Genomic DNA, 72089 nt, shown 5'->3' on the forward strand with positions numbered 1-72089 from the left:
ATGTGATAGAACAAATCAATAAGAGAAGAGAGAAGAACTACATGGTCCTCTCAATTGATGCAGAAAAAGCATTTGACGAGACACAGCATCTGTTCCTGATTAAAACGATTCAAAGTATAGGGATAGAGGGAACATTCCTCAACTTCATAAAATCTATCAATGAAAAACCCACAGCGAATATCATTCTCAATGGGAAAAAGCTGACAGCCTTCCCTTGAGATCAGGAGCATGACAAGGATGCCCACTCTCGCCATTCTTGTTCAACATAGTACTAGAAGTTTTAGCAACAGCAATCAGACAATGAAAAGAAATAAAAGGTATCCAAATTGGCAGTGAAGAAGTCAAACTTTCTCTCTTCACAGATGACACAATACTTTTTTTGGGAAAACCTAAAAGACTCCACCCCCCAACTACTAGGAGTCATACAACAATTCAGTAATGTGACAGGATACAAAATCAATGTACAGAAATCAGTTGCTTTCTTATACACTAAGAATGAAAATATAGAAAGGGAAATTAGAGAACCAATTCCATTTACTATAGCACTAAGAACCATAAGACACCTGGCAATAAACCTAACCAAAGAGGTAAAGGATCTGTACTCGAGGAACTATGGAACACTCATGAAAGAAATTGAAGAAGACACAAAAAGATGGAAAAGCATTCCATGCTTATAGATCAGAAGAATAAACACTGTTAAAATGTCTATTTTGACCAGAGCAATCCATACTTTCAATGCCATCCCAATCAAAATTCCACCAGCACTTTTCAAAATGCTGGAACAAACAATCCTAAAATTTGTATGGAACCAGAAAGACCCCAAATTGCCAAGGAAATGTTGAAAAAGAAAAACAAAGCTGGGGGCATCACATTGCCTGATCTCAAGCTTTACTACAAAGCTGTGATCACCAAAACAGCATAGTACTGGCACAAAAACAGACACATAAACCAGTGGAACAGAGTAGAGAGACCAGATATAGACCTGCAACTCTATGATCAAATAACCTTCAATAAAGCAGGAAAAAAATATCCAATGGAAAAAACACAGTCTCTTCAATAAATGGTGCTGGGAAAACTGGACAGCTATTTATAGAAGAATGAAACTCAATCATTCTCTTACGCCATACACAAAGATAAATGCAAAATGGATAAAAGACCTCAACGTGAGCCAGGAATCTATCAAAATCCTAGAGGAGAACATAGGCAGTAACCTCTTTAACATGGGCAACACCAATTTCTTTCAAGACACATCTCCCAAGGCAAAGGAAACAAAAGCAAAAATGAACTTTTGGGACTTCATCAAGATGAAAAGCTTCTGAACAGCAAAGGAAACAGTCAACAAAACAAAGCAGTAACTCACGGAATGGGAGAAGATATTTGCAAATGACACTGCAGATAAAGGGCTGATATCCAAGATCTATAAAGAACTTTTCAAACTCAATACATACAAAACAGATAATCACATCAAAAAATGAGCAGAAGACCCGAACAGACACTTCTTCAAAGAAGACATACAAATGGCTAACAGACACATGAAAAAATGTTCATCATCACTAGCCATCAGGGAGATTCAAATCAAAACCACATTGAGATACCACCTTACACTAGTTAGAATGGCCAAAATTAATAAGACAAGAAACAACAAGTGTTGGAGGGGATGTGGAGAAGGAGGAACCCTTTTACACTGGTGAGAATGCAAGTTGGTGCAGCCACTTTGGAAAACAGTGTGGAGACTCCTTAAGAAATTAAAAATAGAGCTACCCATGACCCTGCAATTGCACTACTGGGTATTTACCCCAAAGATACAGATGCAGTAAAAAGAAGGGCCATTTGTACCCCAATGTGCATAGCAGCAATGGCCACAATTGCCAAACTGTGGAAAGAGCCAAGATGTCCTTCAACGAATGGATAAAGAAGATATCGTTCATACATACCATGGAATATTACGCCTCCATCAGAAAGGATGAATACCCAACTTTCGTATCAACATGGATGGGACTGGAAGAGATTATGCTGAGTGAAATAAATCAAGCAAAGAGAGTCAGTTATCATATGGTTTCACTAATTTTGGAGCATAAGAAATAACATGGAGGACATTAGCAGAAGGAAAAGAAAAGTGAGTTGGGGGAAATCGGAGCTGGAGATGAATCATGACAGACTGTGGACTCTGAGAAACAAACTGAGGGTTTTGGAAGGGATGGGGGGGAGGGATGGGTAGTGGGTATTAAGGAGGGCGTCTATTTCATGGAACACTGGGTGTGGTGGTGCATAAGCAATGAATCTTGGAACACTGAAAAAATAAAATTAAATTAAAAAAATAAAAACCTCTTTAGATATATCATAATTTTAGATTTCCAAAAAGGTTGCGAAAGTAGTACTGAATTCCCTCATACCTTTCACCCATCTTCCTCTAGTGGTAAAATCCATGTAACTATAGTATCAAAATGAAGAAAATAACATGGGTACCATACTATTAATTAAACTATAGACTTTATTCTGATTTCATCAGTATTTCTACTACTTGTTCTTTCTGTTACAGTATCCAATCTGGAATTCATATTACGTTTAGTTGTGATTTTTCCTAAGTCGGCTTCATTCTATGGCAGTTCCCTGATCTTTCTCGATCATTCATGAACATACGCTTTTGAAGAAGAGTTATTTTGTCAAATTTCCCTCAACTTAAGTTTGTCTAATGTTTTCCAATGCTTCCATTGAGATTACCATTTTTGTTATGAACACCACAGAAATACTGTGCCCTGTTCAGTGCAACATGTCAGGGCAAACGTGATGCTGAAGTATCTTATTACACACACTTATCATTTATTTCTGTTATCGATGTCTCTGTATATATAAGTTTATACCAACATCTCTGATTCCAGTCCAGCCCCATAAGGTCATCTGAACCTTCCCCTTTTACTTATTTGAAACTTGTTCTCCAACAGTGAGAAATACAGCTTTCATGATCTGTATTTACCTATTTTTTCAATTACAGCGTATACATAAAGTATTTTAGAAATTGCTAACGCGTATTCACAAGAAACAAATTTACCAGTGAGAGTACTGTTTTCATGTATAGTTCTTTGGTGTTTAGTCTTACAGTATCCAATCAAAATGCTATTTTTCATATAACACCCAGTCCTCCATGCAATCCATGCCTTCCTTAATAGCCATCACCAGGCTCACCCTCCCCCACCTCCCTCCCCTCTAAAACCCTCAGTTTGTTTCCTGGAGTCCATAGTCTCTCATGGTTCATCTTCCACGTCGAATTCTCCCCCTTCATTTTTCCCTACATCAAAAACTAATGATGTACTGTATGGTGACTAATATAACGTAATTTTAAAAAAATACTATTTTTCAAAGTTAAATTAGTTTACTACTTTTTTCCCGAAACCCTTTACTGTGGTTATACTATTTATTTGTAATTCAGTTAAGTTCATTTAGTACAATTTATATTCTATTTTGTGTTCCCTTTATTCCTGGTTCTTTTTTAAATTTACATAAAGAACTTCCTCTTTGTACATTTTCATAGGTTTGGACATATTTGGAGAACTGCATGTCTACCACCATAATCACAATATGGAATATTTCTATTACCTCAAAAATTCTCTCCTTCTGTTTTTTCACGGTCACCTTTCACCCTCTACCCCCAATTCTTGGCAATTACTGATCTGTTGCCTATTCCTATCATTTTGACTTTTCCAGAAAGTCATTCAAATGGGGTCACAACTGTTTGTTTCTCACTTCATGCACTTAGCAACATTTATTTAAGATTCATTCATGCTGTTACTTGAACCAGTAATCTGACTTTTTAAATTTCTTAGCAGTATTCCAATGTATATAAGAACCCCATTTTGTTTCTTTATTTACTGCTGGAAAACATCTGGGTTGCCTACAGTTTCTGACAAGTATGAACACAACTGATATACATATTCCTTTAAAGGTTTCTGTATGAACACAAGTTGCCATTTCTCTTGGGTAAATGCCTAGGATTGGGATTGCTGGCTCATATGGTAAGTATATGCTGGACTTTATAGGAAACTACCAAACTGATTCTTCAAAGTGTTTACACATTTCACATTCCCACCAGTAGTGTATAGGAGTTCCAGTTGTTCCATATGCTCTCAGAACTTGATGTAGTCAAAGTTTTTGTTTGTTCAGCATTCTAAGAAAATGTCTATTCATTTAATATTGTGGTTTAATTTCTATATTACTAATGATTAGAGATGCTGAGCATCTTTTAACATGGTTATTTTTCAACTGGACATTTTCTTTGGCTAGTTTTCTGTTCACACTTTTATTCCTTTAAAACAAACTAGGTTGTTTGTTTTGTTATTGTTGAGTTTTGAGAGTTCTTTATATATAGTGTATGCGAGTCCTCTGTCAGAAATGTGATTTGTAAATATTTTCCCCCAGTCTGTGGCTTGCCTTTTCATTTTCTTAACAGCATTTTCTATGAAGTAGAAGTTCATAATTTTGATAAATCCCGATTTATCTTTTGCCTTCCATGGGTTGAACATTTGGAGTCATATTTTTAAATCTTAGCCTACTTCAAAGTCTAAATGATTTTCTCCTATTTTCTGCTAGAATTCTGAGAGTTTCACTTTTTACATTTAGGTCTATGTCAATTTTTTAAAAATTAAATTTTTAATTTATTTTTATCTGAGTATAGTTGACACACAATGTTAAATTAGCTTCAGGTGTACAACATAGTGATTGGACAAGTTTATACTTTAGGCTATGTTCACCACAAATGTAACTACCATCTACAATATTTTTTAAAAAGATTTTATTTATTTATTTATTTATTTAAGAAAGAGAGAGAGAAAGACCTCGAGCAGGGGGAGGGACAGAGGGAGAAAATCTCAAGCAGAGTCCATGCTCAGGGAAGAACCTGATGCAGGGCTCTATTTCATGACTCTTCCAAGTTGAAAGCATAACTAACAGCAGCTCCATAAAGAGTGCAATGATAGACTCTTATGTGAGAGTCTGTGTATTTTAAATATCTCTTTAAAAGCAAAATTAAAGTGGTTTTTTTTGGCCACCCTTTGAACATCCTGATTTTTTAGGCATTTTCTCACTTTTTAATTGTAAATCCATGTAATTTGGGCATTTGCGCTCCTCCCTTTTTTTATTTTCCAAGCTTCTTTACCTTCTTCAGGTTCTGGTTTAAACGCCCATCCTTCCTGAAATGATTTCTCATTTCTTAAAATCTGGCAATTGTTGAGTCTCTTCTAGAACTGTGTTTGGAATCTTCCATTTGCACTTTCATTTTTTAGCATGGATAAGTTTATGTACGTGTCCTATCTTAGCTATGTTCAAACACCCTTCAGACACAGGTCTGGTGTCTTGCACTTTTTCTGTTTCTCCAGAGGTGAGTCCATCAATTTGCATTATGTTAACTTGAAACTCTAAACCCTAACAGCAGGACAATACTTTTTTCTCACTATTCCATCACAGTGACTTTCACACTGCCTGAAACATAGTTAGAACTCAAGAAATATTTTTTGAATAATGAGACAAATAGACTTATTATGAATTTAGTAGAGTGGAGTGACCTTCTGAGCACCTTCTGTGCTTCATTTTTCCTTGCAGAATCATCAGGACAGAAGGAAGTGCATTTTTTTTTTTTTTCCTCTCCCAGAAATCTGTAGCTTGCTAATGCCTGAGTTTTTCTTACTCAGGGAGGGTCTTCCACTTTGGTGAGGTTTGTAGATCGTGCGGAACCTTCTGAAAGAAAGCCATTGAGAGGATTTGTGTGGTGTGTTTGTGTATGTTTGTGTTTAAGACAATTCAGGCAATCAGGTCTAATTTTCCTAAAAAGGGAGAAGAACAAACCAATCGAGGCTTACAGTGTTGAAAGGAGAAAAAAAGGTCTACCTAGGTTTGTAACAGAACTTCAACTGGTCTCAAGGGTTAACTTGCTTCAAGCTTATGCACTCCTTGCTTGCTGACCTAAGGCCCTTAGTCTATAGCAGAATTAACCCACTTTCTTTGAGCCACTGGCCTTGAAGAGTGAAGGACTCAGTGAAATTTCCCAGAAGATGAGGCCTGACCACATTCTAAAACAGCTGCTGCTGATGCCAGCAAGTCTGTTCATGGTTGTGTCAACATAGACTAAACACCTGGGTCCCAACTTCTCCTGCAGGTAATATCCTCTGCCCCCACATATCTTGTCCTTCCCCCTTTAAAACCCTCTGGCTTCACTGAGACAGATAAGATGGTCTTTGGGATGATAGTCCACCATCTTCCCAGGTTGCTGGCTTCCTGAATAAAGCAACTTTCCTTTCCCACCATCATTTGACTCTTGAGTAATGATTCTGAGCAGTTGAATCTGAGTTGAGAACCAGTTTTCTATCCAATAACAGGTTTCTCTCGCAGGAGTGAGAGGAAGAAAAGGTTGTAGGCTTCTCTGGAGGTAGAAAGTCCAGAACTCACTTAGTTGCTGTCACTCTGAGGGTCAGGATTCTGAGGAGATGCCTGTGAGGATGGAGTTGTGGCCTCAAGGGCAGGCAAAGCCTCCCCGTGGCCAGGCTTGGCCTGAAAGTGAGTTTAGCTGTCAGGTCGTTGCCCGTCAACAAATAGAGCCTGTTGGCTTGGGCCACAGATGGCTCAACAGCTTGGACAGATGGTGAGAGACTACTGCTTCACAGTGGCATCTCGTGGCCCCGAGACCAAATGGCGAGTGGGGCAGCCACAGACTGAGGCTCTTCTCTGCCCAGAAACTGAAAGGCTGGAAGGTCAGTTTTATTTATCTATTGATCTAGCAATCTATAGATGCATATTGGCAGTCCAAGGGAGGGTACAGAGAGCTCAAAATTTTTCATATGTCTTTCTGCCAATTTGAAGGGACAGGGATTTGAACTTATAATCAATCTGAAAAAGTTAAAAGATTGTGATATAACATGTAGCTTGCATGTCCCAGAGCAATTCATCTATTGTGTGTGTGTGTGTGTGTGTGTGTGTGTGTATGTATATATATATATATATTTTAATCCTGGTCACATCCTGCTAAGGATAGGAGGTTTTTTACAGATACGTAGAGCATTCTTACCTCATAACCTTCCTGCTGGCAAGAGAAGCAGTCTGGCTTCTAGTTCAACTTCCAGTCTAGGAATGTGTAGGTTTCTGGAATCACTCTGAAGTTTTAATGTCTTTACATTGTTGTTGACCTTCGTTTTCCTTTTCTCCATAAGGAGCACTATTGGGTGAATATATGCTGGACTGTTTAACGGGACCCACGGCAACATATAATTTTCACTAACAGTGTATGTCCTGGGGGTGTTTTAGGAAGTGTTCTTCCAAACTTAACATTTAACATGAAGAAAAGAAAATCCCACCTTGAAAGCTAGCTTTTGTTTCAGACCAACTGTTTAGCTTAAGTTTAAATTACTTCTTGAAATATATTTCCTTATTGAACGTGTGCAATTATATTTCCGATGTGAAAATTGTGGTATTAGGTGCATAGTCTTTTGCTTCCATCAAGCTTCTCTTTTTGTCTTTAATCCTTCCTCCCATTTTAATAAATGAGGTTCTCCGGGCATCGTCCATTATAAAGGAGTTGAAACCAGAGTCTACACCTCCAGCCATTCTGACATGATTCTGGTTACGTCGCTTTTCTCCACTAGCCTCTTTGGGTCCATTTCCCACCCCTGCAGCTTCTCCTATGTGTTCTCTTAACACTTGCCTTGTCTCTGTAAAGAAATAGTCCCTTTATTAATTTGCCTTCAAAATCCCAGCTAGGCCTGTCTCTGACTCCTTGCAAGACATGGAGTGCTAAAGCATTAAGCTTTTTCTACAAACACTGGGCTGATGAATTGGGAATATTGACTTTTGGAACAACACTTGAGTACAGCTCTTTTCAGATTGCTTCCTGGACAGTGAGTAGTAATTTTATAATGACTTTTTAGTATCGACTGGGGTCCTATTTCCAAGAGTAAGTATTACATTGTTTAGCCTGGTTGTCTTCAGCTTAAAGACAGGAAAACTTCAGTGAAAAGGATGCGGATTATAAAAACTGAATCAACCAAGTTGGCATTCTACCTCCGGCTCATTTTGAAAGTACGACTGGCCCGGTGACTTAGCCCTAATTCTTTGTTCTACATCACATTGGGATCTAGACTTGGGCCTGAGGGGATAGCCAACAAGTAATAACCGGTTCATTTTAAGGAGCTGTTGATGAGTAGGGTTTGTGCACAGGCAGAACAAACACTGGGCAGCCTGCTGAATAGCAAGCTGATTCCAGTTGCTTTCTAGTGCTTTGCAAAGCAACCTGTGCCCTTACCATCTGGTGCCTGAGCTTTGTGAACTGTTAACCATGATGACTGGTTTGGCACCAAGTAGTCCCGAGACATAAGAACAGTGGCGTTTGGTGCTCTAGTCTATAGTACTACTTTTCTCCTAATAGAATGCCAAATTGAAAAAATGAGGACGAATAGGGTGATAGAGATTTGTTTATGAATCTCTCCAATAGTCTTGTCTTTCATCTTCCTATGAAAGATCGGGAAAGGAAGGGGTTGAGAATCAGGGACCGTGTCATGTCACACAGCTGGAGAGAGCAGGCTGTGGAGCAGGGGCTCGTGTGAGGCCCGAGTTCTGGTAACCTTTGGGAAGAGTATCCACTCTCTCTCCAGAAGCTTTAGATGAAGACCGACTTTCCATGAGATCCAGATAAAGATCCACTGAGAAACTCAATGATTGATTTATATTTTTACTTGGTAGAAAATAATATCTTGAATTCACTACTGCTCACGATGTATCAAAAGTTTATGGAGTGTTGCTTGAAGGAATTTCTTCTAGATCGTTTAGAAGGTATTCATGAGTGGTCAGACCAGCTTGTTTGTCCTGCATCCCTGCAGCACCCCTGCCACAGTTCTTTCCCTCAGCTGGGTTTTGTCTTTTGCCTTGTGTGTCTGTTGACCTGTATTGAGGGACATTGTGGGAAACAGTCCTTATTTTTGTATTTACTGCAGGGGTGTTGTTGAGAGTCCTCTGATCTACATTTCACACAATCTCCTACGTGAGGACTCAGGGGAAGACTGTCACTCATGACTTAGGTTTAGGAATACTCTGTTTTCTTTTTCTGAGGAACCCATTTGTTGTTATATTTGATGTACAGCAGTGTGTTTAAGGTGTACAAATTACTGATATGAAACCCTTATATTACAGTTTGATTGACATGGAGGCCTTAACTAACGCCTCTTTCACTTAAGTGACACACCAGTTTGCTTTTGTCTTCTCGACACGGTGAGTCACATAACTTATCTCTCTGTTGTTTTGGCTGCTAGAGAGCTCAGAGAATAGGTCTTGGTTATCTCTAACAATGGAGTTTCTACTGTAACTTAATTTCTTGGTTTTATCTCTTTTCTTGATTTTGTTTTTCTTTTCCCTGGATTATTAGGCTCAGGATTTCTTTCTTTTTTATTTTATTTTATGTTTCTTTAAGGTTACCTCAAATTATTTATGCATGTAGTAAGTTATAAAAAAATTAAACAAGACAGCAAGGAGTATATTTTTGTTTTTTTATTATTTTTTTCTGTGAGAGTTTTTTATGTACAGAAAGTCTCAAAAAAAAAAAGGCATATCATTAGCCAAAATGTAATTATTAAAACCATTGATCATTTTACAAAGCAAAAAATGATGTTTAGGTGACACAGTAAAATTGCTCCTCCTCTGCTTAAGCCATTCAAATTGGTTTATGTGATTTGGTCCACACCATATAAGGCAGAATCTTCTAAATGTCTGGCATTCTATCATTCTATTCTATATAGAGAAGTATCATTAATGAGTATTGGGTTAGCTACAAGAAGAGTGACTTTAGATTTCATTTCTCCAGAAAGGGATTCTGTGTTTTCCTTGAGCACAGCTAGCACCTTGATAATCATCATTCCGAACTCTAGTTCTGACATATTACCAATGTCCGTATTGATTAGGTCCCTAGTCGTCAGTATTGTCTCTTGTTCTTCTTTTTGAGGAGTTTTTCTGCCTTGTCATTTTATCCAGATAAGAGTAGATGAATGAGAAAACAAAATACTAAAGGGGTAGAAACAACACCAGAAAATATATGCTAGGGGCACCTGGGTGGCTCAGTGGGTTAAAGCCTCTGCCTTTGGCTCAGGTCATGATCCCAGGGTCCTGGGATTGAACCCTGTATCAGGCTCTCTGCTTGGTGGGGAGCCTGCTTCTCCCTCTCTCTCTTCCTGCCTCTTTGCCTACTTGTGATCTCTGTCTGTCAAATAAATAAATAAATAAAATCTTAAAAGAAAGAAAGGAAGGAAGAAAGAAAGAATACACTAACTAAATTGGAAGAAACCTGAAACGGGGTTGAAGAAAGGAGAAAAGAAATGCATATATATATATATGAATCCATATATATATATATTTAGACTGGTGACTAGAACAGAGCCACCCTCTTGATTTTGGGTGCATATTGGTCTGTTAGAAGAAACTACCTCCCAAAATTTTAAAGAAAGAAAAACTTATGTGTATATAAAAAATAAGTTTAAATACAATGAAGGGATAAGATATAACTATGACCATGAAAATGAAAAAAAGATTTTTTAAAAAGGTATTGATAAGATAAAATAGTTTAAAAAAGGTTAAAATAGGAAAAAGAAAAAATTAAAAAAAATAGAATAAGGAAAAAATTTTAAAAATTTAAAAAATTTTAACTTTGAAAGGATTAAGGGGGAAAAGCCATGAATGAATTCTATGAATTCTATGTGTGACATTCTCCTTGCTCTGAAGTTCCACAGTTCTCATTTATCGGTAAACTTGGTCTTTGCTGGATGTTCTTGCTGATCTTCTGGGCATGGGGCCTGTTGCAGTGATTCTCAAATGTCTGCCTGAGGCAGAATTGTGCTGCCCTTGCCAGGGGCGGGGCTATGTAATGTGCTCGGGTTTGCTCTTGGAGCTTTTGTTTCCTGAGCGCTTTCCGTAGAGCTCTAGAGGACAGGAATGAAGATGGCGGCCTCCTAATCTCTGGCCCGGAGGAGCCGAGAGCTCAGTCCCCACTCCTCAGTGCACCCTCAGAGAAAAGCAGGCAATCCCTCCCATCTCCCTGGTCTCCGGCCGTGCTCTGAGCTCACCCGGCCTGTGACCAAGTGTTTCTGTCTCTGGCGCACGGCTCCGTTTGGAGTCTCCAAACCCAGCCGATTTCTGCAGCACGCTCCTGCATGAGTGTCCCGGATCTGCTGCTTGTTGTGTCCCTGCACGAAGAGCAGTGGCCCGACTCTGCGTTGGATCACTGGTTAAGGTAATCCAAGCTGAGAGCCCTCTCTTTGGCTCTGTCTCTGTAGTCAGCTTCCCATCTCTGATACCTGACAGCTCTGCCACAATCAGGCACTCCTGGTCTTTCTGTGACCCCGAGGGTCCTGAGACCACGAGGGCTCTACCCCCACTTAGCCTCTGGAGCGACGTCCCTCAGTGGGACAGACTTCTGGAAGTTCCGATTTTGTGCTCTGATGCTCCACTGCTGGCCAGGAACCAGCCCCTACCCCTCGCAGTCTCTCTTCTCAGATTCACTTCTCTGCACATCCTATCTTCCAGAAAGTGGTCATTTTTATGTTCCTAGAATTGCTGCTCTTCTCTTCAATCTCCTTTTGAGTTTGTAGGTGTTCAGAATGGTTTGATAACTATCTGGCTGAACTCCTGGGATGGACGATATTAGGTCTCCTACTTCTCTGCCATCTTGCTCCCCCCTCTCTGGTTGATTCATTTAATTTGTGATTCATTTGTTTCACACCTTCATGTGAAATATGCAAGTTTTCAGATTTTAAATTCCAATGGAGTACCAAGGCTAAAGAGAAACAGTTACCCCTTCAAGGAAGAAAAAACTGGGCTTCCATTCCCTGAGTTTACTACAGCAGCACTTCCATACCTATGGTGTCTATGTTTCACATGCATGAGAGAAAGGTTAGCAACAGTTCTTTCATTTCCTTTTCCCTCTGTGGACCCGTCTCATTATTTGTTCTCACAAACATCTGCTCTACTCAGGGCTATAAAATATGACTTGAATACCAAACCTAATGATGCTTTCATCCTGTCTAGATCCAAAATGGTTGGGTAGACCAAAAAAATAATTAGAGAAGAATATCAAACCTAAGAGGCATGAAATTTATATGACATGGTCATATGAAGAATATGTTGTAGCCTGCACCATAATAAATTGTTGTGCACTGTTATTTATTTGTTTATTAGGATTGTAAAGCACTTTTATCATGACTCCCTGCCTATGTTGCAGTTCTAAACAACAGAGAACATTTTGAGTTCCAGCAAATACATCTTGTGAAAAGTTAATACAAGTGGAGTCTAGCATTAGGAAATAGGAGTCTTTAAAGGAATCTGCTACTTGAATTGTTGCTATAGCCTTAGCTACTTTCTATTTTGCCCCAGTGAGGGGGAGGGGGCAGATTTCAGGGTCTGCAGTATGAGGTCATGCACAGAGAGATGCTGCACCTGGTTCTTGGTCTCCCCAACACCAAACACTCTGGATCTGAAAACGTTGGAAGATAATACTAATGAAGTGGGCGGGAGGTAGAGAGGTATACGAATACTCAGGAATTGTGGCCACATCAGTGGATCTTCATCATGGCTGAGCTTGAGAGTTATATGTGGAGCTGTCTTAACCTTATCAGTATTATTATTTTTTAAATGGCTTAGTGGCATTATCCTGAATATTCAAGTTTAGTAGGTTTGGAAAGGGTCTGGGTGTTTGTGTGTTTATGAAGTTCCTTAAAAAATCATGTTTATTTGAGGCTGGAAACCACTGGGCTTACTAGTAACTGACATGACAATTGAGTATGTCATTTGACTTTTTCCCTTTCTGACTTAATTCTTACATACATGTTCTGAATGTTAGCTCGGGACTTGAACACATCCACTCTTACTTCATAACTTGGAACTGTAATATTACCGCCAGAACTAGAATAAGAAGGCACAGATTCCTGGCTCCTCAGTCTCAGTAATTTGAATATTATTTGAACAGAACATGTAACTTGCTATGTCTATGATAGTGTAGGTGGTGGTTGTGGGTACTTCTGATTGAACCAGAGGTGAGAGGTTACAGAGGCCAGTATTCAGTGTTTTAAAATTAATATGCCCCATACATGTTGGTCTCAAGCCCTGTGAGTTTCCTCTGTGCTGCCCTGTCCCAGTCACTCCCCTGGTAACCTGTCAGCCCTTCTCAGTCCAACCAGGAGAGGTTAAATTTGACATCACCAGGAGCTTCTAGAACATCTGATTATTCCTGTGGTGGATGTCTATGTTTGATTGTTTAAAGTTACTTCTGATTATGCCTCTCGGTGCGGGACACTCTTGGATGAGTAGAAGTTCAGCAGAGCAAAGTTGGGAACTAAATCAAGATTTGGGGCTTTCTTGACTAGAAGCTTTCTTTGGCTTACAATTCAATGACATATATTTTTGCAGAAGTGAACCTGGGAGAACAGGTCTTATGACAGCTGAATATGTTCTTGAGCAAAAGACATGGAAAGAAATAAACAGAAGGGCTTAGGAATGTGTGCTATCTGAAACATGTCTATCATTGTCATACTAAAATTTTAACTATTCTTTTCCAGAGACCATTAGTAACAAACATATCCATTTTTCAGTGAATTGTCTCAGGGTCTTTCAAGTGTTCATATTCCATTTGGGCATTTACAATTACGTTCTGGATGGTGTTCTGTACATCATTTTGAGATGGATTGGATTCCCCAATTCTAACGTCTTCGGAGTCACTGAGTCCCTGAGGAAGGCAAAAACCTTAGAGAATGCAAGGATGAAGATGTTTGGTCTTTGCTGCGAGCTTCTGGTCCCAAGTTCTGGGAAACTTGGCTAGAATCTTTGGAAAACCTAGGAATCTCCTTGTCCTCTTTTCCTGAGATGTGTGGTAGAGCACAGTCTGAGTAGGCAACTCCTTAACTCTTTTCCCTGAGTATTACCTAGGTAGCTCTTAGTGCCCTAGGTGATGATTAAGGAGAGGGAGAAGGAGGAAATCTGAGTTTGTCTCACTGAATCAGTGACATGGCAAGAGAAAGATTTCAAAGCAGATGAATTAAAAATGTGGGAACTTTAAGCTACAGAAATAAAAAGAGGAACCCTGTTTTCCAGAATCTCAGGAAAAAAAAATGATTCTTTCTACTAAACCCTCAGAGCATTTCTGAGCCAGTAAATTTCCTGACCTTGGTTCTGGCCCATTCTGGGAGGGAAGTAGAGGGAAGCAGGCTTGAACTGGCTCCTAGGGCCAATATGAAGTCTCAGGCTGTTTGTACCTAAAGAGGAATACACCATTGCCACCTTCTTTACTAGGCTGCCTTCCTACCTCACTCCCCTAAAAAATGGTAACATAATCCTATTTTTGGAATCTTTCTGTCTATGATGCCCATGTACAAATCAGCCTTGGGAAATCAATATTAGAGGGTTCATTCTGGGAAATATGAATGGCCTAAATGTTAAGTACCAACTGCTTTACGTATACTTTTAAAATTTATTACACAACCTCCATGAAAGAGGTAATACTAACGTCACTGAGATGCAGCATGGCACAGTGCTTAGAAATACGGATTTTGGAGCTGACCTTCCTGAGTTTGAATTCTGGCTGTGTTGTTTATTACACTAGCTATGTGAGGTCAGGTGTATTTGCTAAGCTTTTTGTGCCTGCCTTTCTCATCTGTAAAGTGGGAATAAAAAGAAGAGTGTCTGTTTTAAGGATTCACTGAGTTAATATCTGAATACCTAAAACTCTCAGAACACTGTGTGGAATATAATAGACATATGGTAAAAGTTAGCAATTATTTTCTTCTTTTTCAGATGAAGAAACAGGCTTGGGGAGGAGGTATAATCTGTCTAGGACCATACAGATGGCCAGTTCCACACAGGGTTCTAAGAGCCCAAAGATCTCTAAGAGTGCAGTCTGGCCATTGCAGTCACAGTAAAAAGGGCCAGGGACTTTGGTCAAGGTAAATGCACAGATAATCTTCTGTTTCCAGTTGTGATGCTCATCCTTTGCCATGCTGCCCTTTGGCCCCAAGAGGTTGACAGGTATGAACTGCATCCTTGGAGTCACTTTTTTCTAGTTCTGTCGATGGGGAGCCCTAGTAGAATATCAGAAGGTCTGGGGAACAGTGCAGTAGAGGTTATTTTTTTTTTTTCTTGATTTCCTGCCCATTTCTCTGCTTTAGGCTGGCTGCATCCCCTTGGTATATTAATAGTGGTAGATCAACAGGCTTGTCTAAAACAAGGCATGTGGCATGTCTGCTTTTGGAAGGGCTAGTTTTTTGTTCTTTTATAGCCGTGAGAATGTCGAAGGAATGGTGGCACTTCAGCAAAGGTGACAACGGAACAAGGAACAGACTCCCAGGGGAGGAACAGCTTGCGGGTCTTATTCTAAGACCTCTCTTACATGTTCGTGTTTCCCCCCTAACTGGGAAGAAATGTAACTCCTGGGTCTCAGCCTCTGTAGTCATCAACTCTGGCCCTTCTCTGTATGCCTGACATGGAGTAGGGTAGGGAGTCGTGTTGTTTTTCCTTAGGACGGAAGACTTTGTCATTTGACCTGGGTTCCCACAGTTCCGGTCTATGGATTTCAGATGAACTTCTGCCCCACCCTGAGTTTGGAGAACAACACAAGGTATATTACCTGTATCGAGGGTCTTGAACTGCTTTACAGAGTCCCTTTCAAAGACATCACTGATCCAGAACCCCTATGGGGAAAGGGGTTTGCTCATTAGAGTGGGGACTGCTGATATTTTATTATTCTTGATCAATTTAGATGGATTGATACAAGGTTTATCAGAGCTGGTGGATTAATTTGCTTTACTGTGAAGAAGATGCATTTCTGACGGGGCCTTCTCTGAGCTGGTGCATATGAATGGTTTATGCTGCAGGCAATTGATCAATCATCCTTCATTTGGAAACTTCCACTTTGAGGGGAAAATGAATATGATCTAAATGACCAAATTAGGATCAAAGCCTTGCAAAATGAAACGAGATAATTTAAAACTTGTCCTGCTGTGACATTAGCTAATGAGCACTTAGCACACAGAATGAGGATCAGATTGAGTGCTTTACCAAAAGGTGGTCTCAGCTAAGATACTTCATGTTTGAGTTCAGTTGCCCATTTCTGAAAGGCGGCAACAATATTCATAATGTTTTTCTTCCTTTCCTGAGATGTTGAGAACTCAGTAAAAAATAAAACCAACATTTATTGAATGTCTGCTGTCTAGGCTTTCTATGGATTGTTAGGGAAAAAAATATATTATATTTACAGCTTTCCGGGATTTGCTTTGTCATCTCTAAAATGGAAATATTGGACTCAACAAAAAATTCTTTTTTTTTTTAAGATTTTATTTATTTATTTGATAGACAGAGATCACAGGTAGGCAGAGAGGCAGGCAGAGAGAGAGGAAAGGAAGCAGGCTCCCTGCTGAGCAGAGAGCCTGATGCGGGGCTCGATCCCAGGACCCTGGGATCAGGACCAGAGCCAAAGGCAGAGGCTTTAACCTACTGAGCCACACAGGTGCCCCTCAACAAAAAATTCTATCATGGTCTAAATTTGATCAAAATTATAGCTACTTGTTGGGGCACCTGAATGGCTCAGTGGGTTAAGCCTCTGCCTTTGGCTCAGGTCATGATCTCAGGGTCCTGGGATGGAGCCTCACATCAGGCTCTCTGCTCGGCAGGGAGCCTGATTTCCCCTTTCTCTTTGCCTGCCTCTCTGCCTACTTGTGACCTCTTTCTCTTTCTCTCTCTGTCAAATAAATAAAATACAAAGTCTTAAAAAAATTACAGCTACTTGCTAAGTACTTACTAGATGCAGGCACTGTGATAAGCATTTTCTGTATATCGTCTCATTTAATTGTCACAACTATGCTGGGAAGGCTGTACTTTTTTTTTTTTTTTTTAACATGCATTTTGAAACTGAGGAAGTTAAAACTTAGGAACTTGGAGTAACTTGCCCAAGGATGAATGAGAGCCAGGAGAACATAAACTTAAGCTCTCTGACTTCAGTTACTACCTTATACTTCCTCTTGACAGTCTATCCTTTACCAGGTTGTTGCATTTGCCTTAAAGAATGCATTTGATCTGTTCCCAGAGAGCTATCTACCACTCTTCATTTTTAAAATACTTTTTAGCCAACTCCATTACTTCTAACCAGTGATGGAGGACTTTTGAGTTACTACTTATCTAATTAATCTAGACCAGGGTTCCTTCACCTCAGCCCTACTGACATTTTGGTCTGGATATTTCTTTTTGTAAAGGGTTTCTGTGTGCATTGTGAGCTGTTTGGAGCCACCCTCGGCCTCCCTCACTTGTTGCCAACAGCAGCACTCAAATTGTGACAACTATAAATGTCTCTGGCTACCTCCTCTGGGGGCAAAGTTGCTCCTAGTCAAGAACCACTAATCTAGACCATGGTTGTGGCTTGACAAGATTTTTGTTGGTTGGTTGTTTTCTTGGTATTAAGTGACTTTAGACACTTCATGATGATGAGGGGCCCCAGCTGGCCATGAGTTTGTGGTTGTAGGAACCTCTTGTTTTCATATTGTTATGATTTGCCTTACTTGGAACACATACAGTATGGAATGAGATGGAGATACTATCAGCTTCTCATGTTCTTTTATGAGTTCTGTACATTAGCCTATGAGCTATCTTATAAAGAAGTTGTATGGTTAGCAGTCAGGGTGCAGGTGTGGAGAGAGGTGCCCAGGCTCTGAGGTACAGCACCAGTGCTACTCTGGCAAAGCACTTAGCCTCTTGGGACCTCAATTTCATTACTTGCTAACTGAGGAAATTGGGCCAGATGATCTCCAAGTTCCCTGACTGCTTTAATAACTAATGATTTTATGTCCAAATGCTGAATAACTCCTGGCAAATTGATTCTTTCTGAAAATATTGTAGTTTGTGACAGTGTGACTGCTTCTTTACTTATAATGCAGCAATAAATGCCACCCTCTCACAGCACATTCTTGGATTTTTTTTTATATCCTTTCCACATATAAATCTTCACTATTACCAGTGAGAGCCTGGGTGTCCGCTGCAGAGAAGTCTGACCTAAGGAAATCAGGCGATTTTCCTATTGGGCTCCAGCTGGCCTGATAGGATGAAAGAATCCTGCCCCAAACCAGCTTTGTGTTTGTGCTCCCCAAATTGTCTCCAGGAAGACTCCAATTCTGTGAAAAAACAAACCCAATATATTGGCTTCCCTTCAAGCACCCAGTTAGAGATGTTCTCATTTGTTCCATTTCCCCACCACAAAGATGTGAAGAAGGTGGCAACAGAGGTTGGAATACACTACAGAGATTCTGTCATATGGCCGTGGAGTTCCAGGGGTTAGAGGTTCTATTGAAAAATTTGTTTTTGAGACAGAAGGCTACATGGTGGCCACAAGACTATCATGGGAAGGATGGTTTGTAGTTATACAGTGTGGAGGTCTGGTGAGCAGCCAACACTTCCTAGAGCACGGGTTTCTGGTAGCTGCTGCAGGGGAGGGGGAGTGCTTGTGGGCACCACGGGAAGAAAGACCATGACAGAGAGAGCTGTTAGTGAAACTAGTGGCACACTAGTGTGTCTGGCACACTTTGGCACACTTTGCCAAAGACCTTGTAGTGGCTCATGAAGGTATCTCAAAATCTCATGCTCAAAATTCCCCAAACTCAAATCACTGTGTACTTCCTTCTATACTATTCCTTTCTTCTGTGTGCTTATCTTAGTAAACAGCACTATCCCCCTCCAGGCTGCCTCAGTTAGGGTGAACTCGCTCAGGCCAAGGTGAATTTCTTAATGTTTCCTTTCTTTTCCTTTCCCTCACAAAATATATTAACAAAGACCTATCAACGTGTCCTGGCGATTTCTTTCCAAGTGGCTTACTTCTACCCATCTTCCCTAAGAATACTTAGTCCAGCCCACCAGTCGCTTGCTTGGGCTACCTCCCTCAACTCCTAACAACTCCCCAGACCAACAGTTATTCATTCCCCTTTGTCATCTGGACTCTATACCCACACCACAGTGATTGCCCCCAGACTCCAAATGATCACGATATTGTCAGGCTTAAAACACTGTAGCAGCTTCCCATTGCCCACAGGCCTCCTGTAATGGCTTTTAAGGTCCATCATGACCTGGCCTTGCTTGTTACCCCTGATGTCATCTCTTAGCACTCCCCGCCTTGCACTCTGTGCTCCAGTCATACTGAAATGATTTCAGTTCCTTTATCACATTCTGTTCCTTCTTATTTCTGAGCACTTTTCCATATTGTTCTTCAATGCCTCAGACACTATAAATGAATGCTAGCTCTTTGTGATCAGGGAGGTAGAAATATTCAGTCATGGGAAATAAAATGCTATTAGCAAAGCATTTTCTAACAGGTCATTTATCTTCTGGAAATTTTGGGTTGAGAGCATAAAAGTCCTGTGGTTTAATTTCCAAAACTTATACCTCTAGACCTTTTATTAATTTTCTTTTTCTGTCTCTCTAATCCACACATACAAAAACAAAGGGATGCCCTTGTAAATATGGGATTTTAGTTTTTCTGTTGATAATCAAGTTAAAGAAAGATTCTGAAGGAGAAAGACCTTCTCTAAACGTTGCCAGTTGATACCATCTGTGTGTAAGTTAACTTTTTTGTGTTTATATTAATGGAAAATGTTGTGTAGTGTGTAAAAATTAAAGATTAGAATCAAGTTAGAGAAAAAAGAGCAAAGCTTAGTGATGTGGAAGGTAAAAGGAATGAGGATCAAGGTGTGAGTACAAAAATCCCTTGAAAACAAGGTTTTTAAAAGAGAGATTAAATCATGCACTACTAGAATTGGAAGAAATCCTCATTTTATTGATGAAGAAATGGAAGCCCAGAGAGGTTCAATATACTGGTCATCATCACACAGCAAATTAGTGGTGAAATTATTAGAATGCCATTGTGGCCAGCAGAACGGGGATTTCTTAAAACATTTTAGATCCTCCCCATCAGGTTTTTCTTTGACAGTGGAGAGATGATGTATTTGTATTCTATCATTACTATGGGATGGCAGAGAGTGCTAGGGATATGTCATTTAGAAGTAATGACTTCTTATCACAGGGATCAATAACAGCACAGAAGCATCAGGATCGAGTTCTGCTAAGCTGCTGTTGCCGGAGGGCTGTCAGCTGTGCTTTATTGGAGAGAGGATTTGCACCCCCTGTCAGGCTGATTTGGTGCTTAATGTCAATAGGAAATGTGGAAAGAAATTAAAGTGTAGCTCTGAGCTGGATGGTTAAGGCCACCAGGGCAGAAAGTAGAGGAAGTAACTGCAATACGACCATCAATTTCTTTCGTTGTGAGATAATTATGGTGTCAGAGATGGCTTTGGCATGAAGGACTCAGGCTTTCTCACTGGCATGGGAAAAGGAATTATGCTTTCATAAGCCTGAGACCCTATCCAGAAGCCTGGGAATAGAGTGGGAAATAACCATGGTTGCCTTGAACTCACGACTAACAAGTAGATTGACTGGTTGATTGATTTAAAAGATTTTATTTATTTATTTGACAGAGAGAGAGAGAGAGAGGGAGGGAGGGAGTACAAGTAGAGGGAGCAGCAGGGAGAGGGAGAAGCAGGGAGTCCAATGTGGGGCTCGATCCCAGGACCCTGGGATCATGACCTGAGCCAAAGGCAGAGATTTTAACCCACTGAGCCACCCAGGCGCCCCTGGAAAATGAATTCTTGACAAGTAAATCACACCTGTCCTCATTGCTTGTTTGAGATATCCTGTAAGAACCCTACATTATCCAATCCATCCTTTTCCCCCTCCCATCTTGGTATTCCCAGGAGAATAATACCAAGGTCACTCACATCCCTGATGGCTAGATCTTTCCAGGCCAAAAAAGTCAGGTCTCTTGTACCAAGCCTTTGGAGTGTACCAGGCATGTCCCGTTTGACTCATGGCCCTGCTCACTAACCTTCTTTTACAGTGAATATTGTTCTATTATGTGCCACTTCTTAGTTATCCAAACACCAGCAGTGATCTGAGCTTGTTGTTTGTCTTCCTGCACGTGCTCCGTGTCTTCCATCTATCCTTGCAGTGGTTGAAATGCCCTCTTTGAGCCAGGGAGGCTGGTTGGTCATCATCAACACTCTGTCCACCAAGTATGACTGCCATGCTGACTGGCGTATCCATGGCTACGTAGATGAGTCATGACCCTGTTAATGAAGCACAGGCCAGACACCCCTACCTAGGGCAACCCCCACACGCTGGAGAAGGCATTGCCACCCATGCTGTACCTCCTGTCCTCAAGCTCAAGCCCAAAGAGGAACCCCCATCCCCGCTCAATGGGCCCAGGACCTGCCAATCCCAAGCAGGAACCCAGAGCTGAGCTCTGTGCCCAGCACAATGGTTCCAGGCCTGCCAGCCTCTAAAGGGAGTGGCTTGACCAATGTGTCCCCTTCACCGGGGTGAAGGTGGAGGTAGTTCCCAGCTGACCAGGATGCCTGGGGATGGCAGGGCTTTTTGTAGAAATAATGGGTTCATTTTTTCTCACCAATCTCATTTTTTCTTACTTGTATCTCTTCAGGGGGGAGACCTCAGGGTTCCTGGGAGCCAGTCTCCAGGCCCTAGGTCAGACTTGCCCTCTGTGTGTGTCCCTTTGCTTCTAGGGGGTCTCTAGTGGGGACCTCAGGAGAAACATACCTGCCTAGACCCTGACCTTGGGTTGACACTTGGGTACCTGCTCCTCTCCATGTTCCAGATCCTGACTCAGGATGTTCTGGGGAGGTGGTGGCCAATCCCTCCAAAAGTTTTCAGGCTAAACACAATCTAACTTATCTGCCTTCTGGGACCCCCCCCCCCAACCCCCTGCAACCCTCGCATCTGTAAAACCATCTTCACAGACTATCTAGGAGTCAAGGGTGTCAGAACCACTATTCAGGAACCAAATTTCATGATGGGACAGAGATTAAATGTTTGCACTATCTTTGGGACTAGAGGGAGAAAGAGGCAAGTTCACCTGGCTTCCTCTAGGCTTCCAGAAAAGTCTTTAATGCAATGAAAGCAAACTGCTTGCATCTGGTGGTGGGAGGTGGAGTGGGGGGGGGGCCCTGCTGTATTTTTCAATAGGAAAATAAACATCCTTCATCTTGGGCATCACTTGGCAGACCTTGTTTCTTCCCCACTGCTAGAGTTGGCCACTTCCTACTAGTCACTGAATTTCAGAAGGAGAGGGGTGGATGGCAACAGATACAGGGGAAATGGTTGTAGTTCTCCATTGAATTGAAGTGGATCATGTGGGATCCAGTGTCTTATCTTCTCTTTGAATACTTTCTGTCGTCAAGATTAGTTACTATATTCATTACAACTAAGTTCATGAGATATAGAACAAATTTTTGAGAAAGCTTTTGAGTTATGCCTGCTTGTACAACTGTACCACCGCCAGACAGAAAAACAGTACCAGCTTGGTGTCAGAAGGACTCTGAACATTAAGGAAGAGTTGGAGATGTTGGCTGGAGTAAGGAGCAAATAACCAGGCCATTGACTAGATCCTGAGAACTTCCTCCTCCCTCATAGGTGGGTGGTCATAATGAAGGAAGAAAAATACTTAGGAAAGACAGTGACATGGTAGACACATAGGGATGTTTCATGTAAAACAGGTGTGACTGATAAGGGCAAAATGAGGCACAAGCAGAGAGTCTTGGAGTATGCTCCGTCTCTAAAAACTGCCAGGCATGGCATTTGATAAGATACTCATCTATGACCCAATACTTTATTGGATATTTTTAATCAAAGCTGCTGATACCCTCAGGAAAATGAACATATATGGGACAAAAAAAAAAAAAAAAGGCTATCTGAACAACACAATTGTAAATGGCGAAAGATTTATACGATCTGAAGAGAAACCAGAGTATGAACAACACAATTGTAAATGAAAGTTATTTGACATTCACGTAACTTATATAATATTGAGATTATATAATAAACATAGTGAATATTCCAGAAAATATAAAAGATAGGTGAAGTAAAGCAGAAACAAACATTTTTAAAGATGAGCCAAAAGGAACTGTAAAGGGTAACAAATATAATGGTAAAAATAAAAACACCTTAGGCACAATAAGTAGAATGACTATAACCCAGTAACCTTCTGAGAAAACATCTGGGAGGAATTAAGAAATAGAATATATGAAAGAAATGCTAAGAGAATAGAATAGAAGAGAGCTTGAGAGATCTCACAGAGTTTAAAACAGGAAAAGTAAAGAAAAAGCCACACCTGAATACACTATTCACTTAAATATTAAAAATTAAGAACACAAAACTTATCATAAGTTTCCAGAAGGATAGTTTAGGCTACCTATAAAAATTAAGATTAGCTTGTCATCTGACTTCTCAACAGTGACCATAAAATACCATAGAGTAAGGGGGCGCCTGGGTGGCGCAGTCATTAAGTGTCTTCAGCTCAGGTCATGATCCCAGGTCATGATCCCAGGGTACTGGGATCAAGCCCCACATCAGGCTCCCTGCTCCACGGGAAGCCCTCTTCACCCTCTGCCACACCCCCTGCTTGTGTTCCCTCTTTCACTGTGGGTGTGTGTCTCTCTCTCTGTCAAATAAATAAATAAAATCTTTTTTTAAAAAAAGTACCATAAAATAGGGGGACCTAGGTGACTCAGTCAGTTAAGTGTCCAACTCTAGGTTTCAGCTTGGTTCATAATCTTAGGGCCCTGGGATCAAGACCTGTGTTGGGCTCTGCACTCAGCCTGGATTCTGCTTGGGATTCTCTTCTCCCTCTGCCCCTCATCCCGTGTTCTCTCTCTCTTTCTCTCTCTCTCTCTCAAATAAACACAAACAATCTTGGGAAAAAAAAAAAAAAAAGGATACCACGGAGTAAAATTTTAATCTTATTTCATTTTCTTTTCTTTTCTTTTTTTTTTTGAAAGATTTTATTTATTTATTTGACAGAGATCACAAGTGGTCAGATAGGCAGGCAGTGGGGGTGGGGCGGGAAGCAGGCTCCGCACTGAGCAGAGAGCCTGATGCGGGGCTTCATCCCAGGACCCCGGGATCATGACCCAAGCCGAAGGCAGAGGCTTCAACCCACTGAGCCACCCAGGCACCCCTCATTTTATTTTATTTTCAAGATTTTATTTATTTATTTGACAGAGAGAGCACAAGCAGGGAGAGCAGCAGGCAGAGGGAGAAGGAGAAGCAAGCTCCCTGATGAGCAGAGAGCCTGATGCAGGGCTCAATCCCAGGACCCTGAGATCATAACCTGAGCCGAAGGCAGACACTTAACCAACTGATCTGCCCAGATGCCCAAGAGTAAACATTTTAAAATGTTGAAGAAAAGCAACTTTGAAACTAGAATTTTATATCTCACAAAAGTATTGTTAAAATATGATGGCACAATATTTACAGATGTGTAAGACCTCAAAATGTCTACAATGCAAAATAAGTTCTCTGGAAACATTTGGAGGAAGAATTTTAGCAAGGATCAAGAAGGATCTAGGAGATATATGAAAGTAAATTGATATATTTGGTTATCTAATTAAGCAAGGAAGCCACTTAAAGCATCAGCACTTCCACTTCTAGGTATTTATTCAAGAGAAATAAAAACATATTTCACCATGAGATTTATACTTAAATGTTCATAGCAGCATTATTCATAATAGCTAAAAATATAATACAAGTTCATCAAATGGGTAAATAATTTGTTGTATTCACAGAAGAGAATTCTGCTCAGCAATTAAAAGAGGCAACTGCTGTTACATTCTATAACATGGATGAATCTCAAAACCATTATGCCAAGCCAAAGAAGCCAAGCATATGGTACACTTCATCATTTCATTTAAGTAACACCCTAGAAGGGAAAAGATCAAATCTATGATGATATAAAGTCGACCAGTGATTGTCTTGGGTCGAGTGTAGGTGTATCTCTATCTGTGTACTTACAGTTAGAGTAAGTTTCCCCCATGAATGTCCTATATTCATACATCTTGGATTCAAAGAATAAATGGAAAATACAGAGAAAATAGCCCTTACTCAAATGAAAATAATTTTCAAAATGTTTTAGAGTTTTGAAAGTCACACAGGTAGGGTTTTGGTAGATAGTTCCATTTCCACTTGTTAGGAATAATTTTAAGCTCATGCTTTAAAATAGAGTTTTTCCTGGATAATGGTATTAAAAGGCAAGATGAGGATGCCATTAAAGCCTATCTCCTCTATAACCTAATTCTCCCATTTATAACAGCAAGCACTAAATTACTACAAATCACACCCTTCTGTGCAAACAGAGCCATTCAGAAAAAGACATTAATAAATTGCACACTTAAGCAAAAATGTCAAGAGAGGACGTTAGGAAACAAAGTATCCGTGGAAGGAAGAGCTCTAACTAAAAGTCACCTTTTGTTTAATCTTGTCTCACTTGGTTGACTAATATTCCCAAAGGGTAGTAAACGAAAAGGACATGGATTCTAACATCATCTCAGTATCTTGGTATACTGTCCAAGTTGGAGGTGAAACTTTTAAAATTTAAGGGCAGTAAATTGAAAGGTTAAAATCACTAACAGTTTGGATTTTAAAAATCATTAATAATTACAAAACCTTTGGGTTCTCCATGACACAGATAGATAAACAATATCAGACAGGCAGATTTATTGAGGGAAACAGCTCTGAAAGATAGAGAAGGAACAGGAGGAAGCAACTAAGAGTCTTCAGACCACAGTTTTTAAGTCTGACACAACAGTTAAAGGAGGGAGGGAAGGAAAAGGATTGGGTAGGAAGGGCTTTAGCCTATACATCCCTGAGGAACTTGTGGTCAATGGAGTCTCTGAGCAAAAATTGCCTGTTAGCAGAGCCTTGGGTTGGTCAGATATGGTTTAGCTCTAGTACTCTCCTGGGCTTAGTCATTGGCTGGGAGGAGCCTAGAGGGAGTGGGACTTTAGTGTGAATGCTGCCTTGGATCCGTGGATCCAAATTTGTGGCTGCTGGAGGCTGTCAATTACCTGTAACTCATCCTAGAAGGCTCTTTTGAAAGATCTGAGTGGTGCACCCCATGGCTACACATAATGTCCCAGACATTTAAAACTGGCTATTGTACGTGCTTCAGGAAATACTCTCAGTTAAAATCAAAGTCTGTGAAGAAACTCTTGTTATGCCACATGGTGTGAATAGAGAGGCAGAATTTTTGTGAAGAGCCAATCAAAGAAATTTATATATTACAGAATAACATCTGTAGGAACTCGACCAGAAAAGAGGGACGTGCTCTCAGGTATGGCGTGCTGTTTCTAGGAAAAACATGTTTTATCTAGTACAGGTGATGGAGATTCACTCAACATCTCCTCACTGTCTTGCTTGATTCTGTTGTTATCAAAAACCTTGAGGTTTAAATGTTATGCTAGGTGGTGGATGTGGTCTATGAAAATACAGTGATGTCTTTGGCATCGGCATTTACTATTAGCTGACTAAGAACATGAAGGGAAGTGAGAATACCAGTTTGTGAAAACCTAATTAAGGCAGAAGAGGATAAGAATTTATGATTATCATCATTAAGGGCATAAGGGTTGTTATCCCCCTCTCTAAAATTTGATGTCTTCAGAAAGTACAGTAATTCTAAGAGATATGAAAGCATCCATCAATTTGTTTACCGTGAGGTACTATGAAGCCTTAATCATTGTCTTTAATGGATTTCAACCTTTTGTCGGTATAAAGGAAAATTCTTTTTACTACCTTGCCTCCTTGTTGAGAATGTTAATCCATATATTTCCCTGCAACTGTCAGCTGTACAGCTAATTAAAGGGAGGCAATGGAGCAAAAGCCCTAGAACTGGAATCCACAAAACCAAACCAAACCAAACTGACTTTAATTCCTGAGCCCTCATTACCACCCACAGTAGCATATTAAAATAGTGTTGATAAAACCCGCTTCACTTGATTGTTTTGCAGATTGAACGCAGTCATTTACATGTGAATGTCGTGGCAGGAGGTGGACATGCAATATAGGACTTTGCTTTGTCAGCGGAGGAACAGGCGTGTTAGCCCTGGTCTTTAGATGCTGTTTCCTTGACTGTGACATTCCTCTTTTCCATTGGCTACTGAACAGTATTGGGTTGCTCCCAAAGGGGTGCAGGTCTGTGTCTCCGGTGATCAGGTAGCAAAACTGAGATGGGAAACACTCTGAAGAAAGTCACAGGGAAGGTCTTGGGGAGTGCAACTTGGTGTATGTTGGACTAAAAATTCTGCTTATGAATAAAAACAAGAACCAAGTTGTTAGGAAATAGGAGTTTGGCTTCCCATGGAAACATTCATTTTACACGTGGAACAGCTTTCTAACTATATAATGATGTACATTATGTCAAATCTGAAATCATTCTTCCTTAGTTAATGGTAGGAGAATATGCTTCTGTAATTTATTTTTGTGTTCTTTGGTGTATCTAGCAGTTATTTTTATTTGAGGTATACTGCACTTTAATTTCTTTCTGTTTAATAGAAGGAAGGAAAACATAGGTACAATAAACCACAAAATTTGTACTTATGAATATGAACTCCTAATTTTGGATTATGTCAACTAATGGCTTCCATACTGCAATTTTTTCTCTGTGCTTGGAAATCTCAGTATTTTGCTTTCTGTTATCTCATCTGCTTCTAGGATGAAGAGAGTTGCTGCAGGGAATGGCCAGCAATCCCTGTACAGACTGATGAAAGTTTACTCCAAACTTTGCTGTGAAAGAGAGAAGGTAAGGGGGGTCAATGCTCAGAAATGAAGACCTTTTGCTCTTCTTTGCTTCCACTTTTATTGGTTCTTCAGAATAATCACAAATCCTTATTACTGTTTCTCAAGCACAGGATGTGTGACCAGGAATCTTACTGAAACTGGGAGGATCTGTTTATGGGAAAAATACTATATGATAATCTGCATGTTCTATGGGTTCTGCTAAACATAGCCTTAGGGTCAATGCACACATCTCTTAGGTCGCATGGTGGCTCTTTGGGCTAAGAAAGCTTCAGGGAAGGCAACTCTCCTGGGCATTCTGATGGCAGAGTAGTCATGCAGGCCTGGGCATTCCAAAGGCCTGTGCCTTTCTCTGAAACCTTCCCTTGCCCCCAGTGGCCTCCTTGTTACATTTTAGCAAACCAGGTATTACAGCTGAGTTCATGCTCTACATTAACCCCAACAGATTGCCTCAGAGGGGAAGAGTTTCCCATCACAGGGACTCTAAATGATGGACATTTTGAAGGGGGGAAATCAAGCAGGAGGTAGGTGTTTAGATTAAATGAAACCCGAGCCCTTCATCTCAAATTGTCAGTCATATTAGAAAACCTACTTATGGTCATCAGAATATGCCTCGCTTCTGGCTCTTCCAGCTAACCGTGCTTCCATCTTTCTAAACCTTTCTTCGAATGAAGCCTAGCAAACATTTATTAAATACCTGTTTTGTGCAAGACTATATAATAGCCACTTGGGGAGGGTCAAAATTAACTGTAGTACAGAAATAATATAAAACTTTGTATCTTTTCAAATTTTTCAAAGCTTTTACAATGGAACGTAGAAAACGCACAAGAAGCACTGTTTGCAAAAACAAAGCGAGTAAAGTGTACAGAATACAGTTCCTGCCCTTGAAGAGCTTATGTTTAAAGAGGGGTGGGCATTTAAAATTGCTTCCTTAGAGTTTGGGAGGCTTGGGTCATTTCAACTGCTTCAAAAGCTCTCTAGCAATTCCGTGTATTACAAAAACTTATAATGCATATATATTTTATGCATCATTTTGGAATAATACTTAAAGTGATATACTAAATAGCCAAATGAATCAATTAAAATGATTTTTATCCTTTATACAGAAAATAAACTGGTATTTACTACTATGTACTAAACTGACTTACTGCTATGTACTAAACACTGTAAGAATGAAGAATTTTTTTAAGGCACAATTTGTAGATCATATGAAATCAATTTATATTCATCCCAGTCTCCTACATTTTCTATGGTGCAGCAAATATTTCCAGTTAGAATAATGGCTGTGAATGCATGAAACTTACACAGAAAGATTAAGGACATTCATTAGGAAAGGCAAGAAGTTTGACCCTAACAAAATTGGAAGTTCTAAAATAATAGGTAAAGGGAATGGGTTTTACATTTAAAACTTAGTTTACTCAAAGTTAAATGTGCTGGAGCACTTTCCCCTTTAATATTTGGAAAAATGTTGTTACAATAAATATTTTTGTTTTATTTATATCTACCCCCCATATGTGCATCTACATGTAGTGTTAGCAACTGGAAGTCCGCGTATGACTTATAGCAACTAGTATGAAGCTTTGCAAATAGCAAATATAGTTCACTAAATGAACATTTTGTTTGCCCTTGTAATTCTTGTATATATTGAATTATCAGCCTTTTATTGAATCATACTTCACTAATTTTTTCAGCATTTGTTGAGTACATGCTGCACATTGGCATGTCAATAATGATGCTAGTTTGTCTGTAAAAAGTGAAGTTGTAAGAGTGGTCATTAGTGATGTTTACAAATATTTGGGGTTGTCAACTTTTTTGGAACATGGCAGGATCTCCCTTCTTTATCTCCTTTAACGGGAGGAGTAGCCATGTAGTTTGTTTTGGCCAATGAAATGTGAGAAGAAATGTCATGTGTCACTTTCAGGTGAAAGTTTTAAGATCCTAAATATGATTTGTGACACTGTCTTTCTGGGACAGCAGTGATCATGGAGGTGAGCATTGGAATGGACACTCCATCAGTTCTGAGATCCTGAATGTTAACAGGAACAGAGCTATCCTGCCATCCCATGTTGGATATAAATTGTGATTCTCCAGTAAACTTGCTTGTAAGAAGCCTCTAACATTCTTTTGGTTATTGATTGTTATAGCATAACTTAGCCTACTTCATACTGAAGTTGGTATTAGTCATGAGGTGTCGAGAGAGGTCTGACTACATGGCATTGACTTAAGGACGGCGTAGTGGAGAAATTGTTATTGGAGGCTAGAAGGGTAAGTTTTGGGTGCAAAACATTTGGTAAAACTCTTGTCTATGATAATTTGGAAGGTGGATCATATATCCAATGATTTTATAGTTCTAGGAAAAGAGGCTGGAAATAGAACATTCATAGTTTGGTTACTGTTGGCTGCATTTAACAGGATACTGCCAGAAACCTGTGAGCTTAAAAAAGATTAGGCTGGCTATCTGTCTTTTGCAATAAAAAAAGGAAATACAACTAAAGTAATTCAGGGACTTTCAGGTGTGGACCCTGAAATTTTACATAACCCCAACCAATAAAACATACAAATGAAAAGGACTTTGAACAACAAAGACTGACTGAAAGCACCTTAGGCAAGAATTAAATCAAAGGTTTAGCTGTCACAACCATTGTTTAAGCCTCTGAATGGCTTAAGGTATTTTAGAACAAAGGTTCAGTTAAGGTTGTTTGACCTAAAAATTCCTTTCAAAAAGACAAAATCGCTCAAGGAAGAGACATGAAAGGTATGACTCTCTCTGAAGTTGAATTGACCCATGTATCCAGCAATTAATTAGAGAGGGAAAGAAGGAACAAAACAAGGGAAAGAGAAAATAAACTAGCATATTTAAGAAGTTTGTCTGAACTGTAGGTGTGGCTAGTGGCATGTGGATCTGATTTGAATCAAACTGATAAGAAGTGCTTAAATATTTGATGTCAGAAAAGTTGCTAATCTAGACTAAAAGCCATCAACCATCTACAGGCAGGAAGAGTCTAGTGAAGCTGTTGTCACCTGAGAGACATTATCTGATGTTTATTTCAGCTACAACCAAGGAGGACAGAGGAGGAGAAACACCCCCAAGAGTGGAGTTGTGGACCCCAGGGAACAATAAACCCTGTCAGCAATGAGGCCATCCAGAAGTGTTCCTTAACTCTGGGATGAGGAGTTCCCAAAAATATCTGCATAGTGGGAATTTGGGAAACACATTGGAAATACGTGTCTTTGAAAAATCCATTTTCTTTGTTTCTGAATGGAAGTGCTTGTTGAGGTTTTCCTGTCCCCTTTCCACTACTGCATATTGCAGTGGGATAGGGAAATTGTCTTCTATGTTTCTAGATGACAAGGAGCCACATGTGGATCTGGTATAAAACCGTACCACCATAGAGCCTCCATTTTGAACTTGAGGCTAGTTTTGGATTGCATTTTTGGATTGTCTCCTTTGGTGGGAAGAACTAACTTCTTGGCACAGGCTTTATAGACTAATGTGTGATTTTTTACATTCTTCTCCCGCTGCTGCCATGATTGGAGAAGCAACCATAAAATTGAGCTTCAGTTAGCTTGTTCTTTGAATGTTTTGGACTAAATTGTGTCCGCCTTCTCCTCAAAACCATACGTTGATACCCTAACCCCCCACTGTGGCCATATTTGAAGAATGAAATGAATTAAGGTTAAATGAGGTCGTTAGAGTGGGCTCTGATGTGATAGGATTCATGTCCTTAGGAGAGACACCAGCGCACTCTCTACCAAGTGAAGGCATAGTGAGAAGGTGGCCATCTGTGAGCCAGAAATCTGTGGCTCTCACCACAACCAGACAGTGCTGGCACTGTGATCTCAGACTTCCAGCCTCCAGAAGTGTGAGAAAATGAGTTTCTGTTGTTCAAGCCACCTGGTCTGTGGTATTTTGTTATGGCAGCCTGAGCTGACTGACACTCTGAGTGAATACAATAAGCAAAACTTCCTACCATCCCATATTGGATCTTTATTATAAGAGTGAAATAAAAAAAAAAATTAAAAAAAGAAGAGTGGAATAAACCTGTTGTGACAGGCCGCTAAGATCCATATCCAACTAAGTTTTTGACATCTCTGTGTGGGTACCTCACAAGCAGCTAAGAGCTAAAATATGCAAAGCTGAAAACTTGACTTCACCCCCATACCTTCTTATTCTCATTTTTTCCCCTACATTTGCTAATAAGAGAACAACCCACCTAGTAGCTCATAGTAGAAGCCTAGGAGCATTCTTAATTCCTTGTTCTCCCTTCCCAACCATATTAAATCCATTGGCAAGTTCTATTGAATCTGCCTCCTAAAAATATCTTGAATTTATACAAGTTTCTTAATCTCCACAGCTCTCATCTTAGAACATCACCAGTATTTCTTGCATGGACTACTAGAGTAACATGCTAATTGGTTTTTCCACTTCTACTGCTACCTTCTTCCAGTATATTCTCCACAAGAAAGGAGCAAATCTTTGGAAAACAGAAGAAACAATCACTCTCATGACTAAAGACCTTCAATGACTTCCCATTATACTTTAAAAAAGATAATTAAATACGAACCACATCTACTACTTCTACCTCCTCTCCTGTTTCTCTCCTTTTTGTCCACTCCAATCCATCATAGTTTTCTTTTATTGATTCCTTGAACATGCCCAGATCTTATTAGTCACAAAATAGGCTTTCAATTATGAATTATGATAAATTAAGATCAACATTAATAAGAATAGCAATAACTAATATTTTTTAAAGATTTATTTTAGAGTGAAAGAGAGTGGGGGAGGGGCAAACGGAGAGGGAGAGAGAGAATCTCAAGCAGACTCCCCACTGAGCATGGGATCTGATGTGGGGCTTGACCTGAGCCAAAACCAAGAGTTGAATGCTTCACTGACTGTGCCACCCGGGCACCCCTACTTTTGAATGCTTACTATGTACAACTCACTGTCCTCAGCATTGTACATATATTAGTACTTTTGGTACTTGGAGTGCAATACAGACTGTTACTAGGTCTGTTGTATGAATAAGGAAACCAAGGCACAAAGAGCAGCTAGTAACTGTTGGATACAGGATTTTAATCCAAGTGATCTCTTCCTGAGCATATGGTTACTTTCCTTCTTAAATAGTGCTCTCCCTGCTTGGTGTTCTCCTTTCCTTCGTGTTTCACCCAGTTGACTTCTCTCACCATTTAATTCCCCAGGCTTAAGTGTCACCATCTGAGGAAGATCATTGTATCTAAGCAGCCCTACTCCTCCACCCCATTTTCTTCCATCACAAGATCCTATTTCCTTCATAATGCATATCAGAATTTGTGATTATATATTTATTGTTTATTTCCTTATTGTATAGTTCAAAGGTTGGCAAAATTTTTCACTTAAGGGCCAGATATTTATATATATATAGATATATATATAGATATATACATATATATCTATATATATATCTATATATATAAAAATATCTATATATAGATATTTTTGACGTTTTGAGTTGTTTGCTCTTCACCGGGGGTGGTCAATTTAGTTATCCTAGAAAATGGGCATGGCTGTGTTCTAACAAAACTTTGTTTACAAAAAGAGATGGTGGGCCAGGTTTAACCCATGGGCTATGCTGACCCCTGACTCGTGCCAACCCTCCATTACACTGTAGGTGCTATTAATTTTGGAAATCTCGACTACATTCTTTATCAAACATCCGCAGTGGCCAACACAGAACCTGAAATGAATGGCAGTACAGCATTTCACTATCCTTTTTTAAAGGGCAACATTGTCTCACTTCTACACTCACAAAATCGACATTAACATTTCATCTTATTTTATTTTAGAAACAATGTGACTTATCAATATGAAGAGGGGGGCATGGAGCGGTTTATAGCAAAAGGAAGGAGAGAAAGAGCCCTAGAAAATTCATCAAGATGTGATGTCAACATCTCCTCTTATCTACATTAAAAAAGAAGTTGCATTAGTCATTAGCAGCTGAATCTTTTCTTCTGAAGAGAATTGAAGTGGATTCCCTTATGACTGCATGTTTTTGTTTTGTTTTGTTTTGTTTTATTAGAACCCTTTCTAGCCTAGAGATTTTCCTTTTATCTGGCATATATTCAGTTTTGGACAAGTGAAAATCAATGACTCATTTTGCACCTGGAAGGGACAGGGTGATAGACACATCTGGGTAGGGTAGTAGGATTTAGAGTATGGATGAGTTCTCTGAAGAAGCAGAGTACAATAGAATGTGTTTAATAACATCATGTTCTGATCCTTCCTTGTCATCTTTCAGCTGACGTGTCACTAGTGGATTTGCTGGATAATCTTCCACTTCCTGTGGTAAAGATGTTCTAAGAATGCATGACCTCTCTTGGCAGTTTTTTATGTCTTATGTTCATAGAAATCTGCTTTTAAATATCCAGACACCATGGAAGGGCAACTAGAGAGCTAGAAATAATTCCAAGTTCATTAATCTTATACATTTAAAGCATTGTTTTTTGAGGGTTTTATTTGTTTGTTTGATTTTGTTTTTAAAGAGAATTGCTTGACTTGAAAAACTTGGCAAAAGTTTAATCATGATATGAAGAAACTACCATGTGAAAGGGTTTAAGGGTAAAGGGGAAGCATCTTTCATAATAATCCCCAGCATTTTGTAACTGAAACACATTTCTGATTGTCTCAGTTGGAAAAAATTTTCCCCGCATTTTCTTAAAAATGGTTTAACTTATATATTCTTAATTTACAAGTGGGTAAAAGTTAGCTTTATTTAGGTAACTTTGTAAACTCCTTCTGTCTCAGATGAAATTAAGCCAGAGTGACAAATTAGGTGTTGATACTGGGATGTTGATATCTGGGATAATCTCTTAGATCAACATGTGAGGGAAATAAGGAACAGATGACTCCCCTAACCTCCAAGGCAGATTCTGGCTTGGCAAACATGTTAGCTCATTTGGGGTACTATAACAAAATATTGTAGCCTGAGTGGCTTAACAGCAACAGAAATCTATGTTTCATAGTTCTGGAGGCCTCAAAGTCCAAGACCAAGGCACCAACAGATTCTGTGTGTGGCGGACGCTTGCTTTCTGATTCATAAATAACCTTCTTGCTGCCTTCACCTGGAGGAAAGAGTTAGATGTCCAAGATCTCCTTTATATGGCACTAGTCCCCATTGTGAGGGCTCTGCCTCCGGACTTAATTACCTCCCAAAGGTCCTACATCCCAATACCATCATGATGGAGTCAGGATTTCAACATAATGCACTTGGGGAAAATGGGGAAGAGTCTTGCCTTGACATATGAGCTATTCTGAGTTTTTGCTGATACAAAATCAGGAGAAAAACAGTGAAGGAGAAGAACCACGTACGATGAACTTGCAAGATTAGTTTGGGGGAGAGTAGGAGAGTCGGCTGAAGGGGAGGCAAAATATTTATGAGACCTGGGTGGGTAAAGAAGGGAAGAAGGGGTTTTAAAAGCATGGGTCTGATCACTGTAGATCTGTAAAATTTTTTTAAGATTGTATTTATTTATTTGGCAGAGAGAGAGATCACAAGTTGGCAGAGAGGCAAGCAGAGAAAGAGGGGGAAGCAGGCTCCCCGCTGAGCAGAGAGCCCGACGCGGGGCCTGATCCCAGGACCCCGAGATCACGACCTGAGCCAAAAGCAGAGGCCCAATCCACTGAACCACCCAGGCTCCCTAGATCTGTAATGTTTTTAAGAAATCACAAGTAAAATATTGGGTTATTTTAAAGCTATTTTCTGCTTGCTGGAACTTTCTCTCTTTGAGCAATATGCTGTTCAGTGTCATGATATAGTGTGCACAAATGCCGTAAGCATTGCAGATCTGTAAGCTTTGTAAGCATTACCTTCGTAAGTTTTAAGTCCGCATCCTCTTCTTGCATCCTTTCCATCATCTATGTTGGATGCTGCATTCATGACAGGATACAACCATTGTCCTTTTTGGCACATTCCGGAAGTGTTATAGGTATATTACTTTTTGATCCCTATCCATAATCAAAAAATTCTGATGTAATATGGAAAACAGAATGGCAAAAAAAAAAAAAGCTTTCATTTTTGGGAAAACTGTACAAATTGTAAAAATTTGTTTGACACAATTCTTCACTTTATGTAGTGGATTTCAGACGGAGTGATTTTTTAAGTTTCTGATATGATTTTTGTCTTTCTGAGTGAATATATTTGGTTCATAGAATCTAGACTACACATTGGATATTACTCTAAATACTGATTAGAGAAAATACTTGTAACATATGCCGAGGAACTGTAATATTGATCATAGTTTGAATTCAAATGGCTTTAGAAATATTGTGAATGGCTCTCTCGTGATTTCTTTATCAAGACCCTCTCTTAAACTTTCTTCATTTTCCTCTTAGAAGGCTTCCTTTTATATTAAAGGGAAATGTCAATTACTCAAAAGCAACAATAAACAATGTTGCCAGTTAGACTCAAAGGCAGCAACAAACAATGGCCTTGGAACCAGGAGCCATTACCATTGGTTTGATGGATAACAACAATAATTGTTTAGGTCAGAAAGGAACTTAGTGTGCAGACACAACATGAGTTCAGTCCTGGTGGCTCTTGTGGTTTTCAAGCCCCCACGTCATTACATTAGAGTGGAATAGGCATTAAAGCCTGTCAGTAAAATCACTGAAAAATTGAAGAGTTTAAACACTTGCAGCAGGAAACAAAACCCTTGCCAACTTTCATCTCTGTATGAAACAGAATGGAGGAAAGTGACACTAGCCATTGAGTTTAGCACCAGTTTCTTCCGAGTTGCAAATTAAAAAGCCATTTTTCTAGCATATTCTGTATTGGTCAGACACTCGTAAGAGATACTCTGTCCAAATTGTGACTGACTTACAGAAGGTTATAGAGAGGTTGTTCTGAATGGAGAAATGAAGATGTCTCAAATGCTTTTCTGATTCTGACATTATGTGGATCTCAGAGATGGTGAGAATTACTTATGTGTTAGGCAAGAGGTCTTTGATTTAGATGTATTTTCCAAATGAAAAACTAAGACGCAATAGCTCCAAGGCCTTTAATGCCTTTTTTAGGTGATGCAAGATCTAAGAGATACTTTACATGGCAAAAACTTAAAGCTGGTAATTGAGAGGGACTGTGGAAAAGAGTGTCTGAAATTAGAGTTCATCTAGATAATTCAGGGGATATGATAAATGCACCTGTCTGAAGCCATACTGTATTCTACTTGTACTGTCCTGGAGTGATCTATTCTGAAAGATTGTGCCTGGAGGCTCAAATATTTCCCACTAGTCAAATGCCGTTACTACCTTTTCTGCCTAAAGAACCTGAAATTTCCACTTGTTGACTCATGGATGCACTAGTAGGGGCTCTTTTTCTTCTAAGGTCTTATTCAAAGTTTTGCACATTAGAGGACTTTCCTGGGGCTTTTCCCTTTGGCTCTTTGTAGACCAGCGGTTCTCAACTTTAGAGAGCATCAGACTAACCTGGAGGCTTATTAAAACACAGATTATTAGGCTCCATCTGCAGAATTTCTGATCCAGTGAGCGTAGGGTGGGATCTGAGGATCCACATTTTAAACTAGTGTCAAGGTGAGGCTGATGCCACTTCTCTGGGGGACCGCACTTTGAGAATCACTATCCTAGATCACTCTTAAATAGAAATTTTCGCTACATCCCTTCCAGCACAGGTGATAGATCACGATCCGTAGTGACTGAGGGAGTTAGAAAAATAAATGGATGGAACTTATTCCCATTTGCCCAATACATTTTTCCCCAGGACCTTTTAAGTCAGCCTAGATCACAAGTTATTTTAGATTGTATGGCCTGGTCCTGTTTTTGTAAGATCACCTTTAATTTCTTCCTATCTAAATCCCAAGGCATTGGCCTCTGTGATTCTCAAGGAGTAAAGTCATTTAATCTTTGCCTTATAAATTATCAGGAGACATTTCCAAGCCATAGATTTTTTCAGCAGTAATTTCATAAATCTATGTCTGGAACATTTATAATTATAAATATTTAAGAACGATAAGGTTTATCTAATATCAGCAGCTTTTGTCACATCTATCATTGTAGGTCACAAGCCCAGAAATATACTATTCCCATTGAAATGTGGTTCCTTTTCTCTTAATATTCACTGTAGGACACTTCAATAAAATTTTTAAAACGTGGTGTCTTCCGTGGAGTTGAGAAAAGAACCAAAAGAAATATGGAAGTAATGATAGTGTTAACAATGGAGCAGATTTCATGACTGAAAAGCATTCATTCCCTTAATACCTGTTTCAGGGGAAGTAAGGTAGAAGAAACATGCATGTGTTTGTTTCCTTAAACAGTCAGAGACATTTGAGGATGAGACAAAAGAAACTTACTAGGAAATGGAAAAATAGTGTTGGTAAAGAGATTTGTTATGGAGGCTGCTGTAACTAGAACAATAAGGCGAGCTTGACCTTGGGACCCGGGATGTTTCTTATGTGGAAGGAATCTGTGTTGCTTGGGGATGCAAATATGTCATACATTTCTTCCCTTGTGAATTGTACTGATAAAAGGCATGGCATTTCTGAAAATCTTGCATTTTCATATTTTCCTTCGGACCTGGATTAACTTTTTTTTGGATTAACTTTTTCAACTCTCTTCCTAAGCTTTCGAGTTTTTGTTTTCCCACTAGCTGACCATCTCCATGATGGTATGCCTCTTCAGCACTCACATTCCTTCTTGCCTCTGACTCCTCTGAGCCTCATGGAAACAATGCAACCCACTTTAAAACCTGGTTCTTCAGTCCTCATTGAGATGTATTTTCCACTTACTTGTTAGAGGAATTAGCCTTGTGGGAAGAATGATTGAAAAAAGCTTTTAAAACACTTGCTCCTTTACAATTGCTTAGAAAAGTTCCAATTTTGTGACTCCTGGCTTTCCATCCAAGTACTCCAGCAGAGAGCCATGCATAGGAAGTGCTCAGTAAGAATAGCTGATCTGTCATCGTCCCTCAAATACGCCTTCCATTGAGCTGGAAGGATTTGCTGGTACATTAAATAGAATTGTCACAACTAGGTAATAAGAGCTATTCAGTGAGTTTGGTTACCATAGCAGTCAGTTTGCCACAGAAGCATTCCTATAAATTTAGACCCTAACCTCCATACTCTAGGGAAATGGTTTCTCAATCGAAGAATATAGTCTGTTGAATAAAAATATGCTTAACAATGCTTGTCTTGATGTAATTGTTCTTTAGGTCAGCAATCTCTTTGTCTACAGACAAAAGCTCTGGCCTCTCTCTTTTCCAAAATGTACATATGCATGGGATGTAAAATTGTTTACAATTTTGTGAAGCTTGGAGATCACAGGTAAAAAAGCCTCTGGTAACCTTCTTGGATGTCTGAATAACATTCATCATCCTTTGAAATTCCAAGGTTTTTAAATAGAAGGTACCTATTTGTGTATTGTCTCCTGTGTCTCGTAAAAATGAGAGAAATAAACATGTTTATTTTTTGCCCTAATTTTTTTTAATTGAAAAAATGAAAGCTAGGGCAACTTGCATTATGTTGTGAAGGAACTGGTTTAATCTTAAACCATGATTTTCATTTCTTGTAAGAGTTCCCTGGAAAAACTTAAAATAGAAACAAAGTGTATATACGTGTATTTTCCCACTCAGCAAATTTGTTACAGAACCCAAGTCATTCATCAGTCTGTCACAGAGTCAATAGAATCCTCCTGGTAGAGAGTCTTGCCTGTAGGTGTTCTGTGTAATTCTCAGAATAAAGGATTAGTTGAATCCAGAGGAGCTAATGTTGGTCACATGGTGAGTCAGAGCATTTCTGACATGTGCCTCTCCTCTCTAAGGTCATTGTTCACTTCTTCACAGTCAGATCATGTGAATTCTTCATAATTTCCCATTGATCATATTCTCCAGTAGATCATACAGAGCTGATTACATTCTCCCTTTATTATTTCCTGGGGCCTTTCTGTATCACAGTGCTGATTTTAATATCAGCTGCACATTGGAATCACCTGGGGAGCTTTAAAAACTATTCATTCTTGGATGGTTTTCACCCCTAGAGATCCTGATTAGTTAGTCTGAGGTGCAATCTTAATATTGGGATTTTTTTCATTCAGTATTTTTTAATAGCTTTATTGAGGTCTAATTGACATACAATGGATAGTATACACTTATGTGTATAGTTTGATAAGCTTGACATATGTAGGTTTTCATATGAGTGGGATAATGCAATTTGTCTTTATTGTCTGGCTGTGTTCACTCAGCGTAATTATGTTTAGATTTGTATATATTGCTTATTGCATATGTCAATTATTCATTTCTTTGTATTGCAAATTAGTATCCCATTTCACAAATATAGCACAAAGTGTTTATCCTTTTATCTGTTGATATGTCTTTGAGATGTTGCCAGCTTGGGGCTATTACATATTAAAAAAATGCTATGAACATTCAGGTATAAGACTGTGTGGACATATACCTTCATTTCTCTAGGAATGGGATGGCTAGATCATATAATAGGTGTATGTTTATCCTTTTTTTTTTTTTTTAAAAAGAACTGCTTTCCAAAAGTGGTTGGGCTATTTTGCATTTCTACCAGCAAGATAAGAGACATCTAGTTCTTATGCATCCTTGCAAAAATTTTATAGGATTAGTCTTTTTCTTTTTCTCTTTAACTGTAGCTGTTCTAATAAGGGTGTAGTGGGATCTCACAGTGCTTTAAATTTGCAATTTTCTAATGGTTAGCAGTTTTGAGGGAGTTCTCACATGCTAACCTGCCATTTGTATATCTTCTGTGGAGAAATATTTGTTTATATGTGCACATTTTTTAGATTGTTTGCTTTCTTTTCTTTGAGTGTGAGAGTACTTTATGTCTTTTATCAGATGTATGATTTTCCAACATTTTCTCCAATCGGAATTGACTCATAATAAGTTCTTGTTGAAGAGTACAAGTGTTCAACTTCGAGAGGTTAATTTTTTCATTTAGGGATCATGCTTTGACATTATATCTAAGAAATAACTGCTTAGCACAAGAACACAAAGATTTTTCCCATGAAACTGCTTCTGAACCTTTGTCAAAAACTGTTTGTCTATATATATCTATTTTTGTATTCTCTATTATTCTCCATTGATCTATTTTTCTACCTTTATCTCAGTATCACACTGTTTAGATTCCCAAAACTTAATTATAAGTCTTAAAATCAGGTAGTCAATTATTGCGCCAGCTTTTCTATTTTAGATCCTTTTTCTCTAAGTTGTTTTGCTATTCTAGGTCCTTTTATTTATATATGAATTTCAGCATGAGGTGCTAAATTCTACAGAAACCCCACTGGGATTCTGATTTTGATCACCTCATTATCACTGGGTGATTGGTTAAAATCCTTTATCTCTACATCTCCACTGCTCTGATACCACCCCTTTCCTGATGGGCATGGGGTGGAAATCTGGACCCCTAAATGACCTGCAGTGATCCTGCCTGGGGAGTGGTCTTGTTACTGCCTCGCAGGGATCAAGTTCACCTTAGAAAGCTGGAGTAGAATGGTTCTTTTGTAAAAGTTTTAGGTCTCCTTAGGCTGCCTCTTTCTTGGTTCTTTGGCTAGAAAGGTGAGACTCTTTTTTTTTTTTTTGATGGATGCCTTACTGTTTTTTTCTGTGCCCTTTGTCAATTGCCACTAGCCTCTTTCTTTCTTTCTTTCCTTCTAAGATTTTATTTATTCATTTTGAGAGAGAGAGATAGAGAGAGCACAAGCAGGGGGAAAGAGAGAGGGAGAAGCAGGCTCCCCACTGAACAAGGAGACCCACATGGGATTCCATCCCAGGACCCTGAGATCATGACCTTAGCCCAAAGGCAGCCGCTTAACTGACTGAGCCACCCAGGTGCCCTTAGATATCTATCTTAAATAAGAATATCCATATGGTCATACACCAGTTATACTTATTTTTAATATTATATATATATTTTAGTACATATTGAAATAAGTGTATAACTATTAAAAGAATAGCTGGTCTGGGATGCCTGGGTGGCTCAGTTAGTTAAGCAGCTGCCTTCGGCTCAGGTCATGATCCCAGCGTCCTGGGATTGAGTCCCACATCGGGCTCCTTGCTCGGCAGGGAGCCTGCTTCTCCCTCTGCCTCCGTCTGCCAGTGCTCTCTCTCTCTCTCTCTCTTTCTGACAAATAAATAAATAAAATCTTAAAAAAAAAAAAAAAAGGAATAGCTGGTCTGTATCTCAGCCAAAATCCTTTCCAGAATCATGGGGCTCTGTAGTCCACACTTTGGAGCATGAAGGGCTCTGATGGACTATTATTGCAGGCATAGATCTAATCCTTGGTCAAAGGGTTGAGAAGGCTCTTTCTGGCAATTGCAAGGTTAAAAAAAGGTTTGGCTAAAGGGCTACATTTCTCTTCTCCAGGGTGATAGCTTTCTCCATGTCCCAGGTGATCCTAGACTAGCCTTTCAGTGAGCCTTGTTATTAATCCAGGGTTAGGCTTTACAAAAAAATGGTCTCATTAAATAGAAACTTACTTCTTGTTATTGGACCAGCTCAGCGTGATCCAAGACTTAGAGAAGACAAACTTATCTCTTAGTACAATACATCAAGACTTTTTTTTTTTTTTTAAGGTAGCTAACTGTAGTTTAGTTGCTATATATACTTGCAAATATGTTGTAAAGTCCTGGTTCGTACTTCCAGCGATCTGAAGAAGAATTTAGATTTTCCCCAGTGATGAGTCCATCGGATGTTGGGAAAAAAGGTCCCATCTAGAGAAATAAGCTTTATTATGCACGCTGAAATGATGGCAACGGAATCGAATAAAAACCCAAATTTGATCCACAAAAGAAATTTGGCTCATCTGGAAAAAATGCAAACCTTTACAAAAGAATCCTCTAATGATCCTATCACTGAGCAGTGGAACTGTTGCAGGAGAAGGGCACAGCAGTGGGATTGCTTGTCCATTTAGAGGAGCACCATCTCACGGACTTATACGTAGAGAACGCCCATCCAAAGAAACCCATGTCACATCTGTTCTCTGCTGGGAAACTGTAATTGGTGACTAATTGCATGCGAGGTGTTTTCTCTCTCCCGTGACCTTTCTATGCCGGTCAATGGTCATTTCCTGCCAGAGGTTGCAACAGGGCACATTTAGGCAGAAAGTGCTTTTCCTTTATAGACACAAATCACTCTCCTGGCATCTCGAAATGTCTCTCATTTGCAATATGAAGTGAATTGCTTTATGATGGGAGTATTTGGAAAGGAGAGGGAAGCACTTTTAGACCAACTTTTAGTAACAGAAAATCGGCCACCTTCTTGGCTGCAGATATCACCCTCTATACGTGGATTGCTGTGGCCAGAGTATCCGAGGGCCCCCGTTTTCCTGTCCTACTGTACGAATAGTCAATATTAAACATTGAAGCAGAAGCCGAAGGCCAACAGGGCCTGTTTGGGCCTTAAGGAGGAGGGTTAGCACATGGAGGAGGGTCAGTAAAGTATCCTCCAGACTGAGAAGGCTTGGAGACCTAGAAAGGATGCAAACCCCTCCATCCCATTTACACAGAGTTTTTTTTCAGGGTTACTTAGTGACGGGAGGATGGGGTAATCAACCATCTAGGCACCACAGAGCTATCGACCCCTTACTGTCCACCAAACCTGGACATGAGTTGTATAGAGCGAGGGGCATTGTGGCAAGGTCAGAGGGCATTTATCTAAAGTGGAGCCTTCTATATACCATTTTAGGCAAGCTCAGAACAAGCCTTCCCATGCTCCTGGGGCATATAGTAACCTCCATGGAGCCCAAAACACACAGCCCCAGCAAGGTCACTGTGTGGACCTGGACAAGATGGAGAGCCAAGACGGAGCCAGCGCTGTCGGCACTTGGACGAGGAGAAAGCTGCTGTTTTCCGGAACTGATTCACAGGAGACCTGCTCCTTTGGGGTTTTACTTTCATCTGAAAGGTAAAAGTAGCTCTTTCTGCTTCTGAAGCTGGATAATAAGATTGCAGAGAATAATGGCTTTCTTCCTCTCATACCAACATGAGAGCAATTCGAAATTATTGTTGTTAGGCCTAAGTACCAAAAGTCATGTTTTCTGTGGCTGCTTAACGCTTTTGCCAAAAAAGGGAATTCCAGAAGGTAAGTGCAGAGATTGAGCACACAATTTGAAATCGAGAAGAAGGAAAGTCTTGAGACATATTTGGAAGTCACTTGTGAGAGTTTAGATTTTTAATTTTAATTGGTAGCTGCTGATTCTACATTTGTTGAAGGCTGTCAGTATGCTGGCCATGTTTCTGTTTTTTATTTAGAACACATACTTTGATTATATAGAGAGCTTAGAACATGCATGCCAATATGCCTTCTTATTTTTCTCTTGCACTGTTCTGACAGGATATTGGAAGTTCATTTGTCACTTAATTGTAACTTTTATTGCTGATTAAAGACTTTTAATAATTTTATTTATTATTTAAAATCATAAATGTATCATATGCATATTATAATAAACAGGCACATGCAAATATGTTCTAAAAGAAGTGAGTAACATCTCCACCCCAGCCCCTTTGCTCATCCTTTTGAGGTAACTAATATTTACATCCTGTTAAGTGCCTTTCCACATTGTTCTGTGGACTTCTCTAAGAATAGACATACACGTACAGATGTGTATACCTATATATTCCATATCTCTGCCTCTCTTAAACTGGCATGATACTCTGTGCATGGAGCAAATGTAATTACTTGCCTACTCAAGGCCTATTTTCACACGTCATCTTCAATAGGCTTTAATAAATAGCTATATCCCTGGGAATCCCTCATTCCCTTGATAAAATGGAAAGTGGCTTCAAGTCTCATCCATTTTCTTCATTGGACTTGAAGTCTAGGGTCTTCAGGTGATGGACAGTCCTCTTCATTAAGTCTTCCTGAAACTCTTCGTAGTCCAGGCGACTACAGAAAAGTGTATTATTTATCCCAACACACTCAGTGCGCCGTAGTGATAAATGAACAGAGTAACTACAATAAAATTTTCTATTTGTAGAGGGGAAGATGGGGAAACAACACACATGTCCCATCCTCCTGGACAAAAAAAGTGAGTTTGCTCTCCCCAGGGAGTGTAGTATTTTTGTTTGCTTTTGGTCGGCAATGTGTAAGAATTAGGTTCTGTTTTCTGAGGAAAACTTCCCTGCCTACATATGTGTGTGTGTGTGTGTGTGTGTGTGTGTGTGTGTGTGTGTGTGTGTGATTAGCTTTAGAAATGCCCTTTCAATGGATGCATAACTTTACCAACTTCTTCCTTTAGGTTCTAAATCAAGGACCTGGGGATTGCTTTGGGTTTGATTAGTTGCAGATTATAACAGACCAGATCTGAGGTAGCTCTGGCAATGCAGACCCCATGAAATTTAATGTACTTCATTTTAAATACTTCTGCTGGCTAATGATCAGAAAAAAGCCCTTGGATTCTGGGAACTTGGGATATCTGGCACAGGTCCCTTAGTTTAATAGATTTAGTGTTAAAGAAATTTAAACCCATACCTCTTCACCATCTGATTTTTGCCACCAGACTTGACCCCTCTTTGAAGAAGAGAACTCACTACGTTGACCCCTTTTTGAAGAAAAGAACCCACCACGTGCCTATAGGAAGTTCTTGGAAGCTTTGGCTTTTTCCTTCCTAGGTTTATAGTCTACTAAATCTGCATCCTCCCCCTCAGCTATCAGATGGGGTCACCTTCAGCCCAAGCTTCAGCCTTTCTAAAGAAAGGCATTACTCTAGACAGTAAGAAGTCTCTCACTTAAGAATTCTCAAGGTCATCCTGATTTTCCTTGATTTTACAACCCTTGTAAGCACTTTGTAGCCACATAGCAAATTTTACCAACTTCCAATTTTATAATCATAGAATCCTCACCGCCGTAAGCCCTATCTTCATTCCTCAGGCAAAGACAAATATGAGCACCTTTTTCCTGCTATGACATTCAGAGTTAGTCAGTGTTCTTAGCTACAAGCAACAGAAGATGGCTTTTTGCTGATTCAAGAACTGAAAAAAAAAATATATATATATATATTAGGACAGTCGTTCACAGAATCTCTGGGAGAACTGAAGAAATGAACTTGGAGGTTACGACTTTGTCAGGAAGAATGCCCAGTCACTTTGCTGGACTGGTCCAGCTCCTGGTCAGGATAGATTGTCCTGGATGGCATTGAAAATTGGATGCTTCTGTGGACATTGCTTCCTCCCCTCCTGATGGTAATGCAGACTTACTGCAACCAGCACCCTTGCCTGAGTAGAGTGGCCTTTGTCTTGTTTCACTGGGTGTGTGCATGTGTAAGAATGAGGGTGTGTAATAGAGAGGAGAGAAGATTTTAAGAATACAGACATCATGCAATTCCTTAAAAGCTCAATAATTTTCCTTCTTTTTGAAAAATAATTTTCTTAAATATATTCTATGCTGTACCTTTAGCCCTCTGTGATGGCTAATGGTACGTGTCCCCTTGGCTGGGGTATGGTGCCCACTTGTTTGTTCAAACACTAGGTGTGGCTGTGCAGGTATTTTTTATACATGACTAACATTTAAATCAGTAAACTTCGAATAAAGCAGATACTTTCCATCAAGTGGGTGTTCCTCATTCAGTAGTTGAAAGGCTTAAGAGCAAACACTGAGATTTCCTGAAGAAGGAATTCTGCCTGCAGACAGCAATGTTAAAAACCCTGCCTGAATTTCTAGCCTGCAGATTTCATACTCAAATTGGCAACATCAACTCTTCCTTGAGTTTCCAGGCTGCCAGTCTGCTTAAGGAATTTCAGACTTGCAGCCCCCACAACTGCATCAGCCCATTCCTTAAAATCTCTCTCTCTCTCATTCTATCTATCTATTGGTCCTGTTTCTTGGGGAAACCATAATATATACCCACTTAGCATGATGTGAAGCATTACAGGTTGTTCACTCTTTTCCTAACTTTTTGTTTTGATAACATTTTGAAACACAAAAATATGCAAAATATACACAATGAATTATATAGCTTTTACCTAGATTTACTAACTTGTAGTGTATGTATATGTGTATATATAGTTAGAGTTTTTTTCTGAACTACTTGAGAGTGAGTGGCAGACTCCAAAATACTTCAGCTTGTACCTCTTTCAGCCCTAAAGATTTCCTCCTGCCTCTCCGGGGAATACTTATTAGTCACCATGTATGCAGATCAAATTCAGGAAATGAAACATTAATATAAAGTAAGTATTTAATACACTTTATAATTTATCATTTATAATAATACCTAATAATTTCACCACTGTCTCAAGATTGTTTACAGCAGTTTTTCAAAAATCTAAGATCCAATCCAGAATCACAAAGTACATTCAGTTGTCATAACCTTTTAGTTTCTTTGTCATGTTCTTTTAGTTTCTTTAATCTGAAATAAGGCTTAGGCATTTATTCATCTATTATGACACTGGCATTTTGAAGAGTAAAGATCTTTTGTTTTGGAGAATGTCATCCAAGTTGGATTTTTCTGATTTCTTCCTCACAATTAAATTGAAATTATGCATTTTTGGCTAGAGTGCTACACACACAATGTTAGGTTCTATTCATTGTATTACCTTAGGAGGCATGTGACATCCTTTGCCCCCATTATTGGTGATAACTTTGATCTCTGTTAACATGGGAGAGAAAAACTTTAAACAGTGTGGGCCATTCCACTTGCCCCAGTATTCATGATCATATGCATGGAAACAAGAGTGAAGATACGTCCATAGACAGATCTGTTACTGTTAGTTGGATTCGGTTTCTACAGACTATTTATGATGAACATCTTGTTGTCTTTAGTCCTATCACCTATTTTTATTAGAATTTTATGGTTTTATTTGAGAGCATTTTTGTATAAACAAATCAAGCCTAACTTACTTACTAATAACCTAACCCCAGAATTAAAGCAAGTCTACTGACTGTACATGCTTTTACATCTATGTCTAGGGTAGAACCTCCAAGGTCGATTTGTTGAGTATAATATATTTTTAAATTTCAGTAGATATTGTCAGGTTCTTTCTAGAAACAATGCAGCATTTTAGTCCTATCAGCTGTGTAAGAGTGCCATTTTCTTCTTTTATTGTCCACCAGTGAACATCATCATTTTTTAATGTTTTATCTCATCTGATGAATTACAACAGTTTCTTTATACTAATTTACATCTCCCTATTAGTGTTACTGAGCAAGTTTTCACATGTCACTGGCTTTTGAACTTCTGGGTTTTGTTGTTGTTGTTGTTGTTGTTAGCTACTTGTCATCTTTTCTATTTTTACTTTACTATACTTAATTTATGGAAACATTTTGTATATTAGGGTTGGTAATCTTGGATTACCATATGGATTACACTTTTTTCTCCCAGTCTATTATTTGTCTCTTATCTTTGGTCAAAATTTAAATTAAAATCTTAATCTGTGGCATATTGTTTCAAAATTTCCTTTCTCAGGAAATTTGTTTCCCACACCAAGGATGTATAGATAGTTTCTGCAATTTTCTTGATATAAATGTTTTGTATTTCTTTTTAACCTTAAAATATTTAATCATCCTAAATTTTTTTATGTATAGTATGAAGTCGGATTCTAGTCCTTTAACCTATTTATTAAACAAATTACATTTGTCCCCCTGAAATCAAATACCACATCTGTCCTATAATAAGTTCTCTTATATTTTTGGATGTTTTTATGCTACCATGTTTAATTGATCTATTTGTCTATACAAGTGTCAGTATCTTTTGCTAATGATTTAATTATATTATTCTACTCATGTTCATCTTAAAATTGAGTAAGGCAAAGGTCCTTATGCTGTTTTTCACAAAAAAAATTTTTAGCTTTCACAGACATTTCCTTTTCCTCTGGCCTTTAAAATTACTTTTCATCCAGCTTAAAATTTAAAAAAAAAATTGGGACTCGGAATGAAATGACATTAAATTTATGAATTAATTTCAGAAAAACATATTAGATTTTTTTTGTTTTTCAATATAATTTTATAACTTTCTTTGGTTGTAAAGGGTTAAAAAGAGTATGTGCCTTTTGCTAAAGTTATGCCTATATATTTTATAATTTTTGTCACTATTATGAGTGGTTTCTTTCTATTTCCATTTTTTACTAGTTATTGCTAACAGAGAAATAATGGATTTTTTCCATATTTGTTTTGTAGTCAGCTTTTCCATGTCCTCTTATTAATCTTAATGCCATTTTCATTGGAATTTTTTGTGTTTTCTTGATTCACTGTCATATCTTAAAGACATTTTGTCCCTATTTTCCAACTTTTAAATATTCATATTCTAATATTTTTTGCTTGACTTAATTAGAATCTCAAATAAATGTTGAACTATTGTGATGACTATAGTCATGGCTGTTTTGTTCCTAATTTTAATGGAATAGCTTTGTTTTATCCCCACAAGTTGGAATGCTGACTACCTTTGGTTTTTGTTGAAATGTCCATGTATAATACTTAAGTTTTTAAATTCTATTATTACTTAGATTTTTATTTTAAGTTTGGAATGACTGATGAATTTTATCGATCTTCAGCATCCACTTATATAATCATATGGTATGAACCTTATATCTTTCTATTGCTATGATGAGTGTTGGTCATTTATTATCATTTTTATCACTGCTTGATTCTATTTCTTTTCTAGAATTTTTGAATACATATCTGTTAGTGAAATTTGCCTCTAGTGTTTTTTAAAGCTGTGTTGAGAAATAATTTACACTGTAAAATTCAACCATCTCAACTACAATTCAGTGAATTTCAACAAATTTACAGTTGTGCAGCCTTCGCTGTAATCCAATTACTGAACATCTTCACCACCCTCAAGCTCATTTGTGCCGCTTTGCAATCGATCTTCATCCCCTTCCCCTCCCCAGGAAACCACTCATTGTTTTCTCTGTTTATAGAGTCACTTTTTTCTAGTCATTTCATATAAATATCAGAATATTAAAGTATACAGCCTTTTGTGTTTGGCTTCTTTGACTTGCCTTAATGTTTTAGAGATTCATCCGTGTTGTAACGTTGTTACCAGTGGTTCACTCCTTTTCATTCCTGAGTTGTATAGCATTCATTGTACAGCGTTAAAAGATAAACAGGCATATTAGAAATTTTAGAAGTTTATTTCAGCAAATATTGATTCAATTTAGGCAGCATCCAATCTAGCAGATAGAAGAGAGCTCTGAGGAGCTGTACAAAATGTCTTGGTCACCAGAAACTGTAGAGGAGGAAAAGTAATTTTCCCTCTACCCTTTATGGTGAGTACTTGGGTGAGACCTCTTTTTCAGTAGGGCACCTCATAAATGGATAAGCTTATCTAGGTCAAAAGTTCTGCACTGTGGCCAGTGTAATTCAGGATTACCTTTGGTAAGGTTAATCTGCCTTTCCAGCTTTAAAACAAATTTTTTTTCACCTGAGGCCTCACATTAGACCCAGTTCAGCTTAAGTTGTACCTAGTGCGACCAAGACCCAGTCCAACCTAGATCCAGTCCAGTTTCTAAGTTGGACCCAGTTCAGAAAAAGACATGCTTGTCATACAAAAGCTGTGGAAGTAGGATTGGAGAGGGACTCACCCATCACCTCCCTAGGTAGCAAAGAAAGCAACAAGCTCAAATGAATCTAGGTACCTGCAGCTGATTGCTTGCTGCTCCGGGGATCCCTGGGGAGGGGTTTCTCTTTGGGATTGCACTTCTCACACCAGAACTGTTAAGAGATAAACTGAGGCATGTTAAAATTTTAAGAGTTTATTTGCACAAAATTCAATTTGAATGGGGCAGCATTCCATCTAGGAGATGGGCACTCCAAGGAGCTATACACACTGACTTTTACAGGCAGAAGGGGGCAGGCATAAGGAAGTTACACTAGGCAAAAAAGTGGCTTGGTTATTGCAAGGTTACTTTCCTTTAGGGGATGGCAGGTGTCTATTAGGCAGATTACCTAGCTAATGCTGATAAGGTGATTCTTGATTGACTGGTTTAAGATTCCATTTCTGGGAGAGCCGAAACTATCATTAATTCTATGTTTGGGGACACGGGACTTAGTGTAAGCAAGTCCATTTCTGGTCTGTTTTGTTTTTTAACAATAAATTTGTCATATTTTGTTTTCTATCAGTTGACAGATGTTTGGATTGTTTCTACTCTTTAACTTTTATAAATCATGCTGCTATGAATATTGTTGTACAATCTTTTTGGACACATTTTCATTTTTGTTGGTAAAATGGCTAATCCTATGGCAGGTATACACATGCCATTTAAGGAAATTGCTATACTGTTTTCCAAAACACTTACACTACTTTTCATCCCCATGAGCAGCATGCGAGAGTCCTAGTTTATCGACATCATTGCCAACACTAGTTATCATCTGTATTCCTCATTATTATAGTCACTTCATGGGCATGAAGTGGTGTCTCGTGGTTTTAATTTGCATTTTTCTAATGACTAATGATGTTTAGCTTCTTTTCATGTGCTGACTGACAATTTGTATATTTTCTTTGGTTACGTTTCTATCAAAATGTTTTGAAAATTTTTCAATGAGTTTTTTGAGTTCTTACTATTGAGTTGTTAGAGTTCTTATATTCTGGTTGCAAATCCTTTGTCAGATATATAACTTGTGAATGTTTCTACCCATTCTGTACTCATTTTATCTTCTTAGTAGTATCTTTTGGGGTGTAACAATTTTTAACTTCTGCTGAAATGTAAGTTACTAATTTTATTTTAGCTTTGTATTATACTTTTGGTATATCTCATAGTTGTTTGCCCAGTCCATGATCAAGATGATTTTCTTTTTATTTGTGAAAAAGAAAGTTTCATAGTTTTAGTTCTTTTTCTTAATATTTTATTTATTTGAGAGAGGGAGTGAGAGAGAGAGATCATGAGAGGGGAGAGGTCAGAGAGAGAAGCAGAATGCCTGCTGAGCAGGGAGCCTGATGCGGGGCTGGAGCCTGATGTAGGGCTCAATCCTGGGACTCCAGGATCATGACCTGAGTTGAAGGTAGTTGCTTACCTGACTGAGCCACCCAGATACGGGGCTCAATCCCAGGACCCTGAGATCATGACCTGAGCCAAAGGCAGAGGCTTTAACCCACTGAGCCACCCAGGTAACCCCATCTAATCTTTTTAAAAAAGATTTATCTGTTTATTTGAGAGAGAGAGGGAACGTGAGTGGTAGGGACAGAGGGAGTGGGAGAGAGAATCTTTTTTTTCTTTTAAGAGAGAGATCACAAGTAGGCAGAGAGGCAGACAGAGGGAGAAGGAGAAGCAGGCTCCCTGCTGAGCAAAGAGCCCAATGCGGGCTCCATCCCAGGACCCTGGGACCATGACCTGAGCTGAAGGCAGAGGCTTTAACCCACTGAGCCACCCAGGTGCCCCAGGTTAATGCTTTTGACAAACTCTAGTGCCTGGTATTTTTTAAAATTATGAGTATTTAATTACCTTTCCAATTTCTTCTGTGGTTATTGGTCTATTAATATTTTTACCTCTTATCAACATCTTATCAGTAAAGTGGAAAATTACAATTTAATAAGAAATTATCCTTTAGATGTTCAACTTTATTATATAAATATATTATGTGACTATATTTCAGTTTTTTTTTAATGTTAGTGTTTGATTAATTTATTCGAGTGCATACTGGGAAGGAGTTGATACTGCTGTTGGGACTATGGGTAGGAAGTGGGTTCATGAAACCTTGTTACTCTTTGACAGAAAACACTTTAAGGGAGAAATTGGGGAATGGATAGAACCTAACACATGGGGCACTGGAAAGCAGGAGGCCCCCTCTATCCGGTTCCTAACCACTTTTGCCATGGGGTTCTTGACCCCCTTTCTGGTTGTTCTGCTGCTTGGGTGGAAAAGCTCTGGAGGTCGGGGGCACCTGGGTGTCTCAATGGGTTAAAGCTTCTGCCTTGGCTCAGGTCATGATCCCCTGGTCCTGGGATTGAGGCCCACATCGGTCTCCCTGCTCAGCGGAGAGCCTGCGTCCCGCCCCCCCCCACCCCGCCTACCTCTCTGCCTACTGGGATCATGACCTGAGCCAAAGACACTTAACAGCTGAGCCACCTAGGTGCCCCTGTATTGCAATTTCTTAATGTGTAAAATAATTAAATATCAATGTCAGAGTATATTTATTTTGGTGGTAATTAAATACATAATATGCTAGGAGTTCAGACTAGTATTCTGGCACATAGAAGGCACTCAAATGTTGATTACTCTTGCTATAGAATTGCAGATGTCATTTTGCTATAATATTTTAATCCATTTGTTATGAGTGTTTTTCATTCTTGGTAGAGTTTTGTTGTCTTTTGTTTTTCTTAATTATGTTTGCTATTGATTGGCCCTTATGTAAGTCTTTATTAAGAACTTTCTTTTAATCAATTTGTATTCTCTTCTAGTTTAAAATTTTTTATGCATTCAGTATTATATCTTATGTCTTCTTACTTTTGATCTTAATTTTCTAATTTCTTGAATACTCAACTTAAACGTTTTTAGTCTTTATTGATAAACACATTTGTAGGTCTTCCCATAATTGTCTAAACTGTTCTTTTTTAAAAATACTTTGTAGATAGTTTTAAGTTGTCTTTGTTTTCATGTTTTTATCCAGGGGTTATTTAAGGAAATGTGTAATTTTCAAGTGGTTAATGTCACTTTTTGTTTGTCCTTTTTATTGTCTATACTTCTTCCTTTGGTAATCATCAGGAAAATAGCCTTTAAATCTCAAATTTGGCAGAATATATTATGGGTTATTTTGTTAACAAGTACAAGATAAATTTTGTGTTTTATTGATCTAAAGAATGTACATGATCTGAAAAGTGTAAAACTTTTTTTCTTTCTCCCTCCCATTTACATATATATTATAAATATATATAATTTATGTATCTAAAAGTGTATATATAAATTTGAGGATATATATTATATATTATATTCTCTCTATATAAATTATATGTACTTTATGGACATTGGGGAGGGTATGTGCTATGGTGAGTGCTGTGAAGTGTGTAGACCTGGCAATTCACAGACCTGTACCCCTGGGGCTAATAGTACTTTATATGTTTATTAAAAAATAAAAAAAAATATTTTAAAAAATTATATGTATTTATTATATATGTAAATGGGAGGGAATATATCATATATTTATGATATGCTCTATATCCTTTCTCATTGTTGACTATTATCTATTTTGGCTTCTTCTTTGCCGATTCGGATGCCTTTTATTTCTTTTTGTTGTCTGATTGCTGAGGCTAGGACTTCTAGTACTATGTTGAATAGCAGTGGTGATAGTGGACAGCCCTGACATGTTCCTGACCTTAGGGGAAAAGCTCTCAGTTTTTCCCCATTCAGAATGATATTCACTGTGGGTTTCTCACAGATGGCTTTTATGATACTATTGTCTATTTTGGAGTAGTCAAGGCCTTTATAGTTTCTCAGGTACTCTTGTGTTTATAATAGCAAACTGTGTTTAAGTACTAAACTGGTCCATTAACAATAGTAAAATAATAATTAGTGTAGAAAATACTTTTTCTATATCCTATGAAATGGGGCAGATACATTTCATATCCACAAAATGTTTAAAATGGAAGAGACTAGAGAAATAATCAAGTCCAACCCATCTATTATAAACAGGAAGCAAATAGGAAATTACAAAGTGAGGTGACTTCACAGTTGTCACAACAAATTAGTGGCAGCATGAGGCCTGAAGCTCAAGTCTTTCAACTCCAGTTTGTCTTTTTCATTCTTCAGAGAACTAAATGAACCTTCTATGAGAAACAGTTAAGAGGAAACTCCATTGACCTGTATCCTGCAATGAAAGGGAAGAGGAGGGAGGATACTTAAAAGACATTTGTCATCCATTGTTTCTGCTAAGACCCAAGTTTGGAATCATAGGCTATGAAGTTATTGAGAACAACTTACTCAATTGTGGTGTTTCCAAATTTAGCCAGTAAAACTGCAGATGTCTAAATAAATTTGAATGTCAGGGGGTGCCTGGGTGGCGCAATGGGTTAAACAGCTGCCTTCGGCTCAGGTCATAATCTCAGGGTCCTGGGGTCAGTCCAGCATGGGGCTCTCTGCTCGGCAGGGAGCCTGCTTCCCCTCCCCCCCTCTGCCTGCCTCTCTGCCTACTCCTGATCTCTCTCTGTCAAATAAATAAATAAAATCTCTGAAAAAAAAAAGTCTTGTTTAAAAAAAAATTGAATGTCAGATAAAGAATGATTTTTTTTGCTTGTTTTTAGTATAAATATGCCTTAGACAATATTTGGGGCATGCCTATACTATAAGAAAATTCATTGTTCATCTGAAATTCAGATTTAACTGGGTATTCTGAAGGACTCTAAAGGTTGAATGAGGGAAGTGAACTAAAGACAATGATAAACTACTGTAATACTTAAGCAAAATGTAGAGATACATTCTATCTTTATAATTAACCAAGTCTGTAAGATAACATGTATAACACATAGTGGGTAGTGAAGCTTGTATATCTTGAGCTTGTGACATCTGTGCTGTTACAGGTCTACTTGTTACAGGTCTATTTTCCCTAAGATTCATATTAGGAAAGCAAGTCTCATGTAATAAGCAAAAACATAAGTGAAATATGGTGCATTGGAAATGGAAAAAATACCATTGAGGCTGATCTTCTTTGGAAGCTTTACTTAGTTCTTCTGCTCATTCATGAGTTTAGTCAGTTTATAATTCAGCTGGTTGATGAAGCTATCAAGAGATAGTTTTCTTGGGGGACCTGGATGGCTCAGTCAGTTAAGTATTTGCCTTTGGCTCAGCTTATGATCCCAGGGTCTTAGGATTGAGTCCCACATTGGGCTCCTTGCTTGGTGGGGAGCCTGCTTTTCCCCCTACCTGCTGCTCCCCCTGCTTGTGTTCACTGACTCTTTCTCTCTCTCTCTCTCTCTCTGACAAATAAATAAATAAAATATTTTTAAAAAAAGGAGAGGTAGTTTTCTTAAAGTGGATTTTGCCCTTGATAAAGTCTCTGTTGTAGTTAGGAATTTCCAAAGGACATAGAAGAATTCTTGCTTTGTGACTATTAAAAATTACAAAAGCAAGAAAAAATTACAAAAGCAATTGATGTGTTCAAATTTCTTTGAGGCATTGTTTTGGAGCATAAGATAATATTTTGCACATACAGATCAATTTGCACTGAGAGCATTCCTGCTATGCTAGAAAACAAATTGAATTTGTTACTCAGGTAAAGATAAAAAAGCAATAATATTGCACAGTAATGTCCCATGAAAATGAAATTTGGCTATAACATGGTTGGCATTTTGGTTTCTGTCCTCCACTCAGTTTAGCAGGGTTAGAAGGCGGTGAAAGGGGGGGAGGGGATGGGGAGTGCGTTGCAGTTTTTCTCTTCTGCAGGAGACCAACAGAGGCTGAAGGAGCCATTGCCTTGTAATTATTTGCTGAATTCCGGGTACAAATAATCTTGTACATAAGCTTCAGTATTTCTTGTACTTTTTGACTTTTTCATTAACTTTGCAAGGACAAGAGCATGTGTTTCATGCCATTGATATTTTGGTCCCCACCTCGAGCATTACGTGGGGAGTTAACTCTACCATCACACATGCGCTGCCAAAACCAGCCTGCGGATTTTGAAGTGCGCTGCGTATCTCTGGTGAATAAAGTAAACTTCCGCAGATGTTTATTACAGTGGCCTCCTCATTGGTCTTTCTGCCTCTGATCTTGCCTCTCTTGCCTTTTCAACACAGCAGGCGGGGTGATCCTGTTAAAAATCTAAATTAGATTTATTGCGTTCAAAACTCTCCATAGGCTTCCCATCTCACTCACTATATACTAAGTACTCATAAGGGTCTCTGTGATTACTTCCTCTCCCCACCTCTGGGGCATTGTTTCTTACTATTCTCCCCTTCCTCCCTACGCCAAAGCCACACAAAAACTCTTTAACCAAGCCAGCTTCTTTCTGGCCTCGGGGTTTCGGTGTGCTCTTACCGCAGATGTTTTATAGACAAATATTTCACTTCCCTTAGTTTTCTTTCTTTCTTTTTTTTTTTTTAATAAACTTTATTTTTTTTAGAGCAATTTTAGGTTCACAGCCAAGTTGAACGGAAGGTTCAGTGATTTCCCACGTTCTCCCTGCCCCCACTCACGCACAGCCTCACCTATTACCAGCACTCCTCCCCAGTGTGGTCCAATTGTTACAATGGGTACAACTACACTGACACATCATAGTCACCCAAAGCCCACAGATCACACTAGGGCTCACTTTTGGTGTTGTACAATCTATGGGTTTGGACAAGTGTGTGGTGACATATATTCACCATGATAGGATCACACAGAGGGGTTTCATTGCCTTGAAATTTTTCTGTGTTCCCACTTTTCACTCCCTTTCCCCTTCAGATTGGCTTCTTCCACTTAGTAATATGCACTGAAGGTTCCTCCTTGTTTTTTCATGGCTCCATAACTCATCTCTTTTTAGCGCTCACGAGTATCCCGGTGTCTGTATGTACCATCGTTTGTTTATCCACTACCTCCTGAAGGACATTTCGGTTGCGTGAAAGTTTTAGAAATTATGAAGAAAGCTGCTGTAAACATTTGTGGGAAGCTTTTTGTGTGGACATAAGTCTTCGACTCTTTTGGCTAAATACCAAGGAGTGCATTTGCTGGATCGTGTGGTGTGAATATGTTTACTTTTCTAAGAAGCCATTGACTTGTCTTCCAAAGTGGCTGTATCACTTTGCATCCTTATCAGCAATGTGTGAAAGTCGCTGTTGCTGCATGTTATTGCCAACCTTTGGTGTCACTGTTCTGGATTTTAGATTTTGACCATTCTAAGTGGTATGTAGTGGTGTCTCATTGTTTTGCTTTATGTTTCCCGGACGACATATAATGTGGAGCTTCTTTTCCTATGCTTATTTGCCATCTGTATGTCTTCTTTGGTAAAGAATCTGTTAAGTTTGGGGGCACCTGGGTGGCTCAGTGGGTTAAAGCCTCTGCCTTCAGCTCAGGTCATGATCCCAGGGTTCTGGGATTGAGCCCCACATCGGGCCCTCTGCTTGGTGGGGAGCCTGCTTCCTCCTCTCTCTCTGCCTGCCTCTCTGCCTACTTGTGATCTCTGTCTGTCAAATAAAATCTAAAAAAAAAAAAAAAAAATCTGTGAAGTTCTTTGGTGAATTTTTAAAATCAGGTTGTCTTCTTATTGTTGATTTTAAAAGTCCTTTGTATATTTTGGGTGAGAGTTCTTTATTAGAAATGTATTTTGCAGGGTGCCTGAGTGGCTCAGTGGGTTAAGCCTCTGCCTTTGGCTCAGATCATGATCTCAGGGTCCTGGGATAGAGCCCCCTCATCAGGCTTTCTGCTCAGTGGGGAGCCTGCTTCCCCCTGTCTCTCTGCCTACTTGTGATCTCTCTCTCTCTGTCAAATGACTAAAAAAATCTTTTAAAAAAGTGTATTTTGCCAAATTCTTTCCCCAGTCTGTGGCTTGTCTTTTTATTCTCTTGACATTATCTTTTACAGAGAAATTTTTAAATTCAATGAAATCTGGTTTATCAGTTCTTTCTTTTATACATCATGCCCTTGGCATTGCATCTACAAAGTTATCACCAAAGCCAAGGTCATCTAGATTTTCTCCTGTTTTTAGGGGTTGTATAGTTTTGCTTTTGCATTTAGGTCTGTAATCCATTTTTTTTAAGATTTTATTTATTTATTTGATAGAGATAATAAGTAGGCAGAGAGGCAGGCAGAGAGAGAGAGAAGGGGGGAAGCAGGCTCCCTGCTGAGCAGAGAGCCTGATATGGGGCTCCATCCCAGGACCCTTAGAACATGACTTGAGCCAAAGGCAGAACCTTAACCCACTGGGCCACCCAGGCACCCCCATTTTGGGTTAATTTTTATGAAGCCTGTAAGGTCTTGTCTCATTTCATTTATTTGCATGTAGATGTATAGTTGTTTTAGAAGCATTTGTTAAAAATCTTTAAGGTTTTAATCCTATTGGCCAGTATTTTGGTGAGAATTTTCGCATCTGTGTTCATCAAAGATATTGGTCTGTAATTCTCTTTTTTGGTGGGATCCTTGTCTGGTTTTGGGATCAAGGTGATGCTGGCCTCATAGAATGAGTTTGGAAGTTTTCCTTCCATTTCTATTTTTTGGAACAGTTTCAGGAGAATAGGAATTAATTCTTCTTTAAATGTTTGGTAGAATTCCCCTGGGAAGCCGTCTGGTCCTGGACTTTTGTTTGTTTGGAGATTTTTGATGACTCTTTCAATCTGCTTACTGGTTATGGGTCTGTTCAGGTTATCTATTTCTTCCTGGTTCAGTTGTGGTAGTTTATACGTCTCTAGAAATGTATCCATTTCTTCCAGATTGTCAAATTTGTTGGCGTAGAGTTGCTCGTAGTATGTTCTTATAATTGTTTGTATTTCTTTGGTGTTGGTTGTGATCTCTCCTCTTTCATTCATGATTTTATTTATTTGGGTCCTTTCTCTTTTCTTTTTGATAAGTCTGGCCAGGGGCTTATCAATCTTATTAATTCTTTCAAAGAACCAGCTCCTAGTTTTGTTGATTTGTTCTATTGTTTTTTTAGTTTCTATTTCATTGATTTCTGCTCTGATCTTTATGATTTCTCTTCTCCTGCTGGGTTTAGGCTTTCTTTCTTGTTCTCTTTCCAGCTCCTGTAGGTGTAGGGTTAGGTTGTGTATTTGAGACCTTTCTTGTTTCTTGAGAAAGGCTTGTACCGCTATATATTTTCCTCTCAGGACTGCCTTTGTTGTGTCCCACAGATTTTGAACCGTTGTGTTTTCATTATCATTGTTTCCATGAATTTTTTCAATTCTTCTTTAATTTCCTGGTTGACCCATTCATTTTTTAGAAGGATGCTGTTTAGTCTCCATGTATTTGCGTTCTTTCCAAATTTCCTCTTTTTTTTTTTTTAAAGATTTTATTTATTTATTGACAGACAGATCACAAGTAGGCAGAGAGGCAGGCAGAGAGAGGAAGGGAAGCAGGCTCCCTGCTGAGCAGAGAGCCCAATGCGGAACTCGATCCCAGGACCCTGGGATCATGACCTGAGCTGAAGACAGAGGCTCTTACCCACTGAGCCACCCAGGCGCCCCTCCAAATTTCCTCTTGTGATTGAGTTCTAGCTTCAGAGCATTGTGGTCTGAAAATATGCAGGGAATGATCTCAATCTTTTGGTACCGATTGAGACCTGATTTATGACCCAGGATGTGGTCTATTCTGGAGAATGTTCCATGTGCACTAGAGAAGAATGTATATTCTGTTGCTTTGGGATGGAATGTTCTGAATATATCTGTGATGTTCATCTGGTCCAGTGTGTCATTTAAGGCCTTTATTTCCTTGTTGATCTTTTGCTTAGATGATCTGTCCATTTCAGTGAGGGGAGTGTTAAAGTCCCCTGCTATTATTGTATTACTGTTGATGTATTTCTTTGATTTTGTTATTAATTGGTTTATATAGTTGGCTGCTCCCAACTATATAAACCTCCCTATGTTAGGGGCATAGATATTTACGATTGTTAGGTCTTCTTGTTGGACAGACCCTTTGAGTATGATATAGTGTCCTTCCTCATCTCTTATTATAGTCTTTGGCTTAAAATCTAATTGATCTGATATAAGGATTGCCACCCCAGCTTTCTTCTGATGTTCATTAGCATGGTACATTGTTTTCCACCCCCTCACTTTAAATCTGGAGGTGTCTTCGGGTCTAAAATGAGTTTCTTGTAGGCAGCATATGGATGGGTTTTGTTTTTTTATCCATTCTGATACCCTGTGTCTTTTGATTGGGGCATTGAGCCCATTAACATTCAGGGTAACTATTGAGAGATATGAATTTAGTGCCATTGTATTGCCTGTAAGGTGACTGTTACTGTATATTGTCTCTGTTTCTTTCTGATCTACTACTTTTAGGGTGTCTCTTTGCTTAGAGGACCCCTTTCAATATTTCCTGTAGAGCTGGTTTGGTGTTTGCAAATTCTTTCCGATTTTGTTTGTCCTGGAAGCTCTTTATCTCTCCTTCTATTTTGAATGATAGCCTAGCCGGATATAGTATTCTTGGCTGCATGTTTTTCTCGTTTAGTGCTCTGAATATATCATGCCAGTTCTTTCTGGCCTGCCAGGTCTCTGTGGATAGGTCCTCTGCCAATCTAATGTTTTTACCCTTGTATGTTACAGACTTCTTTTCCCGGGCTGCTTTCAGGATTTTCTCTTTGTCGCTAAGACTTGTAAATTTTACTATCAGGTGACGAGGTGTGGACCTATTTTTATTGATTTTGAGGGGCGTTCTTAGCATCTCCTGGATTTTGATGTTTGTTCCCTTTGCCATATTAGGGAAATTGTCTCCAATAATTGTCTCCAATATACCTTCTGCTCCCCTCTCTCTTTCTTCTTCTTCTGGAATCCCAATTATTCTAATGTTGTGTCGTCTTATGGTGTCACTTATCTCTCAAATTCTCTCCTCGTGGTCCAGTATTTGTTTGTCTCTCTTTTGCTCAGCTTCTTTATTCTCTGTCATTTGGTCTTCTATGTCACTAATTCTTTCTTCTGCCTCATTTATCCTAGCAGTGAGAGCTTCCATTTTTGGTTACACCTCATTAATAGCTTTTTTGATTTCAACTTGGTTAGATTTTAGTTCTTTTATTTCTCCAGAAAGGGCTTTTATCTCTCCGGAGAGGGTTTCTCTAATATCTTCTATGCTGTTTTCGAGCCCGGCTAGAACCTTGAGAATTGTCATTCTGAACTCTAGATCTGTCATGTTACCAATGTCCGTATTGATTAGGTCTCCAGCCTTCGGTACGGCCTCTTGTTCCTTTTTTTGAGGTGAGTTTTTCCGCCTTGTCATTTCTCCTGCTGTGGAATTCCGCTGTTCTTGGTAACTGAAGTTGGTTTTGGATGGGTTTCTTGTTGATCTTCTGGGGGAGGCGCCTGTTGTAGTGATTCTCAAGTGTCTTTGCTGCAGGCAGAATTGCACCGCCCTTGCCAGGGGCCGGGCTAAGTAATCCGCTCGGGTTTGCTTTCGGGAGCTTTTGTTCCCTGAGCGCTTTCCGTAGAGTTCCGGAGGACGGGAATGAAGATGGCGGCCTCCCAGTCTCTCGGCCCGGAGGAGCCGAGAGCTTGGGGTTCTGCTCCTCAGTGCGCTCTCAGAGCAAAGCGCCCAACCGCCCCGCCTCCCTGGCCTGCGGTCGCACCTTGAGGAAAGCAGTCAGTTGCTGGAGCTGGAGAAAAGCGCCGGGTCGCTTTCGTCTCCATGGCCTCTGGCCGCGCTCTGAGCCCACCCAGCCTGCGACCGGCACAAGGTAACCCCGGGCTGAGAGCTCACTCCTCGGCCTTGTCGCTGTAGCCGGCTTCCCCGCTCTAATACCTTCGAGCTCTGTGGCACTCAGACACCCCCAGTCCTTCTGTGACCCCGCAGGACCTGGGGTTATGCTGACCCCGCCTGGGTTTCCCCCCGTTTAGCCTCTGGAGCGATGTCTCCCAGTGGAGCCGACTTTTAAAAGTCCCGATTTTGTGCTCCGTTGCTCCGCTGCTTGCCAGGAGCTGGCCCCTCCCCCCCCGGGTCTATCTTCCCGTCGCTTTGGATTCACTTCTCCGCAGGTCCTACCTTTCAGAAAGTGATCGATTTTCTGTTTCTAGAATTGGTGCTCTTCTTCTCTTCGATTTCCCGTTGGATTTGTAGGTGTTCACAATGGTTAGATAAAGTATCTAGCTGATCTCCTGCTACCCGATGTCGTCTCAGCCTGCTACTTCTCTGCCATCTTCTAAGGTTTTAATCAAAAACAACTCATCAGGGAGAATTGTTCTGCTGGACCTATTAAAACTGTAACATTATATCCACTGCAACACATGTATCTCCATTCCCATGTTTATTTTTCTTCTGTAACACTTATCACCAACATCCCATATATTTTTCTTATTTACCTTGTTTACTGTTTGTCTTTCTCAGTTTACATTTTTGAGGTATAGATAGGTTTGTTTTGTTCAAGGCTGTGTTCCCAGCACCTAGAACAGTGCACGATAGGCACTCAAGTATTTTTTGAATGAATGAACAAAAGAAGAAATGCTCTAATCCATGGTGTGGTAGTCAAACCACCAATACCAGCAACACTGGGAACTTGTTAGAATTGCAAAGTGTCAGCCACCTCCAAACCTCTAAACCTATTGACTCAGTAGGGAATTCTAGGGGTAAGTTACAGCAATCTGTGTTTTACCAAGCCCTCCAGGTAATTTGGATGGACATTAAAATTTGCTCTAAAATTCTTCCTTATCCATGCTCTCTTTGGCATTGAAGACTCACTGCCTCTCTTTAGTATGAAATGAAGTTGATGGGCTTTTTGCAGCAATATATTTACCTACATTTATTTTATTTTTTAAAAAGATTTATTTATTTGAGAGAGTGAGCAGTGGGGGAAAGTCAGGGTGGAGAGAGAGAGGGAAAGCAGACTCCTTGCTGAGTGTAGAGTCTGTTGAGAGGCTTGATCTCACAACCCTGAGATCATGATCTGAGCAGACACCAAAAGTCGGATGCTTAACTGCCAGAAGCACTCAGGCACCCCAGATATTTACCTACATTTAAAAAAAAAATTTAAAGATCAGTTGCTTGGAGACCAAATCAGTTATTTTATTTAGGTTTATAGGATCAAATTTATCCATTACTTAGTGTTCAACTAACTCAATAAATTCAAAACACCTATGAAGGAAATGGAACAAAGTCAATAATGGCTACAAGGAAGGTGATTGCAAGTAGGAATCTCAGTTTGGATAAAACATGTCCAGAAAAGACATTTGACTAATTTATCATTTCTTACAAACTTTTGTTTCAAGAAATAAACAAACAAAAAAAATGATCATAAGATTCAAAGTTAAAGTGAACTTGCAAAAGATGAATGACAATTACATTTCTATTTTATTTTGCAAATAAATGGTTGCTGGGTCCCTTTACTTTGATTTAGATTCAATCAGTAGTAGTTTTGTACTAACTGCTCCAATCAAAAGACATAGGGTATCAGAATATATAGAATATATATTCAAAAGACATAGGGTATCAGAATATATATATATTGTGTATATATATACACACACACACATATATATATAGAGAGAGATATAGATATAGAAAAGAACCATTTATATGCTGTCTGTAAGAGACTCATTTTAGACCTAGATACCTGTGGATTGAAAGTGGGGGAATGGAGAATCATTTACTATGCAGATGGATTTCAAAAGAAAACCATAGTAGGAATACTTGTATTGGACAAACTCAACTTTAAAACAAAAACTCAAACGAGAGGAAGAAAGGCACTCTGTCATAATATAGAGGATAATCCAACAGGAAGGTCCCACAATAGTTTTTGCTTGCTTGCTTCTTTTTAGGTGGAACATGGCTTTTTGGAGGAAGGAGTTATCAAACAAATCCAGATTTATTTATTTATTTGACAGACAGAGCACAAGCAGGGGGAAGGGCAGGCAGAGGGAGACAGAGAGGCAGACTCCCTGCTGAATGGGATGTGGGACTCAATCTCAGGACCCTGGGAACATGACTTGAGCTGAAGGCAGCTGATTAACTGACTGAGCCACACAGGCACCTCAAATAAATCCAGATTTAAAAGAGACTTTACTCAAAATGATATTGCAGGGTTGGAAGGGGCACTATTACAATGGGGGAGGGGACTTTCACAATAAAAAGAACATCTAATGATGAAATTGGTAATACTCTCAAGAGTGAGGCAAAGTTTCCTTTAGTAAAGAGTAGACAGAGCTAGAAACAACCTGCTGGAGGAGGTGGGGTGAAGATCTCGGAAAGGTGCAGGTTGCTTGGCAGGACAGTGGATCAGAGAATGATTTACTCTGAGATGAGCCTGCTCTCAGTAGGGGGTTATTAAAGAAGGTGGTGCCTGCTGGCTCAGGCAGAAGGTTAAAGTTCAGGAACTTGGGGGAAGGAGAGAGCCCTACTCAAAATTTGTTCTGAGTGATCAGTAGAAACAAGATAGGCCAACTAATCATTTTTAAGTCAAGGACTAGGAATTTGGAGGGTTTATGTCTGGCCTTGTTTCAAGTAAGTAAGAGAGGTGTCTTTAGATCTGATCTAAGTCATACAGGGAAAGGGGATTCTTTGCAATAAGCCATTTCCTAGAACACAAAAGGAAAGGGGGATTTCTTAGTCCTTGTTTTTGTTTGTTTGTTTGTTTTTATGGTTTTTTTTTTTTTTTTTTTTTTTTTACAGGAACACAGGCTCAGGTAAAATTCAGTCTTGTAAAAGTCAGTGGCAAAATGTGAATGGAGTTGAGACAATAAAGTTTGAGAATCTGTAGTGCCCTGTTAGCAGTCAAATATACTTTGGCAGTAAGATGGTGATGGAAATTTTTTTCCCTCTTGGACCATCTATTAAATCACTTACACGTATTAGAGAAATATAATTAAAAACAAAAATTGCTTGCAACCCAGAAAACGTCTTCACAAAGTTACAAGAAAAAGAAAACAAGGGTGCCTAGGACTTTTGTTGCTTCAAATTATGAGTTTAAATGAAGTAAAGCTAGGGGTGCCTGGTTAAACAGCTGCCTTCTGCTCAGGTCATGATCCCAGAGTCCTGGGATTGAGCCCCATGTTAGGCTCCCTGCTTGGAGGGAAAGTCTGCTTCTCCCCTTCCCTCTGCCCCTAACCCCCAGCTCCCAGCTCATGATCTCTCTCTCTCTCTCTCACAAAAAAAAAAAAAAAAAAAAAAGAGGTCCTTTAAAAAATCTCATATTCTGAACACTATTAAATACATTATGAGAGGTTTTGCTAAGCCTATAAACTCAAAGTACGTTCTTTTAAAATCGGTTTTTTATATTCCTGGTAAAATGCTCTATAATTTTGTTTCTCTCTGTAGTTATCAGAAACAGTAATAATGATGAGGAGGAGAATGACTGCCACTGCTGGTGATCACTTCACTAAGTGTTAGTCACTGGGCAAGGTGCTTTACCTGCACTCTTTCTGGCAGGTAGGAGCTCCTGACAGATCCACCCAACGGATGTGCAATATGAGGAAATGACCACAGAAAGACGGAAGTCACTTACCTAAGATCAGCAGCTGATACGTGTAATACTGAGATTGAGACTAAGGTAGCCTGAACTTCTGAGTCCACATTTTTAGCCATAAGGTACTGGCTGTCACAGATGATATGTGTCTTTTTTTTTTTTTTTTTTAGATTTTATTTATTTATTTGACAGACAGAGATCACAAGTAGGTGGAGAGGCAGGCAGAGAGAGAGGGAGGGAGCAGGCTCACTGCTGAGCAGAGAGCCCAATGCGGGGCTCAATCCCAGGACCCTGGGATCATGACCTGAGCTGAAGCAGAGGCTTTAACCCACTGAGCCACCCAGGCACCCCACAGATGATATGTGTCTTATGGTGAAAACAGATAATGGTGGTCATGGATTTTTTTGATATGGACTCATGAGAACCTATTCTCATAACCATAGGTGACAGTATAGTAAACCCCTAAAGCGCCGGTTTTTCCCCTGCCCCTAATCTTCAATCAAGAAACACCAGCTGTAGCAGCAGCCCAGAAAAGGGAAGGTCTGAAAAGCATAAGGGACTTTTATTTTCCTCAGTTTAAGAACTGTGAATTTTGCATTTTCTGAACAGAATCTAAGCAACTTAATTTTTTGCTACTAACTTACCCTTAATGATGCAGAATTGATATTTGAAACTCTCAGAAAATGAAGTAGGGGGTAGAAATCCTGGAATTTACCAGTGAGATGATTGTGTTTGCCTTAGAGTCAGTGGGTGGAAGGTGTACTGTTGTCTTACATTAAGAATGAAATAGAGAAAGCAGAAGTAAAGCTCCTTATTGTCAGGGACCAATGCTTGCTGACAATGACAAACTATTGGGGAAAATATCCTGGGACTCTTTTTCCTCTGGTGATATGATCAGCTCCTGGGTAAACAATATGAAAGGCAGTAGTGTCCCTAGGGGGCTTCTTGAGGAGAGCAGCTCCTATCTCTGATTCTGTTTCTTTGCTCCTTTGGCTCCATCGAGTAGACAGAGCTAGAGACTGAAGAGATTCAATAGGTTCCCTTGAATACTGACAAAAGAAATAACATTTCTGAGCCTCACATTCTTCTAGCCTCTTCCCGGAAGCAATGTAAATGTGAAGGGTTTGGGGATATGGGAAGGATCTCTGTTGTTTCAGAAAATCACCTCGGTATTATTCATGATTTTAGGTTGACAGTAACTTAGGGAGGTTTCAGAGTCTCAACTGAATTCTCATACACATTCCAAGTAGCTATCAGTAATTTTCTTGACTTAGATTCTATTAGACTCTCAGCTATCAAGAATCTTATGGATTTCTGGGATTGAGCCCCACATTGAGCTCCCTACTCAGTGGGGCATCTGCTTCTCCCTCTCCCTCTGTGCCCCCCTCCTCCCCTACCTCAGCTCATACTTACTCACTCTTTCACATTCTGTCTCTCACAAAAATAAACAAATAAAAACTCTTAAAAAAAATCACTTGGATTTCATTTCCAGTGTGAGTTGACTTGGAGAAAGCTTCATACATTTATTCTTGCCTAGACAATACTGACTGTGCCTCACACAATTGATGAAGAAGGGTGTACCCGATTTCTAGGCTTTGGGGTCCTAGCATATCCTTCTAGAGGAGGAAGTTTCTGTTCTTCTTGCTTTGGGTTCAGGGAAGCTAGTGAGCCCCTGAATTGGGCACATGGTAACACACTCACTGGAAAATAGCAAATATACATCACATTCATTGATTAACTTGTAATTGAGGAACTTCAGCAGGATCTTTATTGTTATTACTTTTTGGTGGGTTAGAAAATTAAATTTTGTGGGATTCAGGTGACTCAGTGAGTTGGGCAAGGTTAGTTAATAAATGGCAGAGTTGACGCAAGAGTGCAAATCCATGGACTTCTCTGCCTGTCCTCTTTCTGCTTCATTGCCCCCAAGTGCCTCCAACAGAGACCACTGAAGCTGTCGGTGGTTCTATTGGCCATGAGTATAGATTTCTTCAGACTTCCTCTAGGGCAGGGGACATGGCATGCTTTTAAAACATGCCATCATAGCAAGGAATCAGTATGCCCAGATTCAGTAGCTGAAGGGCCAGAATTGTGTTTTGGATCTCACTGCACGCTGTTTTTCACAGCCTTTTCCACCCCCAACCCCTTGCCCTCTTTTTCCTATTCCTGAATTTCCAGGCGTTCTTCAAAATTTCTCCTGTCTTCTGGTGCTCAATTCCTGTGTACTCAAATGCATTTTGTTTGTTTGTTTGTTTGTTTCCATATGGTGCCTATCATTTATCTTTCATGTTTTCTGGCTCTCCTACTCTGAATTTCACTGCTGTCTCTTGAGGAGGTCTCTGAGATCAACTGAGCCACCCTGTCTGTGCAGACAGCTAATGCTCAAAGGTGGGTGCTAGTGTCAAGACGAAGGGTGGGTTCTCCTTGGGCTGGGGAAGCCACTTGTACTGACTCAACTTGCTGGAGAACATACTTGCTCATGGGCTTTTCGATCAAACTTAAGGCTCCAGATCATGTGGAGAATAACATAGAGTAGGAAGACCAGAGGAGACTGGCCCATCTCTAACTAGACACACAGGCTCATTACAAGTTTAACACATTTAACAATATATATAGGGGAAATCACATTTTTCCTATCTCTAATTTTAATATCCAAAAGAGTGGTGACTTTTAGTATAGTGTTAAGTCAATGATATGTGCTAACATATATCAAAGGTCTATTTAATGTGACTGAGTACCAGCAAAGATTTTGTGACCAAAAAGGAAATCTCTTCATTTTTTTTTTTCGAATTATAAAACTGTCACTGGCAAGAATGATCTTACAAACTCAGGCATACAAGACTTGGCACCTTTTATTTAAATCAAATAAACATCACTTTGAAACTCAATCTTGACAGTCTGGTTGGGAAATTTAATCTCAATCTTTTAAGGGACCAAGGGTTGCCCTGGAACTTTATGAAGTAGTCAGATGAAGTATTTCAAGTCTATGGTGCTTCAAGGTTACTGCAGTTATTTTTGTGCAAACCCATGTAGTTAATGATAAGCAGATGACTCTGATGTTTTGGTACCAAAATGGGGGATGGACAGCTTTCTTAGATGAAGCTAGGAGCTCTGGTCCCTGAGGCCAATGGGTATAGGTGCATGCTACAACCCTTTCTTCTGTGGTTCTAGAACTTCCCTAGGGATTGATAAGGTAAGCAGGTGTAAGTCTCCATTATTTTGAGGAGTCTCAGAAATCTACATTATTGCAAATTGGGGGGGGGCGGATATCCTCTGTATCTCTTTCTGTTTCCATTTCTTTGCCCCATCAAAGCTACTCTTCCCCTGCCCTGTTTCTTGCTTCATCCCATCAATGTACTCAGGCTCACACAAGGGAGTGCCGAAAAAGGAGGCAGTCTTCACCTCACCAGGATAAGAGAAAGACCTACCTGCCTTCTTGAAATGTGGAGAAAGAAAATGTAGAATAAAATACAAGTCGCCCTCATTCATTCTATTCTTTCTCAGTGATGAGAAGAGAACATAAAACATCTGTATAAATGTTTCTACCACTAAAGTCTTATATGTGTAACAGGATGCAGAATAGGATTTTCCCTCCTGACTCTGGTTGAATTTTTAATTGAAGCTCCAGTTGAGGAAAGGAGCTAGATGTGTCCATGCAGGGACTGCTGAGATGGACCAAATTGTTCCAGGGCACATCGTCTTCAGGAGCCTGTGCAGAGGAGAATTTGAGATTCCGAGGGGAATTTGAGATTTAGTGGCATCCAACTAGTTATACCCCCAGGCCCCCACTTGCAACTAAGCAAACCCAATGGGGACACAGGACTTGCAGAAAGAGAGACTGGTCTTGGATCTTCAGGGCTATAGTAACTTCTCAGCCTCGCCTGTGCTGCTAGCTAAGTGAGTACTTGGGAGGATTTGACAGGTGATCTTTCTCCCTGCAAGAGATTAGGAGGAAAGGGGACCCTCAGATGGCTTTTGATTGGTAACGTTGACAAGCAGCTCTTTGGCAGAGTGAGGTGAGGGTCACTATGGGCATATGGTGTGCCCCTTTATGCATTTCTTCTTGGTCACATGGGTACTAGTAGAACAATCATAAAATGTTTTTGAAGCTTTTTACTTGGAAATAATTTAAAACGCACCAAAAAGTTGTAACCTAGCATGGAGAACACTTGTGTTCCCTTCACTGAAATTAGCAAATTGTTAACATTTTGCCACATTCATTTTTATCTTTTTTTTTTTTTAAGATTTTATTTATTTATTTGACAGAGAGATAGACACAGCAAGAGAGGGGACCCAAGCAGGGGGAGTGGGATAGGGAGAAGCAGGCTACCCGCTGAGCAGGGAGCCAGATGTGAGGCTCAATCCCAGAAGCTTGGGATCATGATCTGAGCCAAAGATAGACCCTCAATGACTGAGCCACCCAGGTGCCCCATTTTTTTTTTTTTTTTTTTTTTGTGGTGAACCATTCTTTCTCTCTCCTCTCTCTTTCTGTATGTAGATATGAATACTGCTAAACCAACCTAGAGCAAGTTGCCTCATACCCCTTATTGCCTCTTCAGGGTTTATTTTTATGAGCAAGTACCCTCACTTACATAACCAGAGCACAGTTATCAAAGTTAGGCAATTTAGCATGGTTAAAGGACTATTATCAATGGCAGACTTTATTCAGATTTTGTGATTTATTGATCATGTGATTTATTTTTCAAACCAGGATACTTCTGAAAATGAAAGGGGTGTTATTGATAATTATGCTGGGACAGCAGATGTCAACTGGGACTGTGCTTCTAGGCTTGAACAGTCTTAAAAATCTCACTCAAGGGAGCTGCCACCTCCAGGACCCAGGGAAGATAGCAGAAATGGATTGCAGGTGATTCCCAAGGCTCCGCAGAAGCATTCTATGCAAAGGTGCCGCCTGGTGGTCAGGACTCATCACAAGGAGTCTGCAGCATGCAAGGTCACGTTCAGTGTGAGAGCAGCATTCAGAAGCCTGGCCAGCGAGAGTGCAGGGCAGCCAAGAGAGCTATGCACTCACTACCAGCTAGAGTAAGCTGCTCAGTCCCTTTTAATCTCTTTCCCCCTTGTATTCATTCCAGAGGATAAAGAGACAGCTAAGGGAAAAGAGGAAAACGGGGACAAGGGGAATGCAAGGATGGATTAGGCCCTTTCTTTGCTGCTTCTTTTTCCCAAGTTGAGGATCAGAACTGTACCAGGGAGGGAGAAGTTTTATTAGAATGGCACATTAAAGTTTGGAAGTGTAATGGAGGCAGTCTTTTAAAAGTGGAAAACAGAATCGCTCACCTACCTGAGTGACAAGAAAGATGGTGGGATCAGTCCTAAGTATCGCTCAAAGATGGAGAGGAAAATCTCACAGGTCAGATTTGAAGGAAGGGATGGGGGATGTGGTGCTGTTTTGCTATTGTAGTGTCGGCTTCAGCATGTTTGATAAACTGACTATGCATGCTTTAAAAATTCTAATATGTCTAACTAAGTAAAGGAGAATGAACATGCTCTAGTTCTTATTTCTCCCTCCCCAGCTTTCTGAAAATATATACACACTCATGCTCTCACATACACACACAGTTCTACAAGCTACTGTGTTCACTTTACAGTACATTGTGGGCAACTTACAACATATCATGGGCTCTTCACATTATAAAATTTAAGGACCTACCTCATTGTATGGACATATCATCGGGTAGATGGATGGACCATGATTTACCTATCTGATGCGCTATTGATGAGAATTTGTTTTCCATTATTAGCTGCAATAACTAATTCATTCAGTTATTTACTTAGGACAAATTCCCAGAAAGGGACTTGGATTAGAAGTGTGGCCTTAAAGGCTTTGTGATCTACGTTGTCCCATTGTCTTTCCTGAAGTTGGTATCAGTGTCTAGTCACCCTGATAGTAAACAAAGACTGACTCTTTCCCCACACTCCTGCCAATGTAGTGAATATTACGTGTCTACCCCATCCTTAGTCATTCACAGAGGGACACACTTCAATTTAGTTTCCAGTGATCATAGTCAGAAATGAGACAGTATCACAGTGTAAAATGAGATTATTATTATTATTTATAAAGAGTTCTTGACATGTAAAACCTGAGTATTCATGGGAGAAGAAAACAGAATAATTCTCAGGCACCACCAGCGATGAATACATTCACAGCTTTCCCAAATGTGATAGCTGGATCCGAAATTGTTTTCTGCATTAATACAGCCTTGTTTCTAAGTGGTCATATGGATCTCTGCAGAAGCCCGTTCCACTGTGACTGGTTACTTTCCGTGACATCTGTGTGAGTGGGATGTTAGTACATTATGCAAAAACCACATTAGGATTGTGCTTCATTTGATGTTACGCCAATTTTCTGCTTTTCTTTTTCCCTTACGTTGCCTCTGTAAGGACTCAAGATTTAATACTCATGGCATGGTTAGAACAACAAAACTGTGGCCTTTCATGCAGCTGAGCCCTTCAGAGCATCTCAG

This window comes from Martes martes (genome assembly GCF_963455335.1).
Source record: "Martes martes genome assembly, chromosome: 5".
NCBI lineage: Eukaryota > Metazoa > Chordata > Mammalia > Carnivora > Mustelidae > Martes > Martes martes.